Source organism: Spea bombifrons, chromosome 10, assembly GCF_027358695.1.
Source record: "Spea bombifrons isolate aSpeBom1 chromosome 10, aSpeBom1.2.pri, whole genome shotgun sequence".
NCBI classification, from domain to species: Eukaryota; Metazoa; Chordata; class Amphibia; order Anura; family Pelobatidae; genus Spea; species Spea bombifrons.
This window is the reverse complement of record NC_071096.1, coordinates 35,765,040-35,836,382: the sequence shown is the minus strand read 5'-3', so window position 1 is coordinate 35,836,382 and position 71,343 is coordinate 35,765,040. Positions and strand designations below refer to the sequence as shown.

The window sequence follows — 71,343 nt, the reverse complement described above, 5'->3', positions numbered from 1 at the left end:
GGAGATGTAGTCCTGCAGCAGCTGGAGGGCCGCAGGTTGGACACCCCTGTGGTTCTAATAACTCCATTCTCTTCTAAGATGTATACAGCGAAACGTTACCGCGCTAAACATTGCCACGGTGTATCTCACAACGCATTAAACCCTTCCAAAGCCTTCGCTATATCCTCAGCGACTCTTCAAGTCTAAATTACTTTTGTGATCCGTAACAGGTCCGCGATACGTGAGTCCCCCCGAAGACATAATAACCATTAAATGGGTTTAGTCTGAAGGAAATGATCCGTGATGGAATTACAGAATTTTATTTGATTCTTGATTGCTGATGCTTCACAGAGCACCAGAGCCGCCTCCTAAAAAATACAGCAAACCGAAATTAAAAAATAGAGAATAAATGAGCAATTTGTGCGTTGAATTCCCCGTGACCCTCCTCCTCGGCTAATTACCAGAGGTGACCTTTTACCAGCGCCGCGAGATGGATAACGAGACTTAAATTAGTTCTATAAAGCAGGATTCATAAACATGTTGACATTCTCTCGCTAATTACGGATGTCACCGTCCTGCGAGATTATTTCTTTCAGCTGCTCGATGCCAGGTGTTTATTACCTGAAATCTCGCCGAGTTTAAAAACCCTCTGTGTAGGAAAATTTACACGCAGAACGGAAGCCGTTGCATCTGCCTCCAACGGCCAACATAGAAGGAGCCTATCCCAGACTCGATGTCCCTTGGTAGGGATTGTAAAGGTTCTCGAGTTTTCTGAAGCCCCATCCAGTGTGTCATGCGTTGAGTGGCTGGTGGAAATGTTAGGTGCCCCTAGGCAAAAAGAAAAAAAAACCTGTCCTCTGGTCCCACCATAGGGATCTTCTGGCTTCTCTCCGTACCGTTAATGCTTTCTTTTTCTTCTTTATCAGATGTATCTCCTCCTTCTCCAAACTATCTAGGCTTTTATACGTTGAGCTTCCGAAAGGCTGATTGATCCAAAACCTGACCACTCACGTGGTTAAGCAGGTCTTCGAGTGTCGAGAGTGGACTTAAGCAGCATTATTTTGTCGAGTGCCGTTAGGAACCGGCGGTGTGATCACGGGCCGGGCTTTAGAGACCCGTCGCGTCTTCACCTGCTAAGACAGCACCGCCTTGCAGAGTCCTCCGGAGCTTGGTGGACCTTCAGAGGTCCCTCAATTCAGAGACGAGACATAATGTCATCTGTGCTTAAGGGCGGCAAAATGATCCTGCTTAAGATGCCGGGACACGGGTCGGGAGCTGCTGCCGGATAGCGGATGCTTTCATGTTTGCTAACGATTTTGGTTTGTTTCTTGTGACTTCTGGCGTGACCTCTAACCTTTGCTAACCTTGTTTCTGCTGCCGCACCAGAGGGAATGCTGGGGAGGAAGAGGAAGAGAGGTTGGTTGACCTATTTTAATAGCGTGTCGCCTGTCTTATACTCTGTGCTCTGTAATAAACACACCTGAGAGTTTCCAATACACAGAGAACATGACATTGTCGGCGCTCTGTAGGTTAAAAGGAAAAAGTGCATGTTGTGTTATTTCGGTACGCAGGTCACTCTGAAATTCATCTCTGTCTCCATGTTTGTTGAAGGGTTATATAGAATGTTTACTGATAACTATGTATTCATGTGACGTAGACAATGTTCACCCGTTTGCCGCTCCGCGGTTACTGTTCTCCGGGCTGGCAGCTGAAAGGTTAACCTCGCCCGACAGCTGCAACAAGCCCGGAACATCCGCTTCTCCCCACGCGTTTCGCTGAAAAGATAAATGCCGCTTTCAGGCCCGACCGCCACCTCCCAGCCGTCCCCCCGACGTCCCCAAACCCCGAATCACTAGTGACATGAAGAAGTGAGCGTGACACGGCCCTGATCTGCAGCTGCACCGCCAACGAGGAGGGCGACGCTAACGACAAAGGAGCAACCGTCAGAAACCGATAATCACGGCTTCTTATCAGCTGCGGCTCAGTGATTACCGAACAATAGAGCCGGGAGAGCGCAGTCCTACTTTTATTATAATGCCAGACCGGCGCCCGGTACAGTTTATAGAAACTCATACACGTTTAATACAACGAGGGTAGATCCATAAAACATTATATATAAAAACGCCACAGCCGACGCGTTTCGCCTCCAAAGCTTCTTGTAGCGTCCCCGGGTTTGCAGTAATTCCGCTACAAGCCGCTTCTCCTTTGTATCCCCGCAGAGATAAATGGCATCACATGACGCAAGAGGAACGCGACGACAGCCTTCAGTTCAATGAGAACATCACCTTCGGACAGCTCGGGTAATGGTCCATCGAGCAAGAAGGGGGCGTTCGTCAATGTAAAGCTGTATGATCATGTAAAGCTGAACACACGCGTGTGCTTGTATGTTTTGGATACATCTTTATTATAAAGTAAGATGACGATAGCTATGTTTAGAAACTGCCCGTTGGCATTAACCCTTAGCTGTCTGTCTAAAATACAGACAGGAAAAAAAGGAGGAGATTGTTTATTTAGACAACAAAGAATTAAGCGTGTAGAGCGTTTCCGTGTTACATATGTGTATATTTTGGCTTCATGCTTTGTCTGTGGTTTGCAGTCGCCGTGGCTGCCCTCTCTCCCGCTATCCGAGCTGAGAATGTCTCTTTCTGTCTCCGTAGCACGTTCACGCACAATATGGTGGCGTTTGGGCTGAGTAAGAAGTTGTGTTACGACTTTCTGAAGAAGCAGGCCGTCATCGGCAGCCTGGACGACGGTAAGAGGACGATTCCTCGTGATGTTAGGTTGTAGAACCCCAACGCGGCCCACAGCTTCGCCACATGGTCACAAAATGCGTTGGTTGAGGACTTTTAGTTATGTTTTATTTTTTGTTAACTACAAAAACCTTAAAACTAATCGTACTTTGGTGAAACGCGTCAGACTCGTGTATAATGTATAATCGGAATATTTTTTTTAAAATACATTTTCTTGGCTTCACGACAATCGAGGAGGCGATTTGTAACTTTTTGTTTTTCTTCTTTCTTTCCGCAGAGAAGTTTAAGGAGCTCACAGACCACATCGATCGAATGGCTGTCGAATAGACGGAAGACGGGTCTCCGTTATTTGAGTATTAGAAGAAGAATTAAAAAAAAAAAAAAAAAAAAAGGTTAAACCGCGTGATGTCACAGAATCACTCGGACGCCTTAACAGAGCTGCCATGATGCGCGAGAGGGACCCGGAGAGATTACCTGTACAGTATATATTTTCCACAAGATAGATAAGGGTTTTTTGGGGGGGTCTATATATATGAAAAGCAGAGTATTTAATATATATTTAAGTGTTATTTGTGGACTTTTGTCGGGAGGAAAAAAAAAAACCCCAGCAGTGTTTGTTGAGCAGACGAAATGAATCTCTTTATTTTTTTATAGTGCGTCGGGTTTAATGCGTGTTAACCCTTTCCTCGCCACAGATGTTGTGCGGTACCATTAGCTTCAGACTAGCTGGGAAAGACCCCTGTGTATTTTTGTGAAGCTATACGTGATATTATTCTTATCGGTAGATATTATAGGCGGTAAGCATTCTGGTGATTTATCAGAGTACAGAAGTGATATATATATATATTTGTTTATAGAGCATAATATATAAAAAAACAAACAAAAAAAGACTTCTTCCTCTGGAACTAATAATCGCACCGTTGTCTCGCGTGGTTTCATGTTCCTGGCATCGTGTACTCTTGGTGTACTATAGTCGCTCCGTGCTGTCTGTAAGTCCAGTGAACTAATTGAAGTGGGTCTGCCCCTTTATAATTAATATCCTATATGAGGACGGAGCAGATATATTAACCCTTTTGCTGCCTTCCCATCCCCCTCCGCGGCTGAGATAATGCAAGGTGAGTAGTAATAGTGGAGAAGGCAAGGATAGCCTGTGCGGGTGTTACGGGGCTCCAACTCCCATGATGCTCAGCTAGCTACAGACCCGCTCGTTTATGTATGTTGGCTCAGCATCATGGGAGTTGCACTTTCACAGGCGCCGTAGCACTGACGGCAGATTACCCGTAGCTTATAGAGAGGAAGGTGTCCCTGTATGTGGAGCAGCGCAGCCTCGTCTAAGCAAAGGGAGGGCTTTTTGCTGAAAACCAGACCCTGCCAGCAATGTGTGTATGTCTTAAGGGGTTAACTTTTAACTGTATACATGCTGGACTACAGACCACTGAAGAGGAGACAACTGCCTGGGGGGGGGGATTTGGTTCAGTTACTTAACTTAGCGAGGAAACTAAAACAAACTGTAAAGCGCGTTGGCAGATCCTATTCAAGGTGGTCCAGTCCTCGCCAGCGCACACAGGATGGCTGCCACTTCCAGAAAGTCCTGCCGCTGGGTTGTCCCGCGCCCCCCGTCACTTATTTATAGGGCAAAGTTATCAATAAACAAGCGCCAGGGCCGCTTGTGGTCTAGTTGTGTTGATCGATTGTGGTGTCTGTTGTGTATCAGTTCTAAGGTGTGCTGTCTGTATACCCGTTAATATGGGGACCCACGTGGCATGCTGTACTAAAGTATTATTCTTGCCCCCTCTTTCGGAGTTGTGGTGTGACGAGGCGTACATGTTGCTCTATGTTTTTGTTCACATTGCACTCGTAGTCATTCGTATGGATTTTTGTTTTGAGGTTGGAGGTCACTGGGCTCGTGTGTTCGTACGGTGAGCGTGAAGGTCCAGGTGCAGCCAGGTATGAAATGGGAGATCTCCACTGCTTTTTGTTTAACACTTCTGCTTCTCGATTATTTCCTGGAGCGTTATCCTGGCCCCCCTGAAACCAGCATTCAGATTCTATGGAGACCAAGAGATGGCGGTCCCCCTGGTGACGCTGTGGTCATCTTCCATTGTTGTACGGGGAAGCTTTGCTGTCTTTGGACCTCACAGCTGCTAACGAAGCTTTGGTTGCGTGTTTTGGACCGGTACAGTTGAGTGGAGTGGAGTTGAGTGGAGTGTGTGCACGTGTGGGTGGATGGGAACGGCAGGTCTTAGTACCCCTAGGATAGCGTCAGATGACGAGGTGTCCATGTTACGGAATGATATGTTACACTTTCTATGTAATGCAACACTGAACATTAAATTATTTATGAAACCTGGCGTGCTGGTGCAGTTATTGGGTTTGTCTTACGGGGGTAACAGATAAATCAGTGCCAAGTATCCTTCCTGAATAAACAGGTTTGGCCCTTCGGGCCGCGCAGCCGCTGTTCATGTCTATGGCAATGGCTCGTTGCTGCGCCCCTTGGCGTCCCTTAGCACATCATTTCTCTAATAAAATCTGTCGCAAGGACCCTGGTGCTGTGAAAACGATTCTAGAAGCTCGGATAAAAGGTTGCCAATTAGCTCAGGATTCACACCTTTAATAAAGCGACCTGCGTCACCAGAGCCGCCGTCTCCAGCTGCATGCGCGGTGACAGAGGAGACCCGGGCTGGGAGATGTTCAGATCCACACCCTGTAAATCTCACATTGTGCCACGTTTTAGGTAAGCTTCGCTCCGGAAGATGGTATTTAAAGAAAAAACCATATCTACGCTTCGTAGACGTCTCCCTGCAGAGCTCTAGCGATAAATGTTTCTCTTATTAACTATGCCTTATGGAGGGCAACCTCCAGCAAGCGTTACGGATTCAAACAGGACCTTTCACACAGACGTAGCAGAGATACGCAGAATAATCCGGGTCAGTATGTGCTCACCCCCGATTTACTTTATCTATTCTCAATACAGAACTATCTTAGTCTAGATTTTGGCTAATAGATGGAGGGACTCGGCCCCCAATATCTGCATTATAATAGCTGCTCTGGTCAAAGCGGTAGATCCACCAACAGCCCCCCCGGCAAGATGCAGACATGGCATGGAGTGCCGTCCTAGTTTCTGTTTAAGACCCCGGCATGTATTGGAAGTGGAGACATATCTATCCGATAGATTAAATCTATTTATTCCTCCCCGCAAGCATTTGTTTCCACTGATAATTTTAATTCTTCTTTATTCCGGCTGTACATGGAGACCAAGCAGGGTCGTCCATTCTCTCCAGGTCTGGTTATCATGAGGCTCTAGCCCTTTTTTAAAGACTTTAGAAGCTCAGACATTAATAGCATGACGGTACATGGTGTGGAACAAAACAGGCCTTCGCAGATGACTTATTTATTGTTTTATATAGCGCCATCAAATTCTGTAGCGCTGTACAATCGACACGACATAACAGGTAGTATGTAACATAACAAATTGCTCTTCCCAATCTCCCGCTTACATTGTGTCACACCACCTACAGAATTATCGGGACCATTCAGGGCCGCGTAGTAACTACTCACAGCCAGAAGCGCTTTTTATGAATGGGATGAGATTACCCGTATAGATGGCGCGCGCAGTCAGTCATGCTTTTGGGTATGGTAGGGCAGAGTGATCTTTCCAAGCTATTAATGCTTAATTTTACCCCAGTCGTACAAATAAACACAATTTCCAAAACGGGAAGCCTTTCCCACTGGCAGGTAATACCCTCTCAACGTGAAGGATCTATGCGCATGGGGTCCCGGGTAGGGATTGCTCTAAGGCACGGGGAGACACCGATTTTAGATACAATCATGGCCAAACATCTGGGCATCTGACGTTCTGGCTCACCGGAGGCTGATCTATCACAGTATGTGGATTTGCCAGGCGCTCTGGCGGATCCTCAAGAATCATATTATATTATATAATCCAGACTTCATTCTAGACCTCAACAATAACCCTCCGAGACACCTACTGCTGGACTTCATAGTCCCAGTGCCCCTAAAATAAATACAAAGTGGGCAGAGTCCGCAGCCCCTTCATTACTTGTTGACCGAGTTGACAAACACATTAGACGATAGGGAGCATGATGGGGACGAATCCTATAACACCTGGGAACTACTTTGGTCCCTTCTTAAGAAATAGTTCGCTTGGTGAGACACAACCGTCGTTTTGCTCCAGCTGGCCATTTAGTGAATAATGCCCTTTCCACCTCTTAATAGTCCTGCCATGCGGGTGTACGCTTGTAATTGGATTGCACGCTCTGCGCCGGGATCTTCTGTTTCATCGGATATTCCGTACCACCATCCTTATTAAACCCACCGCTCGCTGTTATCAATTCATTACTAATTGCAGCATTTCAAGTAGAGTTAAAGGTTTTCATAACACCAGCTGCAGGATTTTTCCAGCGCTCGTCTTAAGCGTTGGCGTTGATAAGAGTCGGGGCAGGGCCCCCGCCGGGACACGGAGCTTTAATTAGAGGACTTTATGGTGGGATGCTGGGTACCCGCTGCATTTCACGTCTCATCCTCACAGCGGGCAATGGCTGCTTTTAAGTTACTCACCTGATCTCTCTGTTTATTAACATCTGCAGGAAAAGCACAGGATTATCTCGGTCTATCAGAGCCCGTCATACCTTATAGGATAACGGATAAACCGCCAGGGGCACCGAGCTAGTAATGGGTGTCACAGAGAGATTCACCCCATGCTGGCAAAGCAAAGTGCATGCAGAAGGGGGCGCTGGAGAGAATTCTCCTACTAAGCCAACATTCCTAGGGTGGGCTTAACTTGCTTTAAATCAATGGGCTGTGGGGTAAAGAAGATAATAATATAATATGCTGAATTAGCGACGTTGGTCTAAGCTTTCTAGGGCGCTAAAAGAACGCCCTCAGTGGCTCACATTTGCCCCACTAACTGCATCAGGTTTTGTGAGTCAGAAGATGCTGTGAATTTATTAAACTTCTGGTTTTGGCACATGTAGAATTTTAACTCATTGCATTGGGGCAAGAGCTTGCATTCTGCTTTATAATAGAGGGGCTTCCAGCAGAATTTACCAAGGGCTTGCAGGGTTTTATATTAATTTTATATTTAATATACTAATATTTTTAATAGTAATTGTTGGAAGCGTCCTCCTTCATTTGGCAGGAGCTGGTTGGGTTGCTGTGTGATTACCTACCCCTCCTGACTCTCCTATTCTGTAAGTAAGACAGTTTTAAAACACTTCTTGGCTTGTGCTGCCACCTGGTGGTCATCTGCATTATAGCATCCAGTAACCCTGAATATTGCTTTGGTCTGGAAGCCACTTTTCAGGAAGGGCTGTCAAGAGTCCGTATGGTTTCTTCAGACAGATGAAAGAGTTAATACATCAGCAGCTTATGGATGCCACCAGAAATCTATTACTAGGCGTGTATACCAATGTAGAAATAGTAGAACAGCACTCCAATATTTGGGTTGCTCGAACAGGGCTCCGCCGGCACCCCAAAATATCACAAATAAAGTCGCTCAGCGCTCCAGTAGTTAAGTGGGGTGTGTTAAATTACATTTCGACCTTACAGTGTTTGTCGAGTATATCTTGCTAAGGAACCTTAAATTTCCTAACCTTTTGAAAACTGTGTGTGTTAGATAAAAAAAAAGATGTGTGAGATGTGGCCATGATTTATTAAATCTGAATTCGTTACACTCAATATCTTATTCTTGGGAATTAGCCGGTCATGGATAAGCAGCTAGTTTACAAACCTTACAGAAGATCTAGAGAAGAACTTGTGCAAAGTTCTATATGTGTAGCCGTGTTTGTTTATTTTCATGGAAGCGTTAGTACATTTTTTATTTTCAGGTTGCACTTTGGTGATTTCGATACAAAATTAAACATTGTAATTATTCCTTTACGACCCGCAGGATGCTGCATTGTTATCGCTTGTTTGTTTAATACAGTAACGTGTAACAATTACAAGAACTAATGCAAATGCAGTGTGTTTATCACCACCCTGGGAGTGAAATAGTTACATTTCTGTGCCCTGGCTGGTTTTGTGAATTGAATGGGTTCTCAATGGGGGCCACCAGGGGGCCGAGTGCCCCAAGGAAACCTGCTTTTGTTTTTCCAGGTGACTTGGAATCATGTGACCAGGTATTTGGCAGTTGCTCTACCAGCAGCCAATAATCTTGCTGCTTGCTGCAATGTGACCCATGCATCATGGTTACCGTAACCACACGCTACAGACGCAGGATAGTTAGCACTATGCTGCCTTTCGGACTCTGCGTTTTACTTTCTTTCCCCGCCTTGTGTTTGTCGCAGGCTACGTCCATCCGGTTTGTTCAGCCTGGGAATTGTGCGGAAGACCAGTTCTATAACGTCGCCACGTTTAGCTGTAACGCCTGTACGCCCGGTGCACGGAAAAGCTCGGATGGTAAGTGTATCTGCGGTGTGTGTGTGTGGGATTGCTGTCGGTATGTTGTATACTTGTGCTAGAGCAGGAGGCTAAAATCCATGTTTTACCTCCTTTCTCGCACGAAAAGTGCAGCTTTGTACTGCGCAGAGGTATATGTTGTTGATAATACGGCATAAACACATTCTTTGGGCTTATACCAATAGGTTGTCGATACGTAACTTGCCAGGGCGGGTATAACAAAGATCCTCTGGTAGATCATGGGTTAAAACTGTCTGTTTAGCTTTGGCTCGTAGTGCACGGCTATGGACTTGTACTTAGCACTGTTTAGTAAACCTAGCCCTGTGTGTGTCCTAGGTCTGACGTGTAACTGTACCAGCGGGCATGCAGTGAGCGACCTCGGATCCCCGCTAGTGACCTGCACCAGGTGCATTGTGAGTATCGTCCATTGCGACAAAAACAACTCGCTATTAACGCTGTCTGAAATGATTCTCCCCAAAAATAATGCCGGCGGTTGGTTGCGGAACATAAATGGAGAAATCTAGGGCCACAGGGACCCCACATTTACAAGATAAGACTAAGGAGTACATTAACAATACTTCATAATACTAAGGAAAAAATGTCTGGACATAAAAATCCATATTTCATCCATCTGCACATTAAAGGTGAGGCTCCCCCGGTTTGTTGTCCATGTTCTTCCACGAGTTTGGGGTGTAATGGCGTCTCCTCTTGTCTTGCAGAACGCGGTGGTGTCCTTTGACCAGAGGGCCTGTCTCACCTGTTCCGGTGGGAACTGCTCCTGTGGGGCCAACCAAGTGAGAGGTAAAACTTTGCCCGTGGTCGGGAAAGGTTCTGGGTTACACAAAGAACGTTCCGCGTGCGGTAACCCCAAGTATCCTAGTCATTTTTATTTCTTTTCAGATGAAAACTTTTCAGACAAGACGTACACGTGTGTAACATGTAACGGCAGCACGGTGCCGAATGCTATCGGAGATGAGTAAGTAGGAACGTGGAACCCGACCGTGACCAGCGTGCTGCTAATGTACTGACACAAAACCCATCCCAAAGAGATGTTCTAGAGCAAGAGTCGGAGCAGAAGAGAAGCTCTGGCCTGCGATGGTAGATAATGTGATGTGACAAGTTCTGTATTTTTCAGATGTGTTCTATGTCAGCAAACCTTCGTAGACAGCAGCTGTAACTGCCCCAAAACCAACCAGGTAAGGCACGCATTTTACCATAAACCAAATGACATCATACATTTCACTTCCGCGTCCTTCAGCGACTCACCTTTCTGCACGGATTGTCAGGAGGAAATTTACTCTTCTGTCTCCGTCTTTTTTGCAGAGCGGGGGTCTGTGTTTCCCAACTACAAACCAGGTATCGTGGGCTCTGATCTGTGTGTTATCAATTGTTGGGGTTATCAATTGTTCCAAATGATAGAAGTGCCGGCAAAATACATTTCTTCATGGTGCCCCTTTAAACCAATACATGCCCTTCTTTACTTAAATGTACTGAAATCTGTATGGGATAGTGATGGGGTTTCACCTATAGCTCCTATTACTGGGTTAAAGCAACCCATGCCCATGTGCCCCGGTGTGTATTACCGGGCGATATGTCTCTTTGTCTTGCTTGTACTATAATAGCCAGACCAGCCTGGCTCACCCCGACTGTAAGCAGTGCACGCTGACCTGTTATATCATGTCCACAGGACATCTCTTCCACGTCGATCTGGGAGTCGCTGTACCTGTATTCCAGCTTCCAAGCTTGCAAGGTAAGCCCCTGAGCAGGCATACGGCATACTCAGGCGGTGTTCGATGGGGTTGAGGTCAGGTTGAATGTAATAGTTTAGTGTCCCAATACTTTTGTCCATATAGTGTAACATAGCCTAGATCTAGGGACATAGGGCTCTCTGTAACCTCTACACCTTCCCTTTTCTGCTTGCTCGCAGTCTTACAGCAACTTGACTGCTTGCCAGCTCCTCACTAACATGGTCACACTATACAACACCTTTACCTGGGACAGCACTGCATTCAGCCTTTACAACAGCTTCACGTAAGTACATTATTGCCCGGGGGCATTGTACAGGATCATCTGTAGGTAAAGGAATAAGAGAGAGATTTACCATATAGGCTGAAATCACATACTCAGAAACAAAAAGGTGCTTGGCAATCAAATATGGAGACTCTTTGCTTGGTGCCTGGACTGGAACTAGATAAAAGTTCTCTTACCCATGTTCGGGAACCGGCGCGGCTCTGTTATCATTTTACGTTGCTTGCATTTGCAGAAACATGTTCTTGCCTCAGCTCTTCTACAGTACGAGCGCGTCTCTGGGGACCACGGCACCTAGCGGCCTGACCTTCTCCAAAAACTCGCAGGTTAGTGTCTTGGGAACGGACGGTTACAGAAGGCAGGATCCATGTCATCCGAGATAACCCGCCACGTACTGTAACTGACTGAAAAGCTGTCACTGACACTGCCAACCCATTTGTTCTCTAAAGAACATAGAATGTGACGTCTATTGTTAACTTTGTTCCTGCCGAGCTTGGCTTGCCAGGCCTGGAGAACCACAGTTGACTTCTCACAATGATCGACTTATAAAATAACATATTAGAACAAATGGTTAATGAACAAATGTGTATTCCCTGCGTTAATATACAGTCCTGTTTTTCAGATCCAGTTTAAGGTTGTGAAGTTTGACGCTCGTGGGAAATTCTTAGGCTGGGAAAATGTAAAGGGAGGAACCTTACAGGTACTTTATGCCAATTTTTACTCAAATCTGACATAGTATCTAATGAAATACCCTTGGGTTTAAATAATCTCCCTCTTCCACAGATGTGCCCGAATACGCAGAGCGCTTTGGACGCGGCTTTTCTATTTGGGACAGTGTACAATTTATCAGTAAGTATTTAACCGAATCCTTCCTTCCAGATCCAACCGCGATAAAACCTGGATAGGAGTGAGACTCCGCTTCTTATCAGCAACTGCATGAGATATGATGTAATTCCAGCAATGATGATGTAACAAATAAATAAAATATGTGTTTGTTTCTGTAAGATGATACAATGTCATGCTTACAATTACTTTGTTTTCTTTTTTGCAGTCTGAGGGGGTCTTTGTGTAAAATGTTAATTGCTTGTTCTGGGATTATAAAAGGGAATGCATGTCAATTAAAGTTTTTTCGGGTTTAACATGTTGATATTTTGTACACTTAATACACTTTTGCATAAGACGTATTTATAAGCAAACTTTGTTTATCCTGTGCGATCAGTGCACAGCGCAGGTATCTGAACTCCTGCTAAAAGTACCGGAACCCGTGTTCTATGAGCTCTTCCTATCTTATACCGATCCCAGCGGAGCCAGCATGCTGTGGCCTGTCCCCGTGTGGAACGCAGACCTTCAAGCCAGCCAGAGTAAGCCCACTATTGTGTCCCCTTGTCTGTAACGTTTGGAGCCAGACCGTACATTACCACCATTCCCGTCGCAACAACTTACAACCCTAGCCTTGCTGTGCATTGTAATAATAATATATTTTACATGTCTCTGCAGCTTTAAGGTATGTTTAGTTATGAGATTTTATTTTGCATACCCTCTGATTTTAATTCTTCTAAGAGCCTTTTAGTTTTGATGTATAAGTAGGGGTTATGTGTAGGTGCCAACGTCTGGGTATTCGTTTCATCGTTCTAATGGACAATGCCAATCGTTTTTTACTGTACGGCTCGCATTGCAACATCTATTTTGTGAGTTTTACGGGGTTAAGGAGTGCTATAAATCTCTATACCCTGGAAATCTCTATACCCTGGAAATCATTGAATAGCAGCCCCATATTTCACGGTGCCGTTTTTGGCCACATGTCGGGTTCTGGTCCCAATGTTTTCTTTATTCAGAATCGGGGCAAACCATGTATATTTTAAAAGCACATTAGCCATAAATGAGATATAAATGAAAGCACATAGTTCCTAATATCACTGTAGACCATGGCATCATGTAACGGGTCGGGAGCAGCCGCGAGAGAACCAGTATACTTCCAGTTAGCCCACAATGCATTTTAAGCCTGACATTCAACATTCTCAAATTTAAATAAATTACTGAAAACAAAGTGATTTAAGCAAGAAGTTGTGTATTAGTGCAAATAAAGCCATAGCGCTCATAAAAAATAATTGTGCTAAAAATGTAAAAGGGAGGTGGGGGGGGTCGTGCGTGAGCTGCGTGGATTATCAGAGAGTGTATGTGTGTATGTGTAGATGTGTAGATGTGGAAGTGTATAGTGTTATGTGGTAGGCAGGCAACGATCGTGGTAAGAGACGCGCCAACACCAAAGGAGTGGAGGAAGCAGGGTTGGTCAGTAACCACAATCAACATAGTAATCAGAATCCAAGGGATCAACAAACAAGTTTAGGCACCACTCTGGCATGGCTGAGAGGTTTGGAGCACGCCTGGGATTAATAGGCTGTTCATCGAGGGAAGGAAGAATAGGGGAGAGTCAGGGCAAAAAGCAGGCATCATAAGGCCAGGGAGAGGCCGATCATCTAGCTGCCGTGTGGCCTAACAGAGAAGTGTTCTATCCGCGATCTGGGGAATATATGATGATATAGTTTTAGAGTGGGTGCGTATGAATGTATCAGATAGGAGGAGGCACGCATCATATATTCCTGGGGAGAAAAAAAAACCTTCAGTTGCCTTGTGGCCTAATGGTTAGGTGTAATGCCCGCCATGTGGAGTGTTGCTGGTTTGATTGCTGTTGTATATGCAACTCTAACTAAAAAAAAACATATATGCGTTGAGTGCTATTTTTTACACAAAGCGGTCATAAAGATATTTAAAAAAAAGCGAAAAGGCTAGGCGCACTACCGACTGGTTCTTATCCCCATTCATTCTGACACCGCAATCACACACCACCGAGCATACCCATACATCACTCCACTCAATCGCTTGCCAGGCCTCACGGGAATTTGAACCAGTAACCTTTATGCATGGTGAGTAGGACACCTAACACGAGAGCCACCACTGTGGCAAACCAAGTGTGCTCGCCCGTAATACTTATACTCAAATTCACCCACTTTTGAAAAAACAAAAAAATTACACGGCTATATATTTAGGAAACCGAGCAATGGAGATTAAAACCAGCAACCTTTCGTATGGCGGGTAACCCACCTAACAGCTATGCCACCAGTGCAACTGGGAGTTTTCTGCCAGGCTGTTCCAGAAATACTCACAGGCACCCACTATACATATACGTAATCCCACAATATATAATCGCATGGATCCAAATCAGCGATTCTTTATATTTTAGAGACCACAACTAACCATTAAACCAACACACGGCTAGACACGAAAGCTTGCCTGCTCCACGGACACTCTATGGCCAAAAGTATTGAGAGACACCTCGTATTTACTAAATTCAGGTGTTCCAATCAGACTCATTGCCATAGGTTATAAACCAACCGCCTCGCCATGCAGCCCTCGTTTACAGGCATTTGTGAAGAGAATGGGTCGTTCTGAGGAGCTCTGTGAGTCAGCCCTGCTAGATATTCTACGACAACTGTACGTGGGATTATTGGGAAGCGGAAGTGTTGGGGAAGAGTGGTAACTTTGTTCTGTGGAACTTTGAATCTCACTTCTCTGTTTGGGAGTCTGCTGGGAGAGTCTGAGTTTGGTGGATGTCTGGAGAGCTTTACCTGTCCGACTGCATTTTGCTAGCTAAGGTTTGGTGGGGAGGGATAATGGTCTGGGGCTGTTTTTCATGAGTTGTGCCCCTTACTTCCAGTGAAGGGAACTCCTAATGCTTCAGAATACCAATACACTTTGGACAATGCTATGCTAACTTTGTGGGAACAGTTTGGGGGACGCCATTTTGTATTCTAGAATGACTGTGCCCCAGTACACATGCAAGGTCCATAAAGACCGGGTTGGAGGAGTTATGGGTGGATGACGTTGGTCCACACTGACCTCAACCAAAAAAAACCCTGTTGGTGTAATGGTCTGGTGTCCCAGTACTCTTTTCCAAATAGTGTGCACTCATATGCACCTATGGGGGGTGCGTTTGAGTATGTATGCATAGGGCATAATATGTATATGAGAGTCTAGCTGTCTGGAGTAAATGTGTGGAATACCTGTGATATGTAGGGTCCCTGGTTCACCTGCAATCAGATCCTGTATCAACCATCTAGGAAAGTAGGGTATTTGTGCTATCAGAATTCACCTTTCTGTGGAAACCTGTCCCGCACAAGTACTATATTCTGAAATACCTTGTTAATATTGTAACATGTCTCATACCTCTACAGACTCATTGAGCTCCAGAGCTCTGAAACGCTTTTACCTGGTGGACGCTCTTTCGGGCAGACAGGGAAGTCTCTCCAACCAGCCAACTTATATCACGGTTGCAACGAGAATTGATCTCAGGTGAGCCATGTCCAAAACCAGGTGTGTTGTAATCTAAAAACTTCACTAAATCTGAATTACTGAGCCTTGTCTCTGCATCCAAACAGAGTATATCTGCCAACCAGCTCGCCGGGAAGCCAGCCCCCTTTCCAGCTGACGGTAAAATATGGGAGGACATCCGATCTGAGTGGGTCAATGCAGGTCAGTGGGACCTTCATGGAGAAGGCAACTGCAAAAGCTGGCATGCGCTTCCAAATACTACACTCCAATGACTAATGCCTCTCGTCGTCCTCTTAGGTCTCATTTAATGTGGCGTACACTCAAAGTCAAGGGACCTATAAGAGAGATACAGATGTAAGCCAAGAGATACATTGTAAGCTGTGAAATGATACACTTGTATTTACATTAGCCCTTTAATTACATACTATTTCCCCCCTTACAGATTGCTCTGGGTGTCTTCGGGTCACTAGCCACTCTCTATGCCCTTCTAGAGACCAGCAGCTGGTTACGGAGATCAGGACAACAGAATATTGGCCTGATGGTAAATATAATTTTATTGTTTGCAGGGCAACCTAGGTGGCCAGGGCAGTTTAGGAGTACGTTCTTTAAGACTAGTTCTAGGTTGTTTGGTCAGTAACCAAAGTAAATGGTCTGTCGTTGATCCTTTGCAGTAATTGCATCAGTACCGATAGTACATGTGGCCGGACACGCAAAGCCTGTCTGCTCCATGTACACGCTATGGACAAAAGTATTGGGACACACATCTTAATTGGCGAATTCAAGTGTTTCAATTAGACCCAGTGAAACAGGAGTACAAAATCAAGCACCTGGCCGTGCAGTCTGCATTTACAAACACTTGTGGGGAAAATGGGTTCTTCTAAAGAGCTCGGTATTGTATCGGTTCTGATGCAATACAGTAGTGGAATCACCATAGCAGCCAAAATGAATGCCTGTGCAAACTGCTCCAATTATACAACTCTGCATCGGAATTATTCTTTATGCATAACCAGTTGTGACAAACAATCATATTAAGCAGAAGATTCTTCAATAATAGACAAAACCTGCCCTCTTTGTTCCATGTCTTCATCAATTCATATATATTTATATTTTGTTACTCAGGTGATTATTAAGTTTTTTGGCTTTGCATCTGGATCTCTGGCCAACGCTTTCTTCCTTATTGCTTTTGGGACAGCAATATATTGGCTAATTGCATTTAAGGTAATACACCTAAGTCATAATGACGCTCTAAACATTTTATCAATGCATATTTTATTTATATTATATTGCCTGTGACTTTTCTTTCTCAGTAAACATTGTGTGCTGTTATAGGAATGAAACCATTCATGTGCCATTTCATAATGGGTTTCACAAAGGTAAAATTATAACCGTCAGTGTTTGGCTCATTAATCTACAAGCATTCCATTGTTTTTCTTTGAACCTTAAGGGACAGAACTCTGCAGTCACCGTTACATTACCTCCTGCTGGTGGACAAGTCGAGATGGATTTTATCATCTATCTCTCGGTTGCTTTTGCGCTGAAGGTAATGTGCGGATCCCTGCAAATAATTAAGGAGTTACAACCCAATTTTGATGTGAATCACTCGCTGATGTCTTTGTTACAGACGCTGGAATTGATTCACCTTCTGATCACTCAACTAACTGTCACCATATTTCTGATTGACTGGGAAAAGTCTAAGGACAAATATCCTCAAGGTACGTTCCTGTCTTCCCCTTCTACTCTACATGAACTGCAGCATTACTATAACATTTAAAAACAAATATTTATCGCAAGATCCTGCTGCCCTGGTAGTTCTTCTTTCTATATTCAATCTATCTTGGGGTTAGAAGAGTTAGGTCTTTAAAAACTAGCAAGCGGAATCAATGTAGACATTCATGTACCTGCTTCAGCCTTTAAATGTGTCTCTAAACGGCTCTTCTGATGAGTAAAAGCACAGCGTACGTTCCTTCATTTCCGTATTCTGTATTCCAGGAAAGCCAAGCGTCAGTTTCTGGAGGACCATTCTGGTGGCCAACGAGTGGAATGAGATCCAGGCTCATCGGAAACTGAGTCCTCTCTTCCAGCTGTTTTGTGTGTTGCTGCTTCTAGAGGTAAAAAAAGAAAAGGTTTGGGCCATTCCTGGGTACAAGAACAGTGTTTCTAATGCCGCATTTAGTGCAAAATGTTAGGCAGTTTAGGTGGAACAGCACCTTTTAAAGTTTTGACTAAATAGAATTGAGACAAATCCATGTGTTAATTGATATAAAGTGTTATAAAGTTAATTTTATTTAGTCTGCAAAACACTATTCTCGTATGTATCGGAACATTCAATGTGTATTAAAAAACAATTGTGAAATTATACACTTTATAAGCAACATATGTCACCTTTTGTTGGTGCACAGTTGCAAATTAGCATAAAATGGATAACTTACTGAATGATCAACAGACACTGTAGAAAAAAATCCTCTATAGCATGTGTTTTTGCAAGGGAGCTGCACAGGAGCCCTGTTTAAGTATTCGCTGCCAAAGTAACATTTTGTGTATATTTCCAGGTTGTGGGCATTAAGAACATCACTGCCAAAGATTTAAATCTGGACCTGAGCCCCGCGTCCGGTACCTGCCTCGCTCCATGGAGCATTATCCTCAGATTTGGCATGGCTGGCTCCATATGGCTGGCGGTGGGCATTGTACAGGTGAGAGTTGCATCTGTGTCACTGTATACATTTTATTTTCTTTCAGAAGGTGTCCAGAGTTGTCTAATCATTGTGTGTTTGCAGATTCTGTTCTTCATTTGCATCTATGAAAGATTTTTCGAAGACCCAATTCGCCAGTTCACGGATTTGTGCTCTCTCACCAATGTGAGTGTGAAATGTTACCCAGCCTTTTTCCTATGAATATTAGGTGGGTTGAGGCTTCTGAGAGGGTAAAGGAGGGTAAATCTGTTAATTAACACTACCGGCACGCATTAAAAGAACAGCTTAGTGACTGACCGTAGGCAACACAGACACAAGCAAGCCCATTCCTACAGTTAAGCTACTGCTTAATCAAATACTAACTTGTAGTCAGCGGAGAACTTGTTGTGGGTCCACATTTGGCGCTTGAAGTCCTGTCTAGCATCATTTTTAAGCAATCTTAATGTCCCTTTTCAGGTCTCTGTCTTCATACTGACGCATAAGTGCTACGGTTATTATATCCATGGTCGTTCCGTCCACGGCCAGGCTGACGTGAGCATGGAGACGATGTTGTCCAATCTGCAGAAGGAGGAGGTAAATAATCCTAAATTAGTATTTTAATTGTATGCTGGCTTTACAAAACAAGGTCTTTTTAAAATTTTCTCCCCTCTCCAGGAAAACTTGTGTCCATTGAGAGGCCTAGAACCAAACTCTGAGCTCCAGACGTTTGAGGTTCTGCTGAGCGAGCGTGTACGCGAGCAATATGAGAAGATAACCGAACCACTTTTAGAGGTATGTTGCATGGAAATATCATCTACCTGGGCCCATTACAACCTACCAGAGTTTAACTTCAATTTTCCAATGCAACTCCTGAACATGAATGAACTGGAGGTATCTCGCACCGACGAGTCTTGACCTACGCAAAATCTTGGCATGAAATGTGTGGAACAATAATCTCGCAATGTAATTATCAAATGGATGCCAAATATGCAAGTCTTGTGAGAACGGAAAAGGATCCCTGCAATAAACAAAATCTTACCCTCTTTTTTTAAAGGTTTCCAGACAACAAAAGGCATCAAAGGAACAGAATACACACTTACAGCAACGGATTAAAACCTACTATACCATTAACCGCTTCCTCTCCTCCTTCTTGGATCATGTAAGTTCAAAGTTTCAGAATGGAGTATTTTAAACTGAAAGATCCTTGTTTATCCCCATTCATGTTCAAAATCAAACACCGAATATAATATTTACCTGTTGCCAACTCTTGTAGTCTTTACCAAGGCTTTTCCCACGGTGATCAAAACTCACCACGCTAGTATCCTATCCTTTTGGAAGGTTTAGAAGTTATCCAGATTCACTTTTGGTGGCTTGTGCTGTAATTCCAAAGAAAAGAAAATTCATCTTTCTGCAGCACCGCAATGTTTGCTTCATTTATAAATCCCTGACAAAGACAACTTATGTTCAAATACTTTATCATTTGTTTTATATAGGCTGTAATTTGTTCACTTTGGGTTTGGCTGTGTTTACCATATATAGCCATACTATTACACACTTCTATATATTTATATTTCATTTCTTCATTGCTTTCAGGTATATAAAGAAATGGACTATATTGTGAAGAATAAACTCTTTCTAGAAAACATCATAGACATGGAGTTTCAACAGCCAATCGACAAGTCTTTTTTCTATAACGGCGAGTACTTATTTGTGAAAGCATAAGACATGAGTTGACTCGGCACTCCGTTAAATTCAATACTACAAAACAAACAATCTCACGTGGCAGCAACAGAGGCTCAACCACTGACTAAAAAGACAATGCCTTTAACTCAACACTTGGTGAATAGACATGTTTAAGAATTCCAGACCAGCGTGGGCATATTTACTTGGACACTAAAGCTCATTTGTTTCAAATGAGTCATGGGGTTGCTCGCGTTTATACAACCCCAAGCTTGGTGTACGTAAAGTCAAAACTGACGCTAATGCGTTACAAAGTTCCAACTAATTCAGTCTCGCTTCTGTTGCAGACAACCGATCGCGGTTTAGCCAGACGCTGTTCTATGGCAATGAACTGACGTTACTCCTGTTTGACACGCTGCTCTTCTGCATTGTTGATTTGGGGACACAGAATTTTGTACTGGCAACAATAATCACCTTCGTTGTGCAAATGGTAAGTCTTTGTTTTATGTTTCTAACTTACGTGAGAGTCTGGTTCTTAAACATTTGCCAAATGACACTTTGGTAATTCAGACTGTGTGCCACCAGAATGCATTTGAAATCAAACAATCAAGGTGAATTACGTTTGTAACCATGCTAAAGTAACTTATTTCAAGGCTAAACTGTGTTTTATTAAAATTTGACGTATCTACCATTTCTTTCTAGATTGTGAAACTCTTGCGCCTTTATATTGGGAAGAAGAACCTGTCGTCGCAGACAATGGTGGAGGAGAACTTTCTCATCTAAAGCAACAGTACGTTGGAAACCGTTACCCAAGTATTGGTCGGAAACCGACGTTACAGAACAGGATTAAAGCGTGAGTGCCAGCAACCACGGGACTACAAGTCTCCCATGACAAGAAGACAGAAATGTGTATCTTGCGTTTCAAACCTAGAACGCTGAACAGTAAGAAGAAACCATGTCAATCTCCAAACATTGGACATTGTTGTCAACTGCAGGCCGCCGTGTATTCTCAGAGCTGTTGCTGGATTTAAATTGGACTGCATTACAAGTGTCGGTTAAGTCTCCAAACGTTTTAACACTGGTGTTAGAATTGTAAATAATGTGCCTTTGCAACTGTGACAATTTATTGGTCTGTATTTATCATGCCTTAACTTGATGTATGTAAAGTTCTTGTCTGTTGCATTATATCATGATATAAAAGGAAAGAAATAAAACAAACCAAAAAAAAAGTAATGTAAGTCCTTTCCCCTCCTACCTCAGATTCACTTAGGAGAAACGTACCTTGTTACGAAGATACCGGCCTCTTCTTGTTCGATTACCTCCAGATCCATGACATTACACCCTCTGTGCCGATCTGTGGGCTATCGTTACTGGAGACGTACCTCGAAATCGGGAGATGACAAAGCACTGCGCAATGAAACAAAAATTCAAGTTCGACTGGGGTTGTTAGCATGACTGATAACCTCCTAAACCGCACGTTAAATCGCCACGTCTTGCTCATTGAACTTACTGCTCACTTGTCCGAAACTTGCTAATTTAGGAGGCCACCAACGAGCACTTAGCTTGTACATGTAATTGGCGCAAGAAATACATATCACAATAAGAGACTTGGTTAAGTCCACATTACTGCCACAAATTATAATGGTCTACAAGGTGTCACCAAATGCACTAGCTTTATGAGTAGAAGGGTTTTAAGTAATGTCACAAGAAAATGCAGAGAACATCAGTAGCATTGGTTTAAATTCCAAATCATGCTCGTTTCAGCTACCCACAAAAGTATCTGCCTACTGTGCAGCTTTGGCAATAACAAAGATCGACAACCAGGTATTTGTTCTGAACTCTGCCTATCCACATCCCAGCTTGGATCCTCCAATTATACCATCCGGGTTTCAATTCTCTTACCTGGCAAAAGAAAAGACTCAGAATATCATAAAAAGTATTACAACTACCAAAGAGAAAAGGGTTTTTTTGGAGCACCTAACTTAACACTATGCTATAAGGCAACAGCAATAGCCCAGATACTCTTGGCTTACTAAAACATTCAAGTGTCGCTTTAAGTAGAGTTAAAGTACACTTTCGGCCCCTTGCCACTTCCTAGAGCTGTTGTGGTTCCAACCCAGGATCCACTCCTTACTCCCAAACACAGTCTGGTCACGGAGAATTTGGAGAAGTTCGATACCCAAAATTCCAGCTCTCTCCTAAAGATGTATTCTTGTTCATGAAAGCCAGGAATATCTTAGGGGTAATACCTACCCTAGACAGAACACTGCCCACATATGACATCAAATGTATTCTTAAATCGACCTCTGGCCGTAAAGGGACAATCTCTTGTTGCCATGACTCCCTCATTACTCACAACGATCCCAGCAAACTCATACATAGGAATGTCTAGGTGTAGCAACAACAACCTGGAGACAGAGGTCCTTCTTCACTGGTGACCAATTCTTTATATACTGATACTCGCTAAACGCCTCATATTCCCAGACTCTGGAAATCCACTACTACTCGTACTTCACGTGAGTGAGTACCTGGTATCTGGCGCACCCGGCCCATCTCCCCAGAGACTGAAGGAGCACTAGGAAGGGGATGCAGGCTGCATCGTTCCCCTGAGTAGGCATGGGAGATGGCAGAGCCCGCAAATCCTCACCAGCTGAGTAAGTGCCTGTGAGATTGCGTGGCTGGCCATCTCCCTAGCGGCACCTTGAAGAGGATGCAGGCCGCATCACTCTCCACTGGCTGAATGAGTGCATCACCCAGACACTCAGCCCCTGGGAAATGATGCTGCCTTCATCCCTTACCTGATGCTCCTTCTGCCGCTGAGGAGATGGGCAAGCTGCACCATCTCCCAGGCACTCACTCTGCTGGAGGGGAATGATGTGGCCTTAATCACATCCCGTCTGCATGCCATTTTCTCTCGTCTGATAATATTATTAGTTCTAAGAGTCCGATCCTCGTCCTGTTGGAAAAGGTGGGTTTTGCAAGGTTTTTATTTGAACTAAAAGCCCAGATTTAATAGGTTAAAGGAAAGGGAATAGGTTTTGGAGACACCTGGTTGCTAACTAATCTCCGGAAGTAGGCCATGTACATTAAAGAAAACACACACAGCGGTATAGCCACTGCAGTCAGACTTTAGATACTAACAGGAAAGCTTGATGAACGCATCCCCTGGGTAACTGACAGCGGAGGCCCAATTAATACGCGCTCGCAAACTAGGAAGGGTTATATAAGGCCGTTTCCAAATGATTAAAATTCTACAGTGAGAAAGATTATTCAAAAGTGGAAAACATTCAGGGGTGGAAGTTCCAGGAAATTCACCCCAAGGCACTGCTCAGGGAAATTGCAAAAAACCTCGATAGGCCTCAGTCAGAGGGTTAGATCGTAATGTTCATGAAAGAACACTTAGAAGTATGGTTTGTTTGGAAGGGTTGCCAGGAGAAAGCCTCTTCTCTCTAAAAAGAACGTGGCAGGACGGCTTAAGTATGAAAAATTGTGGAGATGTTTGGCCATAATGCACAGCGCCACATTTGGTGAAAATCAATCACAAACACCTCGTATCCCTACCTAGGAAATTTTGGGCCTACCCTTGCGGGACATTGCTAGGGATGCCCACTGACATCAGCAGGCGGTCCTGCTGATGTGGGTGGGCGGTCCCACTGACATCGTGGGAAACACCCCAATTTTAAAGGGAAATGGGTGGGTCAAACCCGGAGAGTTCCCGGTTATGCTCGTACCAACTGTAAAGCACGGTGGGGTGGGGTGATGGTTTGGTTTGTTTTGCAGCCACAGGACCTGGGAAGCTTGCAGTCATTGAGGTTGACCATGGGTCATGCAACAGGACATTGATCCCAATCACACCAGCAAATTTACAACACAAACAAATACCCGCAAACCTCATTCAACTGAAGCAGCATTGTAAAGAAGAGGGGCTAAAATTCCTCCAAAACAATGCGAGAGACATACCGGAAAGGACTACTTCACGTCATTGTTGCTTATTGGCACATCAAAGATGGGACCCAATTCTTGGGGATGGTGTCATATAATCGATCATGTGATCAGAGGGGTGTGTTCTTGAAACAGAGTCTGATTTAGGGGCAATGCAGGGACCTCAAAAGCAGAACTCCATGATATACTCTGATCGGAACAATATCATAAGAAACCGTCTGGACTTAAGGACTTAAGGCGAGAGGGGATGCAGAGTGTGGAGCTGCAGAGTGATGGCGAGAGGGGATGCAGAGTGTGGAGATGCAGAGTGATGGCGAGAGGGGATGCAGAGTGTGGAGATGCAGAGTACAGGCGAGAGGGGATGCAGAGTGCGGAGATGCAGAGTGTGTGTGCGCGCGAGAGAGAGAGGACGCAGAGTGAGTGTCTGTGCGCTCGCGAAAGAGAGGGGACGCAGAGTGTGTGTGCGCGCGAGAGGGGGGAAACAGATTGAGCGCAGTGTGTGAGGTGGCGCAAAATGTGAAGGGGGCACAGAGTGTGGGCAAGAGTAGACAGAGTTTGAAGATGCACACTGCGGCCAAGAGGGGATGTAGAGTGTGAGCGAGAAGGAATGTTGAGTGTGAGCTTGAGGGGCCGAAGAGTGCTGGCGAGAGGGGATGCAGAGTGTGAGGACGCAGAACGTGGGCGAGAGAGGATGCAGAGTGTGAGCAGGGAGACGCAGAGTATGGAGACTTCTGGTAAAAGAAATAGTGAGTGTGTTCTTCATGCAGCATACAGATTATGGAAACAATAACATCACAGGGTAAATCAGACTTCATTAAATATATATGTATTCATAGGTTGTCATGCAGTATATGGTGTAATACAGTGCATGGTGATGCCAAAGGATAACAAATCCTAACTTCACACCATTTAACCTGACATGTAATTACATAGTATGTCCACACGACGGCACCAAAGTATAACAAATTCCAACTTAGTATTGTTAATGGAACTGTCATGCACACCAGTGACCAACAGGGGTCAGCATTTTCATGACAGTTATATATGATATATTTGGACCTTGCTGCCCTCTGGTGGGGATGGATGATTATTGCACCGAGAGAAGCTTCTGGTAAAAGAAATCGTGAGTGTGTTCTTCATGCAGCATACAGATTATGGAAACAATAACATCACAGGGTAAATCACACTCCATTAAATATATATGTATTCATAGGTTGTCATGCAGTATATGGTGTAATACAGTACATGATGATCCCAAAGGATAACAAATCCTAACTTCACACCATTTAACCTGACATGTAATTACATAGTATGTCCACACGACGGCGCCAAAGTATAACAAATTCCAACTTAATATTGTTAATGGAACCGTCATGCACACCAGTGACCAGCAGGGGTCAGCATTTTCATGACACAAAATTAAATATGATATATTTGGGCAGTGCTGCCCTCTGGTGGGGATGGATGATCATTGCACCGAGAGAAGCAGCTGGTAAATTAAATAGTGAGTATGTTCTTCATGCAGCATACTGAATATGGAAACAATAACATCACGGGGTAAATCAGACTCCATATATGTATATAGGTTCATATGTATATATGCATACATATCATAGGTTCATTGCTGCCCTGTGGTGGGGATTGATAATCATTGCACAGAGAGAAGCTCAATGTATCTGTCACATTTCTAGAGATTTCTAAAGAATTTGTTATACTTTGGCGCCGTCGTGTGGACATACTATGTAATGACATGTCAGGTTAAATGGTGTGAAGTTAGGATTTGTTATCCTTTGGCATCATCATGCACTGTATTACACCATATACTGCATGACAACCTATGAATACATATATATTTAATGGAGTCTGATTTACCCTGTGATGTTATTGTTTCCATAATCTGTATGCTGCATGAAGAACACACTCACTATTTGTTTTACCAGAAGCTTCTTTCGGTGCAATAATCATCCATCCCCACCAGAGGGCAGCAAGGCCCAAATATATCATATATAATTGCATGTCATGAAAATGCTGACCCCTGCTGGTCACTGGTTTGCATGACGGTTCCATTAACAATATTAAATTGGAATTTGTTATACTTTGGCGCCGTCGTGTGGACATACTATGTAATTACATGTCAGGTTAAATGTTGTGAAGTTAGGATTTGTTATCCTTTGGCATCATCATGTACTGTATTACACCATATACTGCATGACAACCTATGAATACATATATATTTAATGGAGTCTGATTTACCCTGTGATGTTATTGTTTCCATAATCTGTATGCTGCATGAAGAACACACTCACTATTTCTTTTACCAGAAGCTTCTCTCGGTGCAATAATCATCTATCCCCACCAGAGGGCAGCAAGGTCCAAATATATCATATATAACTGTCATGAAAATGCTGACCCCCGCTGGTCACTGGTACGCATGACAGTTCCATTAACAATACTAAGTTGGAATTTGTTATACTTTGGCGCCGTCGTGTGGACATACTATGTAATTACATGTCAGGTTAAATGGTGTGAAGTTAGGATTTGTTATCCTTTGGCATCATCACGCACTGTATTACACCATATACTGCATGACAACCTATGAATACATATATATTTAATGGAGTCTGATTTACCCTGTGATGTTATTGTTTCCATAATCTGTATGCTGCATGAAGAACACACTCACTATTTCTTTTACCAGAAGCTTCTCTCGGTGCAATAATCATCCATCCCCACCAGAGGGCAGCAAGGTCCAAATATATCATATATAACTGTCATGAAAATGCTGACCCCCGCTGGTCACTGGTACGCATGACAGGTCCATTAACAATACTAAGTTGGAATTTGTTATACTTTGGCGCCGTCGTGTGGACATACTATGTAATTACATGTCAGGTTAAATGTTGTGAAGTTAGGATTTGTTATCCTTTGGCATCATCATGTACTGTATTACACCATATACTGCATGACAACCTATGAATACATATATATTTAATGGAGTCTGATTTACCCTGTGATGTTATTGTTTCCATAATCTGTATGCTGCATGAAGAACACACTCACTATTTCTTTTACCAGAAGCTTCTCTCGGTGCAATAATCATCCATCCCCACCAGAGGGCAGCAAGGTCCAAATATATCATATATAACTGTCATGAAAATGCTGACCCCCGCTGGTCACTGGTACGCATGACAGTTCCATTAACAATACTAAGTTGGAATTTGTTATACGTTGGCGCCGTCGTGTGGACATACTATGTAATTACATGTCAGGTTAAATGTGAAGTTAGGATTTGTTATCCTTTGGCATCATCATGTACTGTATTACACCATATACTGCATGACAACCTATGAATACATATATATTTAATGGAGTCTGATTTACCCTGTGATGTTATTGTTTCTTAGTCTGTCGGGGGCAACTAAGGAGCCCCTCTGATCAGCCTCCCCGAGGACGGAGCGCGGAGCAAAGTTCAGAATGTGGGTGGCTGTGTGATTGCTCATCACAGGACGGCGCCTCGATTAGAAGAAGGCCAGAGGGCTGTCAGCGTTAACCCGACACTTAAAACACAGAAACAAAAAGCATTCAGCAACGTGCGGACCTCTGCAAAACCCACTGCATTCAATGGAATTTCTCCGTTTCTGACAAATATAATTATTTTTCCCACATTCTCCAAACTGTAGAATAAAGCTATCTGGAATACGGGTTTAGACGGGTTCACAATCTCACTGCTTGCATGGTCGGGATGCTCTTTGTTCATAAGAAACCCGCTGGGGCTTTTGTGAAATAAATATTTGTAATATCAATATTTTTCCACATAAACAAAGCAGCCCCCAAAAGAACCGTCTCCTTTCCACTTTGTATATTGCAGAAATGTGTAACATTGATACATATGTACATATGTTTTATTTATGACAAAGCCTTCACTTATCGGCCCCTCTAAAATAATCCAGTAATATTTAGAAAGTTTAGTGCATTTTTAGAGGTTGTATGACTGGTGTTGGACTCTGAAGAGAGAGAGATCCCTTAAGAGATTTAAATCAGATCTATACCACTATAATTAACCCCATAAGCAATGTACACGCATGCAAATATAAAAAAAATCAGGTTAATAATTCCATTAAAATATTTAAGGTTTCCCTGGTCAAGCAGCAACAAGATTAGGGCACAAAAATGTGCATTACCCAATGTCATCCTCTATATGCCACTATATTCCGCTGCAGCGGAAGTTATCTACGCAAATCGCGTAGAGCTCTACACGCTGCCCGGACTAAGCACCGGGGACTCAGAAGCACCGGTAAGTTGGGGGGGGGCATAACACAGGAGGATCCAGGTCCCCTGCATCGCTGCGGGGGTTCTGGATCTTAGTCTCATAGTCAGACCTATTTGAGGTCTGATTATAAGACGACCCCGATTTTAAGACGAGGGGTGCTTTTCAGAGCATTTGCTCTGGAAAAAACCTCGTCTCATAATCGAGCAAATACGGGTAGTTTTTTTTTTTAAAATACAAACTGGGCCGAAAGGGTTAAACCCTGTGTTTTATGCTGTTGTGATGTAGCATCTGAGATGTTTGCCGCTCGCTTATATGTCTTTAACAATAGCGCTGTTTACTCTTTGTGCAGAGTTTATGTCCATGTTCTGGGGTTTGATTCACTCGCTGGGCCGCGGCGTGCCGGTTACCCTCTCATGTGTTATAATCTATAATAAGATCTTATTTAAATCTCTTAAGGGATCTCTCTCTCTTCGGAGTCCAACACCAGTCACACAACCTCTAAAAATGCACTAAACTTTCTAAATATTACCGGATTATTTTAGAGGGGCCGATAAGTGAAGGTTTTGTCATAAATAAAACATATGTACATATGTATCAATGTTACACATTTCTGCAATATACAAAGTGGAAAGGAGACGGTTCTTTTGGGGGCTGCTTTGTTTATGTGGAAAAATATTGATATTACAAATATTTATTTCACAAAAGCCCCAGCGGGTTTCTTATGAACAAAGAGCGTCCCGACCATGCAAGCAGTGAGATTGTGAACCCGTCTAAACCCGTGTTCCAAGTTCTTGGTGCTGAAACGTTGTATATATTCTCGGCCACGCGTTACTTTCACTGGATTTGGCTCTGTATATCGTAACTTTATATCTGCAGATCTGCGTCTTTATATTATAACTTTATATCTGCGTCTTTATATTATAACTTTATATCTGCGTCTTTATATTATAACTTTATATCTGCAGATCTGGGTCTTTATATTATAACTTTATATCTGCAGATCTGCGTCTTTATATTATACCTTTATATTTGCGTCTTTATATTTTAACTTTTGCATCTTTATGTTGCATCATTGAATATGTTGGTTGACAATGAACCCCAATAATTTTTCCGGTGCCCCCTGAGGCTGGGGTGAGGATGAACAGACGCCATGTCTGAAACTTTGTATAGCACATACTATAGTCCAATCTTATAGCATAAAGTGCAGATATTGCCCCGTTATACATCTTTCACATAATAATGATTATTATTGCCCCTCTCCATGCTGTAGCTGTCCTCCGATGAATATCACGGTTTATTCACGTATTGTTACTGCGAGGTCTGCCCCCCGCAGGCTGTCAGGATCTCCTGGTAGGAATGGAGGTGGATCTTGCAGGTAGAGGGCGGCCCTGATTGATCCACCTGGGTCAGGACTGCTGGGCTGTTCAGTGATTTCCAAAGAGCTGCTTTGATGTTGCCTCTTAATCCACTCTTTCTATTAAAAAATGGAAACCCAAAAGACCCCACAAGTTTGTGTGGGGGGCTGCTGTCAATTTTTTGCCCCCCAGAAAAGCCTGTTTGGGGTGAATTGGGGAATTATCTGCTCAATCAAGCAGCAGGCCAAGGCCCTGGAATATAATATTGGTTGCAGATCGGCGGAGCTCTGGGGTCTGGATTATTACACCGAAATCTACCCCATGGAGGGATTGTTTGGACTCCGGCTGAACTGTTACAGTAAGGACACGGAGGGCCGGTGAGTGGCTTGTTTATAAGACAAGCATGTGGTTTTATTTATCAATAAATTGTTTTTTGTTTTTTTTTAAATACAAACTGGGTCGAAAGGGTTAAACCCTGTGTTTTATGCTGTTGTGATGTAGCATCTGAGATGTTTGCCGCTCGCTTATATGTCTTTAACGATACGATTGTGTTTGCCTGGCGATGGGCCGCACGCCGCTGTGGCACACAGAGGGTTAATATTGTAGCGCTGTTTACTCTTTGTGCAGAGTTTATGTCCATGTTCTGGGGTTTGATTCGCTCGCTGGGCCGCGGCGGGCCGGTTCCCCTCTCGTGTGTGTAAAGCTCTTGGTGCTGATACGTTGTATATAAATAATAATAATAATAACAACGCCGTCTGCCATTTTTGTTTGCTATGTGTTATTTAAAGCCTCCCGCACGCCCCTAGATGCCCCTCGGTTCTCTGCCGTGTTCTGGACGTTCCGGATAATTCTGACTTCGTGCAACAAATGTGATATTAATGGCTGTGGGTAGTTGGCTCGGCCACGCGTTACTTTCACTGGATTTGGCTCTTTATATTATAACTTTATATCTGCAGATCTGTTTCTTTATATTATAACTTTATATCTGCAGATCTGTGTCTTTATATTATAACTTTATATCTGCAGATCTGTGTCTTTATATTATAACTTTATATCTGCGTCTTTATATTATAACTTTATATCTGCAGATCTGCGTCTTTATATTATAACTTTATATCTGCAGATCTGTGTCTTTATATTATAACTTTATATCTGCAGATCTGCGTCTTTATATTATAACTTTATATCTGCAGATCTGCGTCTTTATATTATAACTTTATATCTGCAGATCTGCGTCTTTATATTATAACTTTATATCTGCGTCTTTATATTATAACTTTATATCTGCAGATCTGTGTCTTTATATTATAACTTTATATCTGCAGATCTGTGTCTTTATATTATAACTTTATATCTGCGTCTTTATATTATAACTTTATATCTGCAGATCTGCGTCTTTATATTATAACTTTATATCTGCAGATCTGTGTCTTTATATTATAACTTTATATCTGCAGATCTGCGTCTTTATATTATAACTTTATATCTGCAGATCTGCGTCTTTATATTATAACTTTATATCTGCAGATCTGCGTCTTTATATTATAACTTTATATCTGCAGATCTGCGTCTTTATATTATAACTTTATATCTGCAGATCTGTGTCTTTATATTATAACTTTATATCTGCGTCTTTATATTATAACTTTATATCTGCAGATCTGCGTCTTTATATTATAACTTTATATCTGCAGATCTGCGTCTTTATATTATAACTTTATATCTGCAGATCTGCGTCTTTATATTATAACTTTATATCTGCAGATCTGTGTCTTTATATTATAACTTTATATCTGCAGATCTGTTTCTTTATATTATAACTTTATATCTGCAGATCTGTATAATTATGCGCCAATACTGGATGCAAGAAATCCGCTTTGGAATGTTGATAAATTGATTGAGTAATTGGAGGGAAAGGGACCGGGGAGGAAAAACTGGGAGCGTAGAAGGGGTCACAGGTAAAGTGATGGAAAGGGCCGGCCCATGACTGAGCAATGAGGGTCCTGGTCCAAGACATTTTAGGGAGCGGGTGGGAGGTTTGCCTACTTGTATTTGTCTTGTAACCCAAGGCATTAAGTCCTTTTGATGGCTATTATAAGCGGAGGATCACATGCCCATGCGCAGTCTTATAGACACGCTGGCCTTGGTGCCTTCTCGCCCCCGCCGTAAAGAGAAGGGATGCGTACCCGGTAGCGTGTATTCCCCGTGGGAATCCTACTGCCGTGGAACGTGCGTGCATCCGGTGACATGAAACGCACGTATACCCTGTGTATACTTGGTGGGCCCATGCGCGTACCCGGTGCCATGTATCCTGTGCACACAGGGCCGGCCTTTGGGGTGTGCGACCTGTGCGACCGCACAGGGCGCCACACTCCAGGGGGCGCCGCCGCCGCCGCCGGGTCCTCCCCCGACGCCGCTGCCGCCGTCACGGGGTCCTCCGCCGCCGCCGCCGCCGCGGGGTCCTCCTCCGCTGCCGCCGCCGCGGGGTCCTCCTCCTCCGCCGCCCCCTCCGCCGCCCCCTCTGCACCTAAATGAAAACGTTGTTTTTTTTGTTGTTGGTTTTTTTAACTTTATTTAACATGGAGGATGTTAAATAAAGTTAAAAAAAACCAACAACAAAAAAAACAACGTTTTCATTTAGGTGCAGAGGGGGCGGCGGAGGAGGAGGACCCCGCGGCAGCGGAGGAGGACCCCGCGGCGGCGGCGGAGGACCCCGTGGCGTCGGGGGAGGACCCGGCGGCGGCGGCGCCCCCTGGAGTGTGGCGCCCTGTGCGGTTTGAAGGGGCAGAGGGGGGGTAGTTTGAAGGGGCAGAGGGGGGGGTAGTTTGAAGGGGCAGAGGGGGGGGTAGTTTGAAGGGGCAGAGGGGGGGGTAGTTTGAAGGGGCAGAGGGAGGGTAGTTTGAAGGGGCAGGGGGGGTAGTTTGAAGGGGCAGAGGGGGGTAGTTTGAAGGGGCAGAGGGGGGGGTAGTTTGAAGGGGCAGAGGGGGGGGGTAGTTTGAAGGGGCAGAGGGGGGGGGGTAGTTTGAAGGGGCAGAGGGGGGGGTAGTTTGAAGGGGCAGAGGGGGGGGTAGTTTGAAGGGGCAGAGGGGGGGGTAGTTTGAAGGGGCAGAGGGGGGGGTAGTTTGAAGGGGCAGAGGGGGGGGTAGTTTGAAGGGGCAGGGGGGGTAGTTTGAAGGGGCAGAGGGGGGTAGTTTGAAGGGGCAGAGGGGGGGGTAGTTTGAAGGGGCAGAGGGGGGGCGCCAGAGGAGTAGTTCGCACAGGGCGCCGGAACACCTAAGGCCGGCTCTGTGTGCACACATGTGTTAGCATACCCGGTGCCGTGTATCCAGGGCACATACATGCCTCGGAACAGGCTTATATCCTATATGTGTTCGGTGCCATGGAACGTGGCGTGTTTCAGTGCACCTACGTGCGTATGCGCAGTGCCATGGACCCAGGGACATACCGGTGCCGTGCCTGAGCGATGGAACGTGCGTATACCTTGTGTGTACCCGGTGCCACTTAACAAGCATATCCCCTGTGCGCGTACCCGGTGCCGTGCTTCTGGTTCACATACGTGCGCATACCCGGGGCCGTGCGTCCCGTGCACATAAATGCGCGCCGACCTGCTGCCCATGGACCCGCTGCCCCTGCGTGCCTACCCGCTGCCCCTGCCCGTGGACCAGCTGCCATTGCGCATCTGCCCTTGTACTCACTGCCCACGGACCCGCTGCCCCTGTGCGCCTACCCCCTGTCCGCACACCCGCTGCCATTGGGCGCCGACCCGCTGCCCATGGACCCCCTGCGCGTCTGCCCGCAGACCTGCTGCACCTGCGCGCCTACCCGCTGCCCCTGCGTGCCTACCTGCTGCCCATGGACCCGCTGCGGGATCCGTCTGCGGGTTGTGTCGGGGTCCGCGCGGGATGCGTCTGCGGGTTGTGTCGGGGTCCGCGCGGGATGCGTCTGCGGGTTGTGTCGGGGTCCGCGCGGGATGCGTCTGCGGGTTGTGTCGGGGTCCGCGCGGGATGCGTCTGCGGGTTGTGTCGGGGTCCGCGCGGGATGCGTCTGCGGGTTGTGTCGGGGTCCGCGCGGGATGCGTCTGCGGGTTGTGTCGGGGTCCGCGCGGGATGCGTCTGCGGGTTGTGTCGGGGTCCGTGCGCGATACTTCTGCGGGTTGTGTCGGGGTCCGCGCGCGATACTTCTGCGGGTTGTGTCGGGGTCCGCGCGGGATACTTCTGCACTTTGTGTCGGGGTCCGCGCGGGATACATCTGCACTTTGTGTCGGGGTCCGCGCGGGATACATCTGCACTTTGTGTCGGGGTCCGCGCGGGATACATCTGCACTTTGTGTCGGGGTCCGCGCGGGATACATCTGCACTTTGTGTCGGGGTCCGCGCGGGATACATCTGCACTTTGTGTCGGGGTCCGCGCGGGATACATCTGCACTTTGTGTCGGGGTCCGCGCGGGATGAGTCCGGGCTCATGCGGTATATATGTTCGGGTTCATGCAGACCAGCATAAGACCTCGCTGAGAGAATGAAGATACTAACATGTTCTTTTATACTGTCGCTAGCAGCGTGTCTCGCGCAGGTCATTGTTCAGCTGACCGTCCTTTCTCCGGTTGGTGGAAGCAGATATCCTAACGAAGGCGAATCAAGAGAGGTCCGGAAACCCTCTAGGAAGAGATTCCCGGTGCATTGACTTTTAGTCTCATGTTAGACCCTCACCCGGTTTACCAGATACTTCATACCATCCTGAACTATAACGTGTCGCGGGATCGCCCCAGACGCAGAGACAGCACATTGTGTGGCCCTTGTCAGAGCCCCTAACCCCACGCATCAGATTGTGTGGCCCTTGTCAGAGCCCCTAACCCCCCACATCAGATTGTGTGGCCCTTGTCAGAGCCCCTAACCCCCCGCATCAGATTGTGTGGCCCTTGTCAGAGCCCCTGTAGGGCTTTTAACTTGGCATTGGGGCGAGGGTGTTCTTGCTTGAAGGTTTGCTCTCGATGTACAGTTTTATGACATCTGTTGGCTTTCCAGGTGGAGAAGACAGATTTGTCGTTGACCGCAGCACAGGTTGGATACGGACAACTAACCAGAGTCTACAGGAAGGTCAGGAGTATCTGCTCAACGTGCAGGCCGCTGATAAGCTTGGGATGAGAGGTTCCCCGGCTGTCGTGTCTGTGATCGCCGGTGTCAGACCCCCACAATTTAAACAAGCTTCGTACACCGTACACGTTTCAGAAAGCGCTGCCCCGGGAAGCACGTAAGTCGCCATTCAACGGTCTCTTTGGTTTTGGAGCCGCTTCCCGCGATGGATTGACCTGTCCTCCGTGTTCTAGGTTGGTGACCGTATCCGCGATATCGCATCAAAGCAATCCCCTGAGCTACGGCATGGTCGCAGGTCCCCAAAGCTTGTTCTCCGTTGACCGGATCACTGGCCAGGTGACGCTCATCAGGGCTGTAGATTTTGAGAGTGACCCGCAACAGTTTCTACTGGGAGTTACCGCTACCGAAAAGCCGACGGACCTGAAGAGCACCGTGCAGGTAGCCCAACAGACGGCGGACAGGGTCAAGGAGTATTTCTCTGTATATGCCGCAATGTACACTGTTGTGTTGCCCCATATCTCATACATTCATAGCCAGGTAGTCATTATGTTTTAATGAAGTACGAGATCAGGAAACAGAGCTCCTATAATGTTCTTCCATAATGCTCCTATATATTTTAATTAAAGTGCTGCACAGAGAGGCTCGCTAATGCCTGCACAGATAGTGGAAGTCTCTTTCTAGCCCAAAAAGAGATAAAACAGTGGAATTTATGAATATCAGAAAGATGTCGGCTCGTGTGCCGGGACGTGCAACGCTGAGGCACGCGTTTGGGGAGAACGCACCCCGGCAGGAGACGTTTAGTAGCTTGAGATGTCTTCGCGCGCATGATATACATTTGGATGCGTTGCTATGTTATGCAGATTGAATATTTTTCTCACTGAATATCTTGCAGGTGGCGGTTGGAATCACCGATGTTAATGACTGCAAGCCAGAATTTCAGCAGCGAATCTATAGCAAGGATAACGTACCTGAAACAGTGCCTGCGGCAGCCGCTCTCTTACAAGGTTAATGTGATAGTCCTTGCTGGCGTGGGGGTGTCTTATAGCTCACTACCCGTACGCCCCACGAGATAGAATGCACTTTTCAGGTGATAACTCTCACTTCTTGGTATATTAGGAGATAGCGGCTGAGAAGAGGATCTATTTGTTAATTGCTGTAGGAGGTAGAATTTTATTATAATGCGCTTATAAACCGAGACTGACCGTTCTGGGATTGGAAAACTTTCATTTTTTAAGACTTTGTCATATTTCTACAGTATAATATATAGTATAGTATATGGTATAATATATGGTATAATATATAGTATAATATATGGTATAATATATAGTATATGGTATGATATATAGTATTATATATGGTATAATATATAGTATAATATAATATAGCTTCCTGCGTCAGTCTGAAAGATGTCACCCATGCGGTGAGATACTCGGTGCTCTATTTCTATAATGTTCCTACTTCCAGAAGTGGAATTAGCAGAGTATGTATATGTGTGTGTGTGTGTTTATGTATGTGTGTTTGTGTGTGTATGTATGTGTTTGCATGTGTGTATATATATTTATGTATGTATGTGTGTGTGTATATATGTATGTGTGTGTGTGTTTGTGTGTATATATATTTATGTATGTGTGCGTGCGTGTGTATGTATGTGTGTGTATAAGTGTATAAATGTATTGGATAAAATGTCATTTTCCCTTTAAGGCTTCAAAATTATTTTCACTCTGGGAAACAAAGAAAGTGAACGTCGAGCGATCAGCCGCAGACTCAATTACAGCCGTAATCCCCAAAACCGTACGATTGTCCTACTATAGGGCTGTTTCAGCTGCCAGCTGTATTGATGTGTAATGATATGGTGTATCAGAGCGCCGCGCATGCTTATTGTTGTTATGTTTGCTTTTAACCAGTGACAGCCACCGACTGCGACTCCGGTTTGAATGGCGAGGTTTCCTATTATTCTTTGAGCCCCGATTTTGGCATCTCCGAGGAGGGCGTTATCAGCCCCGTCCGGGAGTTGGATTACGAGAGGCCCAACCATCTTTACGAGTTTGTGGTTCTGGCGATAGACCACGGAGAAGACCCAAAAACCGGGACAGCCACCGTCCGCATCCGTGTCTCCAACGTGAACGATGAAGCTCCGGAGTTCTCTCAAACCACGTAGGTGCAGCTCACGAGACTCTTCTTAGTTAGGGTAGGGCCGACATTTAGGTGGCAAACCTTTCCCCTTCACAGCGTGGAAGTAATGGATCCAAAACAGATTCAAACTTGAGAGTTTTGGGCAATCTTTTCCAAAGATTAATTGTTAAACTTTGGGCAATTTTCTAAGCTTCGCTTCCAAAGGGGAGGGCAATACAATGCTAGGTGATCATTTTAGAAGAGGGTAGTGTTGTCAGGTAATTAACAGCCACCCTGAATGTCATTCCCGTTCAGCAATGTGTGATCTATACTGCCCCCCGCAGGCCGGGGTAATGGTGCATGCGCTCCGCGAGGCGTATGAAATGCCGTTTCTGTTGTCCTGTATGTTGCACTCGCTCTACCCAGGGTGCCGTGTATAGCCCTGATTGTCAGAATGATTGCAGGGCCATTAGTTAATTTATTTATGGTCGTTTAAAGAGAGGCGTCTCGAGGGGCCAAAGTTTGTTTTGTTTTGTCCATTAACGCACCTCGGTGTATTGCCGGAATCTTTCTTCTCTCCCTTCTTCTCCCCATCACAAACTTGCACCTCCTGTAACTGATACATTGTTGCCCTACTTTTATTCTTTAAAGCCTCCTTTGTCTTGCGAGACCTTCCCGCAAAGTATTCCAAACTCCCATCTCTCTCCCGCTCGTCACTTTATAGCTTTAAAACTGTCAAAGCTAAAATCAATTTGCTCGTTAGACCGGAGGCAAAGACAGGGGCCTTGGGCTATAATTTGTTGCCGATCGGCGTTAGCGTCCCTCCAGCCTGGTGCATTAAACGAGGGATTCACAAATAATCTCCTCTCCAGTCTCCTTCAATTTGCAGCCGTGTGATCCGGACAGAGCAGACGTCTCTGCGTAATGGCCGTTGGTTACCCTTTTTTCTCATTCAGGGTTTTCTCATTTCATATTTCTTCCGCTTGCACAAATTCATGCAATTTTTTTTTTCTTTTTTAACCTATTATTAACGATGACATGTCTGTAACCGCCGCGATTCTTTGGAGCGCGATACGTTTTAAAGCCGGGCATAGAACGTCTCTGCCGGGGAGAAGGTCACGGTTCGGTCTTTTTTCTTTATGGTGTAAAATATTGTAGCTTCACTCCCATAACCTAATACATTGTAAAACATTGCGGTTCATCAGGTTTCTCCCAACGAAGGCTCGAGAGTTTGTCCCAATACGATCCATAAATGAAAGGCGACTGCATAGACTTCATTCTATAACTTCTTTGCCAGGGCCGGTGAGGCTGGGATGAGTTTTCGGCTCAGAAGACCAGTAGGTTTGGTGTTGGACGAGCCTCGGGGTAGGAGGTAGCACTGAATGGGTCTCTTGGCAGCGTTTCTCTGCGGAGGAACTTGATTATGTACTCCGTTTTCCAGATACAGAACGTTTGTATCGGAGGAAGCTGCTCCCAACACCCTGGTTGCCACCGTACATGCATTTGATCCAGATGGAGATCATGTGACTTACAGCATTTTGGAAGGAAATAAAGAAGGGAGCTTTATTATTGATTCTGAGAAAGGTACGTGGAGCTATATTTTGTATACATCCATAACTAAACCCCCCCCCAATGCCGCTGATGCTTTTTACAGATACCTGACGATTTCTCGCATATTGTGCTACAAAAAGAAGAAAATGAGTCATTGAGATAAAATCAAGTTCCTCACCAGAATTCCGCCACAGTAACTATAACTTGAAGTTCCTAAATAGTTGAGTAGGGGGATCGCTTACCCTGGGTTAAGGATTTGTAACAATGGGACTGATTTATCCTCAAACCATTTAACAGGAATAATCCGTCTTGGTTCTAACCTGCTTCCAAAGCATCATGGAGCCGAGTATGTTCTGTATGTGACCGCCACAGATGACAACGCTTCGGGGGGTCCTCACAGCCTCACCAGCACGACTACGGTCGTCGTGACAGTCGATGACGTCAACCAGAACAAGCCCGTCTTCCATCAGGTACCTCATACATTAACTCCAGAAAACCGCTTAGGAGAATAATCCCTTACTGAACGCCAATGAACTAAAGCCGTGTTAGAACTGTCCTTGGCTCCAAGATGTAGCCAGATCCTAAAAGAAATGTGTGATTTAACGTTATTTCCAGTGTGCCCAGTACCATCACCACGCCGTAGTCCTGGAGAACCAGCCCCCAGGAACGTTTGTGCTGCAGGGGGAGGCGAAAGACGCAGACGTTGGCGTCAACAGTCAAGTGAAGTACGGGATCGTTCATCGCGAGGGCTCTCTTCCTGCATTCAGCATCCATCCGGACACAGGTGCCACCGCCTCCTATACCTTAAAGCCCTTTAAACATTGTATGGAGAGACGGGCTGCGGCACGTAGACCGAGGACACACTTTCCTCCCAGTGTATTTGTGTTCTAGGTTTTTAATATGCTTTTTGCTGGATTGGTGAATACGCTTCTACCCTTCTACCTCAGGGTCAACAGAGGTGACATCATGGAGCTTCATTTGATTCTGTTAAAACCAGTGGGTCAGATAGGCTCGGTGATGCAGGTTTTAACCATGGTTGTAGGTCAGGTTAATCAGCCAACCCTTCAGAGCTTTGATCGGGAGAAGCAGAAAGAGTTCCCCGTCACCATCAAAGCCACAGACCAGGGGGCCGAGCCTCTCATAGGGCTGTGCCAGATCAACATACAGATCCAGGACCAAAATGACAACGACCCCAGCTTTGAGAACAACCACTACGAATGTAATTGAGTCTCCGTGGGTAGAGTATGAGATCTCTACAAGCACCAAGTCCCCATCATGTTCTTCTGTCCTCTTCTAATTATAGCTTTAAGTGGAATTCAGCGTTAAGAGTCTTCCTAGATCTGCTGGTCCACAAGAGCTTGGCCGGCTCGCCCATGGGGTATTTGGGACCTCAGTGGACAACATAGAATTCAAATGTTTTCATTCTTGTCCCAGATTTCTTGAGAGAAGATGCTGCCGTGGGAACCAGCTTCCTCCGCGTTGCGGCCCGTGATGACGATTATGGCGTGAATGGAACGATCGCGTACTCCGTGTCTGGAGAGGAACCAGTGGCCTTCAGCATTAACACCTCTACGGGGTGGCTTTATGTTCGCCAGCCAATATCTCGGGTAACGTAGCAAGCGTTTACATGCTGTGTTTAGAGAACCAACTTACATTTCAACAAGTGATAGTACTCTTAAATAAAAATATAGCGGGGTCACCTTCTGACCCCAGACCCCTTTATACAATATGACTTATATTAGGATTGTAAGGTGTCTGCATCTGACCAAGATCTCGGACTGAATGGAGAGGTGAGTTCATACGTGAAACCTCATCACACGCACACTCTGACTCATAAAGCTCTGTGTTCCTAGGTATACTAAATGCGGTACCAACTTATAAAATCTGCACCCATTTACGCATGTTCTTCAGATATCCCTGGTCCTTCTAGCCATAGCATATATTCCTGTAATTTGCACATTTAAAACAAAGTGCTTTATGGCCATACCAATCCGTAGGACAGGGGCATATCAATCTGTAAAACAGGGCCATACCAGTCTGTAAAACAGGGCCATACCAATCTGTAGGACAGGGCCATATCAATCTGTAAAACAGGGCCATATCAATCTGTAAAACAGGGCCATACCAATCTGTAAGACAGGGCCATACCAATCTGTAGGACAGGGCCATACCAATCAGCAGGACATGGCCATACCAGTTCATAGGACAGGACCATAACATTTCATAGCATAGGGCCATACCTATCAAGAGGACAGGGGTGCATAGCAGTTTATAGCACAGGGCCATAACGATTCATGGGACAGGGCAATACTGATTCATAGGATAGGGCCATACTGGTTCAAAGGACAGGGGTGTATACCAATTCATAGCACAGGGCCATACGGATCCATAGGAGAGGGGTGTATACCAGTTCATGGTACAGGGCCATACTGATCCGCGGGACACGGCCATACCAATATCTACACTAGACCAGGGGGTCAGCATGTTAATTAGAGTTACTTATGCCACATAGGGGGGTTTTCTCGCCTGATAACACTGTCTGGTATTAGGGCCAGATTGTTGATTGTCGAGGGGTCACGTGTCAGTTAAAGCCACAAATAAATAATAAAGAGAAATTAAATTGGTTTGCGGCAGAGCAGACAGACCTTTTGCTCATCGGATCGCAGCATTTCCTGCGCACCGGCATTACTGTTACGTTAATAATATATGTAGTCCTGGCAGAACATGTTCAGTAAAAGCTTCCAGGCCTTTGCAACAAAGAGCATTAGTGATTTTCCATCAGTTCCACCTTATATCAGCAAAGTGTTTTCAGGCCAGCCTGAGCTAACTGTGGTCTGATTGTCTTGCTCCAGATCACCTATTCTATTTTAGAAGATCGCAGCGGAGACCATGCTCTGTTCCACATCGATCCCCAGACAGGAGTCATTTACACAGCTGCCGTGTTTGACCGGGAGACCAAGGGCTCGTATCTCCTAGAAGTTATGTCGTCAGATGGATCAGAGTCTGCTCGACCTGGAAAACATGGGCAACCCAATTCTGGTGAGGATAATATGGGGTTTATTTTGGCACAGTGGCCTTACTGCTCAACAGAAATGCAGCATACATCCCAAGATCTATTCCTAAATAGTTGCCCACAACCCTCCCCATCCTAAGGTCCTGCCGAGATACCCATAGCCCTCCCTACCCCAAGGTCTGATCCTGCTGAGATACCCATGCCACTCCATACCCCAAGGTCTGTTCCTGCTAAGTTGCCCACAAACCACCCCAATGTATGTTCACAAAGCAGTGCCCATAGCCCATAAAACCCCAATGCCTCATCCTGCTGAGGTGCCCATAGCCCTTCATACCCCAAGGTCTGATCCTGCTGAGATGCCCATAGCCCTCCATACCCCAACGTCTGATCCTGCTGAGATACCCATACCCTTCCATACCCCAAAGTCTGATCCTGCTGAGATACCTATACCCCTCCATACCCCAACGTCTGATCCTGCTGAGATACCCATACCCCTCCATACCCCAGCGTCTGATCCTGCTGAGATACCCATACCCCTCCACACCCCAACATCTGATCCTGCTAAAATACCCCAAAGTCTGATCCTGCTGCAGTGCCAGAGGGAGGGTCAATTGTTACGTTGGTAACTCTCAGCCCTGTTACCTCCTCACCTTTTTAATATTTAGGGTTGGGCACACCTGCCAACATGTAAAGAAAGCCAGGGATTAACTCATACAGGTCTGTTCGTTTAAAATGACTTTAAGCTGCCAGAAGTTTATGCAAATCATGTCACTTTTTGTGTATTTAAATTAAGTTATGCACAAAAAATGAAATGTATTCTTTTATGCAATGCTAATGAAAACTATTCTAGAAGCAGCTTCAAGCTTCACAAACGGCTTAATATCGGGAATTCATAATGGTGTTCGGAAGGATCTACGTCCTAACGCTCCTCTGAAGAGCAGCGCAGTTTGCAAATGAGAACAAATTAACCCCAATAAAATGCGTTATTGGGGCGATTGGGCCAGAAATAAAAAAAATTTAAAAAATGAGCCATTGACATGGGGCATCAGTTATACTCATGTTATCCATTGAAACAAATTCCCGTCCACATTCATGTCATCTTCAAGAGCTTTGGAATAACGCGGCTGTATAAATTGTTTTCGAGCCGCAGGGTCTGTCCGCGGATTGTCTGCATATTAGTTTTCCGTGAAGAGACAGATACTTACTTTCTTCTTATTGAAGTTGAAGATGGCAGAGGCATGAGTTCCACCGGTACAGCAGCTATTCATGTTCTAGATATCAACGATCACGCTCCGGTGTTCACCCAGGATACATGGCATGCTACCGTCTGGGAGACAAGTGAAATCAACTCTAACGTCCTTCAGGTGGTGGCAGTAGATGAAGATGACGGAGAAAACGCTTTATTGTCATTTAGCATCGTTGGAGGAGACCCAGGCCACACATTCACTATTGAAAGCAACCAAAAGGAGAAACACACGATAATTAAACTTAATAAGAAGCTGGATTGTGAGATCCCTGAGGAACGGAGATTTAACCTTACCATCGAGGTCCGGGACTGTGATTTTTCTTCAATTTCCCACTGCCTGATCGAGTTACAGGACTGCAACGACCACGCTCCGGTTTTCATTCCATCCGTTTTGCAAGTGCCCCCTTTCTTGGAGTCTGATGTCTTCGGTCAGTTTTATGTTGACCAAAGTGGGGTAAGCCCTAGACCGGGAGGTGACTTCCCAATACCACCTGGTCATTGTAGCCTCAGACCGGGGTATCCCAGTTCAAACAGGAAGCACAACTGTCATTCTAGACCTTTCTGGATGTTAACGACAACGGGCCAGCATTGGCTGCTCCGTACAAACCTATTGTTTGGGAAAACGCAGTCTGGCCTCAGAGGGTCCATGTCAACGAGACATCGGATTTTATGTATGCTGTGGATCTTGATACTGCAGAGAACAGAGTCCCGTTTACTTTTACTTTGCCAAATGACCATCAGAATTCTTCAACATTCATGCTAATTACCACGGAAATAGCACGGCCTCTATTGAGACTCTGAGGCCCTTCGATCGAGAGATAGAGAGGGCTTTTTATCTTTCAGTTATAATTATGGATAGCGGAAACCCGCCTCGGGCCACCACAAGCACGTTAACCATAACTATTGGTGATCAAAATGATAACCCGCACCGAGGAGCTCACAAAGACATCAGCGTTTACATCCTGGAAAGTGAGTAGCCTCAATAGTCTCTTCTCTGCTGTTGTGACCAGTGTTGTAGCTATTAATTATTTTACTTCTTGTCACCAAGTCTTTAATAACCCTTCCTATAACCCCCCCCCCCGAACATCAGTTTGGTTATACGTACGTTCTCTTGATAAAGAGGCAGGAATAATGTTTGTTTTTAAATTGATTATAGAGACCCACGGCGAATGGTGGCTGTAAGATAAAGGTCGTTCTAGACACGTCATTTTTTTGCTAGAAGATTTATAAATATGAATTTTATATATGTACATGAATGAATAATTTAAGCATACGAGAGATCGAAACAAAGGAAAAAATAATTAATCTCCTTACCAAGAATGTTTTTGTATTTATTTTTTTTACATTTTTTAAGTAGGCTAATGACATGTAAAATATAAGAGTTGATATTTATTAGATCGCTTTAAATCTGCACAATGAGTTTACATCCAAAAATCCCTCCTGGCAAACGCTGCCAAGTGAAAGCGAGCAGCAACAGCGAATGAATAATCTTTAGCCAACGTTAATGGCTGTCAGAAATATTTTCATTCCGCGCTTAACTGAGCTAAACAGGAGGGACGTATTGGAAATTAGTCCTAGTTAATTCTCCGGCAGGGCATGCTGATCGTATATTGTACAGTTCCTGACAGCAGAATGTAGGACAAATGATTAAAAATACAGATGGGCACGAATGCAGACATACTTATGAATGTCTTACCATTTTTTCTTGTTTAAAACAGCCGGGTGGTCATCAGCAGAGATTGGGAAGGTCGCTGTGCTGGATGAAGATGGGATACAAAACACTATTCCGCCGTCTCTCAAATACCCAGGTGAGTTCCATGGCTCGAATAACACACGCATTTCATGGTCATTAATGCACTTCACTATTGACACGCAATGGGTTATAGGTTGACCATGTCGGCCGGTGGCTGACCAGTTGCTTAAAGAGGTCTCAGAGAAGTTGATGGATATTTATTCATCAATCCAGAGGTAAATTGGAATACTCTATGTCATGACAAGTGTTTGCGATGTCAGACTTTGATCATTCAGGTGGATCACTGCTAAGGTAGGACGATCTTTAGTGCCGTTCTATAAGGTGTATGAAGGAACTGGATGACAAGTCTGGTGTATGAAGGATTGAGCAGACGTGTCTGGTGTATGAGGGAGATAGATGTGTCTGATAAATGACTGAGTGAGAGGACATCTTGTATAAGAGAGGAAGTAGACGTGTCTGGTGTATGAGGGAGAGAGAGATGATGTGTCTGGTGTATGAGGAAGCGAGAAGACATCTCTGGTGTATGAGGGAATGGGATGACATGTCTGGTGTATGACAGAGCAAGAAGACATGTCTAGTGTATGAGGGAACAGGATGACACGTCTGGTGTATGAGGGATTGAGCAGACGTGTCTAGTGTATGAGGGAGATAGATGTGTCTGATGAATGACGGAGTGAGAGGACATGTCAGTTGTATAAGAGAGGTAGTTGACGTGTGGTGTATAAGAGAGGGAGAAGACATGTCTGGTGTACGAGGGAGAGAAGAGATGTGTCTGGTGTATGAGGGAGAGAAGAGATGTGTCTGGTGTATGAGGGAGAGAACAGACGTGTCTGGTGTATGAGGGAGAGAACTGACGTGTCTGGTGTATGAGGGAGCCAAAAGACATGTCTGGTGTATGAGGGAGTGAGCAGTCGTGTCTGGTGTATGAGGGAGAGAACAGATGTGTCTGGTGTATGAGGGAGATAACTGAGGTGTCTGGTGTATAAAAGAGGGAGAAGAGATGTCTGGTATATGAGGGAGCGGGATGACATGTCTGTTGTATATGAAAGGGATGGGACAACTCTGGTGTATGAGTGAGCGAGCAGACGTGTCTTTTTTATGAGGGAGAGAGAAGACGTGTCTGGTATATGAGGGAGATAGGTATGTTTGTTGTATAAGAGAGGGAGAAGGCATGTCTGGTGTATGAGGGAATGAGAAGAAATGTCTGGTGTATGAGGGAGCGAGCTGATGTGTCTCGTGTATGAGGAAGATAACTGAAGTGTCTGGTCTATAAAGGAGAGAGAAGACATGTCTGAAGTATGAGGGGAGCAAACTGAAGTATCTGGTGTATGAGGGATTGAGCAGACGTGTCTGGTGTATGAGGGAGATAGATGTGTCTGATGTATGACGGAGTGAGAAGACATGTCTGTTGTATAAGAGAGGGATAAGACGTGTCTGGTGTGTGAGGGAGGAGATGTGTCTGGTGTATGAGAGAGAAGACTTGTCTGGTGTATAAGTGAGAGAACAGATGTGTCTGGTGTATGAGGGAGTGGGATGACGTGTTGTATAAGAGAGGGAGAAGGGATGTCTGGTGTATGAGGGAGCGAGATTACGTGACTGATGTATGAGGGTGCGAGATTACGAGTTTATTGTATAAGGGAGAGAGAGGATGTGTCTGGTGTATGAGGGGGAGAGAAGAAGTGTCTGGTGTTTGAGGGGGACAGGAGACGTGTCTGGTGTATGAAGGACTGAGAAGCCGTGTCTGGTGTATGAGGGAGAGGGAAGATGTGTCTGGTGTATGAGGGAGCGAGAAGAAGTGTGTCTGATGTATCAGGCAGAGAGAAGACATGTCTGGTGTATGAGGGAGAGAGAAGATGTGTATGACGGAGAGAGAAGATGTGTCTGGTGTATGAGGGATAGAGAAGACGTGTCTGGTGTATGAGGGAGAGAGAAGATGTGTCTGGTGTATGAGGGAGTGAGAAGACATGTCTGATGTATGAGGGAGCAAGATAAAGTCTCTGGTGTATGAGGGAGCGAAAAGACATGTCTGATGTTTTTTTTTTTTTTTTTGCCTTGCTCCCTCATACACAACACGTCTTCTCTCTCCCTCATACACCAGACATGTCTTCTCTCTCTCTCATCCACCAGACACATCTGCTTGCTACCTCATACGCCAGCTATGTCTTCTCCCTTTCTTATACAACAGACATGTCATCTTGGTCCCTCATACACCAGACATTTCTTCTCGCTCCCTCATAAACCAGACACGTCTTCTCACTCCCTCATAAACCAGACACGTCTTCTCTTTTGCTCATACACCAGATACTTCAGCTCACTCCCTCATACATCAGACATGTCTTCTTGCTCCATCATACATCAGACATGTCTGGTTTATAAGGGAGCAAGAAGACATGTCTGGTGTATGAGAGTGAGAGAAGACGTGTCTTTTGTATGATAAAGAGAGAAGATGTGTCTGGTGTATGAGAGAAGATGTGTCTGGTGTATGAGGGAACAAACAGACGTGTCTGGTGTATGAGGGAGAGAGACGACATGTCAGGTGTATGAGGGAGTGAGCAGACGTGTCTCTTGTGTAAGAGAGGGAGAATACATGTCTGATATATGAGGGAGCAAGAAGACGTGTCTGATATATGAGGGAGCAAGAAGACATGTCTGATATATGAGGAAGAGAGAAGATGTGTCTGGTGTATTAGGGAAGATGTGTCTGGTGTGTGAGGGAAGATGTGTCTGGTGTATGAGAGAGTCAGCAGACGTGTCTGGTGTATGAGGGAGTGGGATGACGTGTTGTATAAGAGAGGGAGAAGGGATGTCTGGTGTATGAGGGAGCGAGATTACGTGACTGATGTATGAGGGTGCGAGATTACGAGTCTATTGTGTAAGGGAGGGAGAAGACATGTCTACTGTATGAGGGAGAGAGAAGATATGTCTGGTGTATGAGGGAGAGAGAAGAAGTGTCTGGTGTTTGAGGGGGACAGGAGACGTGTCTGGTGTATGAAGGACTGAGAAGCCGTGTCTGGTGTATGAGGGAGAGGGAAGACGTGTCTGGTGTATGAGGGAGCGAGAAGACATGTCTGGTGTATGAAGGGGCGAGAAGAAGTGTGTCTGGTGTATCAGGCAGAGAGAAGACATGTCTGGTGTATGAGGGAGAGAGAAGATGTGTCTGGTGTATGAGGGAGAAAGAAGATGTGTATGACGGAGAGAGAAGACGTGTCTGGTGTATGAGGGAGAGATAAGACATGTCTGGTGCATGAGGGAGAGAGAAGATGTGTATGAGGGAGAGAGAAGATGTGTCTGGTGTATGAGGGAGAGATAAGACGTGTCTGGTGTATGAGGGAGAGATAAGACGTGTCTGGTGTATGAGGGAGAGAGAAGACGTGTCTGGTGTATGAGGGAGAGAGAAGACGTGTCTGGTGTATGTGGGAGTTAGAAGGCGTGTCTGAGGAAGATAACATTGCATTGACAGTTTGTTTTCTGTAGGTATTTTTGGTTGAACCAAAACAACGGGACAATCCTAATGACCGAGAGACCTCCGCAGGGAACGTACGACCTCAATATTACGGTTTCTGACGGTGTGTGGCCAGATACCTTCTCTACTATCAAAAATTATGTACAAGAGATTGGAAGTGACGCCTTCCACAGCTCGGTGTCTCTGAGACTCACAAGTAAGTAATAAGTCGTGCGGAGGGGTCTCAGGTAGATTCTTGTAGGACTCCGCTGGGACATTTGATGGGAAGACTGCCTGGTTTGACCATCATAGAGTTTGCACTAGATAAAGAAGTGATGTACAGGTCACCATAGCTACATATATATGTAACCATTTCCCTGGACTCCTGTACATTGTACCATAAAGACATTAAAATGATGTAGTATCCCTGCATAGGGATAGAAGGAAATGGTGGGACAGGAACGCTCTTGGCATTAAGTGACCCCTGTCCTACTCAGTGCGTAACCCCAATTCCCTTCCCCGCTCCTATCTGGGTAAATACGTTACTATCTCGGCTTCTCAGTCACAACTTTTTAACCCGCATTTTAGGCATTACAGCAGAGGAATTCATAGAGAAGGATGAGTTTGGAGACAGCAGACGTGACCAGCTCCAGGCCGTCCTGGCAGACATGGCAGCTGCCCATCCCAGCCATATCCACATCTTCAGTGTGGTGAACGCAGAGGATAACGCGACCGCCGTGACATTTTCAGTATGCGGAGCTGCCTCCTGCCACAAACCCGAGATCTTACGGAGCTTATTGACAGCCCAGAGAGAGAAGGTATGGACAGAGTGTTTATGGCGTTATTACTGAGTAAGAATAACGTCGGCTGTCTCTTAAAATTAATGATATTACAAAACGCAGAATATTTATCAGTCTCATGATATCTAGATGTATTCTGTTTGTCTTTCATAGTTTTGTGGAAATAATTCCCTTGGTTTTGAATCTCTGAGGGTACAGCCGGGGGTTTATTACTTTATAACAAAAGTAAAGATCTAAGAGCGATGCGTTTTAATCATCTTTATCTGCATTTGTTGTGGGAGGGAGCTAGTCCTGGGGTGCCTAATGGCAACAGAACTGGGATGGTGCCTAGATAAGTTTTTGGTGCCGTCTTAACTGAGTTTTTTTGTATGCTTCTCAGTGACAGATCTGATTGGTTCTGAAGGAAAGGAATTCCCAAGTATCCATTGATTTCTGTTCACGGATGGGCTGTTTGCAGGATGGCGGGTGCACAATCCATAGCGCAGTCAGCAGATGCCCACCTCTCGTGGATGGAGGTAGCGCATCTTTGGTCTCAATTCCCCAAGTTGGAAATGTGTCCTGCAGATGTCCGGTACAGAAACAATTTTACCAGAACTGTTATTCTCTGCCCCAAAACCCTTGCCTGAATGGTGGGACTTCCCCGTCGACTCCCACCGGTTCCAGGTAGGCAGATTCTCTGGACCATGTTCCCGTGTGTCTTATCCCTTACATCACCAACTTCAGACAGCTTACCTTTGAAACTAAAATATTTCCATTTGTGTTTCTAGGTGTCACTGTTTCACTTCGTTCCTTGGGCCACGCTGCCAGCAGACTCAGAGAACATTTCACGGTAATGTCTATGCATGGATTCATCCTATCGGCCACTGCTCGGACAGCCATCTATCGCTGGAGTTCGTAAGAGACAGCACAGATGGATTATTACTACACAGCGGAGCGTCAAGAGGCAGTAAGAACTTCATCGCAGTCGGTGAGTATCAGGAAATGACGTAGCGAGGAGGAGCAGCATCAACTAGAGAGCAGAGGCAGTGCACCTTCTCTTATATAGTTATTATATATGTTTATTAAATAGTTATTATATACCCCCGGTGTTTCCTCGTGAGCTTCTTTAGAAGGAAGATAATCTGGTTTCTTTGTTTTTATTGATTCAAACAGAGAAGAAATTGAGAACTAACCCACTTTTATTGAATGTCTACACAGTACAATACAGGGAGTCAAATCACAAGTAACAAATCACAAGTCATAGAGTAACAAATACAGTGCAATGAGTTACAAATTACAATGCAAATGCAAAGAATCACAAGTACAGTGAGTTACAAATCACAATGCAAAGAATCACAATTACAGATCACAAGGCATAGAGTTACAAATACAAATACAATTATGAAGTCATGAGTAACATGAAGTGAAAGTAAAAGTAAATCTACATTGACAATCACAGTTGAATTACAGTCTTGGTTTGCTCCGGGTCCAGCCGCACTGCTGTTAATGTGGTTTTGTTTCCATTCCCAAAGAGATTACGAGGGGCCGACTCCTTCTCATCTTCAGACAAGACCTGACCACGCTGAGGCTTGGCTTTCCAGAGCACGTAAACGTTAGACAGAGAATGGCATCCGATAAACCTGCGCATAAAAGATAAAGTTAGTTAATTATCACATCGTGAGCCAGACCTGTAATTAATGCAGCCATGGGAAAGCTTAAATATTCTCCTTTAATCACAGAAGTAGAATGAAGACAAATCTTTAAGAGCAGACACAGAGCTGCATTATACTCAACTAACTGACCCTCAGCTAATTCTACATGGAACATATAACCAAGACAAGTCACGCCAAATACACAACGATTCGCATCGCACGCAGTCACATTTACTTAAAGGAAATGTCAACGTCGGGCAGTCAGGGAAGATGAATTACTGACTTCATTTACTTCGGTGCAGGGAGTCAGCCTGACTCTGGATCGCTGCTGCACGGCTTTGATAAATGAGAGAGGGGATCGGATGAAAGCTACTTACAGAGGATCGAACGCGTTGTGAAGTCCACTGAGTCATCATGCAGGACAGAAGGTACGGAGCACACGGACAGCTTGGGCTGGAGATCAGGGCTGACGTTACTGCAGTCACAGACGATAAACCGGGATTAATGCCTAGCGGCTGCTCCACTGGGTTTGCAATCTGCGTGGATCAAGAGAAAGAAAGTGTTGAAGAGTCGTGACAATTTTTATGCATGTTTAATATCTGTAGTAGTAAAGCCCCACACCACGTGTTACTGTGACCCGTGTCTGATATGCATGCCATTCTCTGCAGGTTTTGGGAGCCGGATGCCGTTCTGCAGCTTGGAGGCGTTAAGCAGTCTTCTACTCGTTCCCACAATCTCCTTCTGCACAAACCCTTTAAAGGCTGTCTCCGCAACATCGTTCTTAATAAGCAGGTAATGACTTTCTATCCCGCAGAGTATCGCTTACCTCTTACTGCAGACGGCTGCTCTGTAGTGGACGTGGGAGCTGCGGATGGATCCGGTAAACTGGATCAGCTTCGGTACTTTGGGGATCTCTGAGCAGAGGGATGCGGTATAACCAGGTGGGTTAGCAGGATAGTCCCAGCTGGTATCACGTAGGACAGAGGTTGGTAATGATTCCTATAAGACAAATAAATTAGAAAGTTCTTTGATTAGTAACGTGTATTGCCAATATTCAGTAACATACAACTCACAGATATGCAGCCGGACTGCACGAGGAGCCGGGTCAATAGACATTCTAAGGGTAACAAAGGGTAACTAAACTGTAAGAACGCAACCGGTAGCGGGCTCCGTATCAAAGCTTTCCGCAGAGTTATGTGAGCTACTTTGTGATGACCTGCAGAATGATATCTAATAATTTTCTTTATGGGGTGTGTGTTTCCTTTAACACAGGTGTATAATCTAGCAGCCCCGCTGAAGGCCATTAAATAGCTCCCCAGGCTGTGTGAGGAAGGGTACACCCTGCGACTCTCCTTGAGTCAGTGACCCCCAGCTGTGATTGCCCACCCGCTCACCAGGACTGCGGAAAAGGTACAGGCTTGGCTTACACTGCACTCCCAGGTCATAACTACAAGAACATTAAAAGGAGACCCAAACCTGAATGAATGGTTCCACCACCTCGCTGATATCAGAATGTCTCCCACTATAAAGTGTGTTTTATATTAATCCATTTAGATTAAGTGCCATTTTTCATGCCAATATTTATGTTATATTAAAGAGACTCACCTGAACTGGGACATCTTTGTGAATGCGCAGAGTGTAGTGTAGATTATTGGAAAATGGGGAGCCGCGGTACAATCATCAAGGAATCCATTCGAATGTTTGTGCCCAAAGCTCTGCCAGAAAGGACTCTTCATACATCACATCTGAACGCTCTGCCACCGCCTGGTGCTCTGCTGGGCGATCATTTCTGTATCATAGTGAATAGGGTAATCTGCATTATATACTCTTCCTTTTGCAGATGTCCACGAACACTTCTTCCATCCTGGAGGCCACATCTGGTACCTGCTCCCTCATTCTCTCCATCCGCAGCAGACACATTTTCAGGCAACGTTAAGAACACGCAACGCCGACAGCATCATCCTGCGTTTGTCTTCTAAGGACCAGAGCGAATCCATCCACCTGCAGGTACCAAACACAGCATGAAGTCCATACCTTGACACGCGTCATGCTGCACATTGGGTAGAGTCGCGTCCACATCTGAAGCTCCCGATTCAGAGCAGCCGGTAGATGGGACAGCTTTAGGGTCATTGTATTTCAGTGTTCGCTGCGAGAGCCCAGAGTGCTCCACTGTTAGGTGGTCTGGGTCCGCAGCAGTGGCGAGCAGCCTGTAGATCATAGCGGAGCTTAAGCAGCCGATGGTTCAGCATGACCCAGGGATCTAATGGCACCGTTTGTTTTGTCGAGGTGAGGCATGGGCTTCTAACGGTCTCCTACAATCTCAGAGAGTGGAACAAAGTTGGCTTGGAAAGGATGCAGAATGAGTTCACGCTTCGCTTTAATGGAGGAGGGGAGCACAGAGACAACAGCAGCTCACGGGACCTACAAAGAAATTAAAGTCGTTCCGAGATGCAAGACTCTGGGAAGTCTCAACCAATCGGGTTATCAAGGTAAAAAAAACAAAAAAATTGTTACAGATAGTAAGCGTTTACGCGTTTGCAACAATGGGCTTTAATAAAACTGTAAAAGCATTTCTAGTGAATGTAAGATTAGAAGCAGTCTGTAAATCCATGGGGTATAAAGACTCTCCCTGCCCGTCATTACCTGGAATACACCATACGATGCTGAATTCCCATCATGCGCTGATCTCCAATTCCTTCTGTGTAATCAGGATGCATAAAGAACGAGACTGAAGGCTACCGCATGCCCATGGAGGACACGACGGCCTCGCCGGTGTCCGTTATAAGCCGGGAAGGAGGCCCCGAAGGCTGCGTCTCAGCGGTCTGTAGCAGCAGCCCCGGCTTTGTCTGCGTTGATCTATGGATGAACCATGAATGCAGGTATCAACCAACGCGTGCTGGGGTCACAAGACTTCAGGAGAGATTAGAGCTTTGGGGTCCTACCTTGTGCTTTCTAAGCATTCCCAGTTAAGCTGCACTCCATACACTGCATTCACTCCACTCGATTGTTATCCCACCACTCCCATGTGTCGAGGGATAATGAGAATCATTGTCCTGTATGAAAGAGGAAGAAACATTTTGAAACACTTTACATGATTTAGTTTTACTGGCTTAAAATGTATCTGATCTTCCGCTGTTATGGTAGATTTAACCCCTTCTCTCCCTGTAACTCCACAGGTGCCCCCCAGGATACCTGCTTACAGAGAACAGCACAGAAGCTCACTGTCTACACGGTATGTGCCAGCCACCCCTGCAAACACGGCACATGCATGCCATGCTCGCCAGCCGAGGCCACCTGCCTCTGCGCAGAGGGGTACGTCAGGAGCGGATGTCACGTCTTCAGCCCCAGACTCTGGTTCAGCAATCCTTATATCATCTTGATTTGCCTCCTGACGATCATAGGTAAACTTTTACACATTGTCTCCCTCAGTAGCTCCCATGTAACCCGGGAGGGGGGCTCAGCGGATCGGTCATTCATTAACCCATGGGCGTTGGTTTATACAGCGCTGGAATTCCTACCAAGGGTGGCTCCGGACAAGATAAGACTGGTAGCAACCTTGTTATTCATGATGGATCAAGAAAGCATTAAAATATAAAAAATATTCAGTACCTTGCATGCTTCAAGAGGATAATTCTTGTGTCTCCATTCGCAGCGCTGATCGCCGGAATTCTGTTGTGGTCTCAGTGCAAGAGGAGGAAGACCATAAACCAAGGAGTTTCACGTATCTGGGCATAGCCAGGACCTTGAGGACACCAGAAAAACCATCTTCCATTACAACGAAGAAGGCGGCAGCAACGAAGACCATGTGAGTAAAGCGTTTGTGGGATACAATGTTACAAACTACATATAAAAAATGTAACAAGTTTAAGACTTTGGTCCACTCACCAACTAATACCAACCATGGACAATTGCAGGCCGATAACAGGTGGGAGCTGCTGCTGTTCCTGGAATTCTGATACAATCCGTACTCCATACGCCTTAAGCCGCTTCATACACAGCTGAAAAGTTAAAGGGATAAAGGCCTTGTGTAACGAGATGGAATGTTTTAATTACCTAAACACACTCAAAATACATTTATGGGGGGGGGGATATGTAGGCAAGCACAGATTTGGTGCAGGACGGGTTAAATTGGCTGAATGCTCGTTTGGCAACTTGCTGAGACCAACGAACCAATCCGTTCGTTCGCACCCCTATCAAAGCTTTAACGACTCCATTTAACGAGCTCCACCCCGGACTGTGATTCGATTTCCTAACGAGGGCCCAATAAGGATACAGGATTTATTTCATTTTAACATTACGGGGCTCTCTCGGCCCACCCACGTGACCCCCCCCCCCCCTGTTCATGCCTTATCGCTGGCATGCATTCACCTGTGCCAAAGCCCCAGCTCCCTCTTCGGTTTTCACCCTTTAAAGTTTGAAATAAACTCAGTAAAACAATTATTTGGCTCTTTGTCCTCAATTCGTAGTAAAACATCGTCAGGGGCCGGCGATTAAAACAAACCATGGAAACAATTGGAGACCAGCCCAAAACTTCATGAGGCCATTTTTGCTGCACGTGGTAAGTTCCAGTCCCAATATTTGTTTTATATAGCGCCATCATATTTAGTAGCGCTGTACAATGGCTAAACAGGGTATAAGCCGCAAGTAACGTAAATTTGACTTAAAACACAGGTGAGGAGGGCCCGCTTGTGTTAATAGGGGGCAAACCCTGCATTTTCAAAGTATATTTGACAAACACATTATTTCAAATAAAAAAATATATATAGAAAACAGCTTCCAACAGGATTATGGCCCTTGAGAGCTCCTGTATACTGCGAAAGAGCATCTAAAAGTATGAAGTTAACCATTTAAGTGTAACCAAACTACTGAAAAACTTACGTAAAACAAAGAAATTACTTTCACAGTATTAACAAACACGCAAATAAACTTCTACAAAAAAACTATGCATACCCCGACTATGCGAGACACTCTGTGACTGAAAGAAACGATCTCTGCTTCTGGGGGGTAGATCTAGATGGCTGTATTCATTTCAAAATCACAGAATTCACAAACCTTTGCCGGTCAATCTCCAAGCTCAAGACCAGAGAATCAGCTCCTCAGGACCAACACACAGCACCAAGAAACACAAAGTTCTGGCTAGAAGGCTGGAGAAACGCCCGGGTTAAATAGACTTTTGATTGAGGAAATTAGGTACAGGTGTGAGTCAGGAGCAGGCATCCATCTTATGTCCATGGAGAGGTAAATAGTACAAAATATAGCAAAATATATGTAGCTTGTTTCATGGCAAAACAGCAAAAAGTCTAGTTGTCTTGTGGCGTAATGGTGATTCTATTCCTGGTAAATATATATTATTATAGCGGCTGCGCGTATATCTAAGTCTTCAGAGTAAGTGAATTTGAGTTTATCTATTATGGACGAATGCACTTGGGATGTAGAAATAGTGAGGCAAACTATAGCATTGGGAATGCTGTTCTGCCAGTGACAGCAGACGAGAGGGATTTAGAGTAATAATTACTGATGACTTAAAGGTAAGCAGACAATGCAGTAAAGCGTTGGAAAAAGCAAGCAGGGTGCTGGGTTGTATAACAAGAGGCGTTGGTAGCAGGAAGAGTTTCTGCCTTATATTGTAAATTATAAATCATCCAAAATGTTATACAAGGAAACATGCTTCTCTACGTATATATTTTGTGCTGTTTCAATAGCATGAGCATCCTGCCATCGTGTACTATTCACCATACATCAATGGGCCCATCAGGAAATACTACTTTACAGAAAGGGTAGTGAATAAATGGAATCACCTTACAGCAGAAGTGGTAGATGTTAATACAGTGAAGACATTTAAGCAAGCATGGGATAGGCATAAGGCTAAGCTAGATATAGGATGAGGCCGGATACTAAAGAAAGGATTCAGAGGTTGGGCAGACTGGATGGGCCGAATGAGCTCGTCCCTAAAAAATACTTATACTCAAACTCGCAAAGCATAACACACACCGAGACAGATGCTCTAACGAGATTAGAACCTGTAACTTTCCGCACGGCAAGTAACGCAACTTACCTGCGCGCCACATTTCCAATGAATAGAGCTGCTCGTCCGTAATACAAATACTCAAATTCGCCCAATCTGAAAACATAATTTTACATACAGGGCTCAACGGGATTAGAACCAGGACCAACCTGCATGGGCTGTAACAAACACTGCCGCTGCGCCACCCTTGCAACAGACAAAGCTGCTCGTCCGTAATACAAATACTCAAATTCGCCCCCCCCCCGAAACCATAATTCTACACACTAAGCAGTTAGACACACTAAGCAATAGGTAGTGCACCTTTTAGATTGTGTGCATTATGTTAGATGGTATAAGTATTGGTGCATCACACGCAGGCATCATATGTTCATGGCGACGAAGAGCCTTCAATCATCTGATGGCGTAATGGTTAGGTGCACTGCCTGCCATGTGTTGCGGTCCCGGTTCGATTCCCTGTAGCTCTGTGGGGAACATCCAGCCATGCGGTGGTTTGAAGGTTCGGTGTGTTGCGTACTCGATGCTGTGGTCCCAGTCTGGTTTCGCTTGAAGGTTCGGTGTGTTGCCTATGAGATGATGCGCTGATAGCTCGCTTCCGTGTGGCTCGGTACAGATACTGACAATGTCTCTGTGCGTACAGCAGTCTTACCCTGAAAAAATAAAACGTGCGCAGCCGTATTATTATTATTTTTTTTTAGCATTTATAGAAAAAAAGCATAAAAGGTGTTGTGTACTACCGACTGGCTCTAACCCCCAATCATCCTGACCCGCACATACGCACTTTCACACACCACCGAACATACTCATACGTCTTACACACCGCACCGAACATACCCATACGCCTTACACACCGCACCGACCATACCGCACCGCAACCACTCGCCAGGCCTCACGGGGATTAGAACTAGAAACCAAACCGCTTGGTAAGTAAGTACACTTGACACCTGCGCCACCCTTGTGGCAGACTGAATTTGCTCGTCCGTAATACTTATACTCAAATTCACAGAGTCTAAAAACATAACTTAATGTCTCTAGTCGCAGGACTTCCTGGGACTCGATCCCGGAACTCACGGCACAGTGTGCGACACACGCATCACACGCGCCACCTTCGAGATGGAGAAGCGCTGCTCATCCCTAATACAAATACACAAATTCACCCACTGGAAAAACATAATGTTACAAATATCCACCCTTACACGCAGGCAGCACAGGGATTAGAACCAGGAGCCTCACGCATGGTGAGCGATACACCTAACACATGTGCCACGCACACGGCTGGATGGCCACCCTCGTCCCATCCACATATACTCAAATTTACCTACTTCAAAAAACATAAAATCATACGTTATACAGGAATCACAGAGATTAGAACCAGGGGCCAGGAGGACGGTGATGAACACAGCTAAGACATGCGCCACCAGTACCATGGGGCAGGAGGGCCTTGTCTGTTATACAAATACTCAGATTCACCGACTCTGAAAACATAACATTAGTTTACATACAGGATACATGGAGAATAGAACCTGCATCCACTTGTATGGAGGGGGGGGTGGGTAACGCACCAAACACCTAGACCACCATCTCAACTGGGTCAGGAGGTTTGCCAGTTCCACAAATACTCTGATGTACCCACTCTAAAAGATTAAGAATAAGATCATACAGCAGACCGGCGGGTGAGAACCAGCAGCCAAACACACGTTAGGCAATCCACTTAACCATCACGCCATTCCACCACACGAGATGGGTGCCCACCGGCTCCACATATACTAATATCTCCCGACTCTAAAACCATTAGAAAGAAATCAGCCATGAAGCAAAGTGGGTTAGAAGCACTATACAGTTACCTACGGGAGCGAAGCGGGTTCGAACCAGAAACCAGTCACACTGCAGGTGATACACCTAACCGTTACGCCACACCACGACATGGCGTTGGCCGCCCACCTGCTCTACATTTACTCATACGGACCCCCTCTAAAAACATAAGAAGAACATGCAGACGCGCTACACACGTAGATCCAGCTTTCATGGAGATTAGAACCAAAATACTTTTATATGGTTAGTAATGCATACGATGTCTGCCTGCTCCACATATAATCATATGCACCAAGTATAAAATGATACAAATACACAGATCCACTATAACGATTAGACTTGGGCACCAGGGAGCTCTTCGTGTTCGTCTTCAGGGGGGAAAAAATCTTCGTAACCCCTGCTACGCAGCCGGGAGAAAACGAAGATGAAACGAGCACGAAGAATGTCCACGAATATTCGCCCGAAAAGAAGACAGGAACGGGCGAATATTCGCGGACATTCTTCGTGCTCGTTTCATCTTCGTTTTCTCCCGGCTGCGTAGCAGGGGTTAATACGGGGTTAAGAACACATCGGAGCCGCAGCAGCAGATGCGTTCGCGCCGTGAAGGTACGTGTGTGCGACTCTATTGGTCGCCGGAAGGGGGCTGGTCTGGCATCAACAAATGAATTATTTAATTTTATTTTAAAGTTATATTTATTGTTTACTTTATTATATTTCCTACTATTACTATATTTCCTGTGAGCTCCTGTTATCCCTGTGTCCTGGGCATTGTCTGTCTTAAGCCAATTAATGGCCAGGACACAGGGATAACAGGAGCTCACAGGATTAACAGCTACCTGTTATGTAATTGATAATTAGGTATGCAGCAGTGACACCTAGTCCTACCTACAGGGGGTCTTAAGACAAGGGCTAACACACAATAACAGGGGAAACACTTCACACCTATACAATCAACAATGCTAAGACAATCAGCCTTCTTCCTACCACAGGATGTCCAGCAGACGTTACAGTTCTGAGACTCTGAGTGCTAAAACATGGGGTACATCAGCAGACTGAACCCCTGTATCCACACACAGAAGTCTCTACAAGGCCCGGGCCCATAGTCGATAGGGAGGAGGCTGGCTCTCAGGCCTCTCCAGGGGCCCCAGTGATGGAGGGTTCTGTCACAAGGGTAACTAGAGAACTAATGCAAGCTTCTTATTTAGACATAATACATCTTTAACCAAAACAGTGCACTGCTAATAATCTTAAACATAACCGTACATTAACCCTAAGCTATTTTTTAGTTCTTGTCCCACATTTTTCCATTCGCATACCTGCCAACACACCCAACATTTTTGTGGACAGTCCTGCTTTTTTCCAGTTCTGTTCCATCAAATTTAGCTAAACTAGGTATACTAGTGCACGTAGGTAGGTATAGCTGGGTAGGGTAGCACTACAACATTAAATAAATATAATAAAGTAAACAATAAATATAACTTTCAAATAAAATTAAATAATTCATTTGTTGATGCCAGACCAGCCCCCTTCCGGCGACCAATTGAGTCGCACACACGTACCTTCACGGCGCGAACGCATCTGCTGCTGCGGCTCTGATGTGTTCTTAACCCCGTATTAACCCCTGCTACGCAGCCGGGAGAAAACGAAGATGAAACGAGCATGAAGAATGTCCGCGAATATTCGCCCGTTCCTGTCTTCTTTTCGGGCGAATATTCGTGGCCATTCTTCGTGCTCGTTTCATCTTCGTTTTCTCCCGGCTGCGTAGCAGGGGTTACGAAGATTTTTTCCCCCCTGAAGACGAACACGAAGAGCTCCCTGGTGCCCAAGTCTAATTGTTATAGTGGATCTGTGTATTTGTATCATTTTATACTTGGTGCATATGATTATATGTGGAGCAGGCAGACATCGTATGCATTACTAACCATATAAAAGTATTTTGGTTCTAAACTCCATGAAAGCTGGATCTACGTGTGTAGCGCGTCTGCATGTTCTTCTTATGTTTTTAGAGGGGGTCCGTATGAGTAAATGTAGAGCAGGTGGGCGGCCGGCGCCATGTCGTGGTGTGGCGTAACGGTTAGGTGTATCGCTTGCAGTGCGGCTGGTTTATGGTTCAAACCCGCTTCGCTCCTGTAGGTAACTATATAGTGATTCTAACCCACTTTGCTTCATGGCCGATTTATTTCTAATGTTTTTAGAGTCGGGAGATATTAGTATATGTGGAGCCGGTGGGCGCCCATCTCGTGTGCTGGAATGGCGTGATGGTTAAGTGGATTGCCTAACGTGTGGTTGGCTGCTGGTTCTCACCCGCCGGTCTGCTGTATGATCTTATTCTTAATCTTTTAGAGCGGGTACATCAGAGTATTTGTGGAACTGGCAAACCTCCTGATCCAGTTGAGATGGTGGTCTAGGTGTTTGGTGCGTCCCCCCCCCCGTACAAGTGGATGCAGGTTCTATTCTCCATGTATCCTGTAGGTAAACTAATGTTATGTTTTCAGAGTCAGTGAATCTGAGTATTTGTATAACAGACAAGGCCCTTTTGCCCCATGGTACTGGTGGCGCATGTCTTAGCTGTGTTCATCACCGTGCTCCTGGCTCCTGGTTCTAATCTCTGTGATTCCTGTATAACGTATGATTTAATGTTTTTTGGAGTAGGTAAATTTGAGTATATGTGGATGGGACGAGGATGGCCATCCAGCCGTGTGCGTGGCACGTGTTTTAGGTGTATCGCTCACCATGTGTGAGGCTCCTGGTTCTAATCTCTGTGCGGCCTGCGTGTAAGGGTGGATATTTGTAACATTATGTTTTTCCAGTGGGTGAATTTGTGTATTTGTATTAGGGATGAGCAGCTCTTCTCCATCTCGAAGGTGGCGCGTGTGATGCGTGTGTCACACACTGTGCCGTGAGTTCTGGGTTCGAGTCCCAGGAAGTCCTGCGACTAGAGATATTAAGTTATGTTTTTAGACTCTGTGAATTTGAGTATAAGTATTACGGACGAGCAAATTCAGTCTGCCACAAGGGTGGCGCAGGTGTCAAGTGTACTTACTTACCAAGCGGTTTGGTTTCTAGTTCTAATCCCCATGAGGCCTGGCGAGTGGTTGCGGTGCGGTATGGTCGGTGCGGTGTGTAAGGCGTATGGGTATGTTCGGTGCGGTGTGTAAGACGTATGAGTATGTTCGGTGGTGTGTGAAAGTGCTGTGCGTATGTGCGGGTCAGGATGATTGGGGGTTAGAGCCAGTCGGTAGTACACAACACCTTTTATGCTTTTTTCCTATAAATGCTAAAAAAAATAATAATAATACGGCAGGGCACGTTTTTTTTTCAGGGTAAGACCGCTGTACGCACAGAGACATTGTCAGTAGCTGTACCGAGCCACACGGAAGCAAGCCATCAGCACATCATCTCGTAGGCAACACACCGAACCTTCAAGCGAAACCAGACTGGGACCGCAGCATCGAGTACGCAACACACCGAACCTTCAAACCACCGCATGGCTGGAGGCTCCCCACGGAGCTACAGGGAATCAAACCGGGACCGCAGCATATGGCAGGCAGGGCACCTAACCATTACGCCATCGGATGATTGAAGGCTCTTCGTCGCCATGAACATATGATGCCTGCGTGTGATGCACCAATACTTATACCATCTAACATAATGCACACAATCTAAAAGGTGCACTACCTATTGCTTAGTGTGTCTAACTGCTTAGTGTGTAGAATTATGGTTTCGGGGGGGGGCGAATTTGAGTATTTGTATTACGGACGAGCAGCTTTGTCTGTTGCAAGGGTGGCGCAGCGGCAGTGTTTGTTACATCCCATGCAGGTTGGTCCTGGTTCTAATCCCGTTGAGCCCTGTACGTAAAATTATGTTTTCAGATTGGGCGAATTTGAGTATTTGTATTACGGACGAGCAGATCCATTCATTGGAAGTGTGGCACGCAGGTAAGTTGCGTTACTCACCGTGCGGTAAGTTACAGGTTCTAATCTCATTAGAGCATCTGTCTCGGTGTATGCTATGTTTTGTGAGTTTGAGTATAAGTATTTTTTAGGGACGAGCTCATTGGGCCCATCCAGTCTGCCCAACCTCTGAATCCTTTCTTTAGTATCTTGCCTCATCCTATATCTAGCTTAGCCTTATGCCTATCCCATGCTTGCTTAAATGTCTTCACTGTATTAACATCTACCACTTCTGCTGTAAGGTGATTCCATTTATTCACTACCCTTTCTGTAAAGTAGTATTTCCTGATGGGCCCATTGATGTATGGTGAATAGTACACAATGGCAGGATGCTCATGCTATTGAAACAGCACAAAATATATACGTAGAGAAGCATGTTTCCTTGTATAACATTTTGGATGATTTATAATTTACAATACAAGGCAGAAACTCTTCCTGCTACCAACGCCTCTTGTTATACAACCCAGCACCCTGCTTGCTTTTTCCAACGCTTTACTGCATTGTCTGCTTACCTTTAAGTCATCAGTAATTATTACTCTAAATCCCTCTCGTCTGCTGTCACTGGCAGAACGGCATTCCCAATGCTATAGTTTCCCTCACTATTTCTACATCCCAAGTGCATTCGTCCATAATAGATAAACTCAAATTCACCTACTCTGAAGACTTAGATATACGCGCAGCCGCTATAATAATATATATTTACCAGGAATAGAATCACCATTACGCCACAAGACAACTAGACTTTTTGCTGTTTTGCCACGAGACAGCTATATACATGTATTTTGCTATATTTTGTACTATTTACCTCTCCATGGACATAAGATGGATGCCTGCTCCTGACTCACACCTGCACCTAATTTCCTCAATCAAAAGTCTATTTAACCCGGCCGTTTCTCCAGCCTTCTAGCCAGAACTTTGTGTTTCTTGGTGCTGTGTGTTGGTCCTGTGGAGCTGATTCTCTGGTCTTGAGCTTGGAGATTGACCGGCAAAGGTTTGTGAATTCTGTGATTTTGAAATAAATGCAGCCCTCTAGATCTACCCCCCAGAAGCAGAGATCGTGTCTCGCATGGTCGGGGTATGCATAGTTTTTTTGTATAAGTTTATTTGCGTGTTTGTTAATACTGTGAAAGTAATTTCTTTGTTTTACGTAAGTTTTTCAGTAGTTTGGTTACACTTTTTGGTTAACTTCATACTTTTAGATGCTCTTTCGCAGTATACAGGAGCTCTCGTGGGCCATAATCCTGTTAGAAGCTGTTTTCTATATATATTTTTTTATTTGAAATAATGTTTGTCAAATATACTTTGAAAATGCAGGGTTTGCCCCCTATTAACACAAGCGGGCCCTCCTCACCTGTGTTTTAAGTCAAATTTATGTTACTTACGGCTTATACCCTGTCTAGCTATTGTACAGCGCTACTAAATATGATGGCGCTATATAAAACAAATATTGGGGCTGGAACTTACCACGTGCAGCAAAAATGGCCTCATGAAGTTTTGGGCTGGTCTCCAATTGTCTCCATATTTTGTTTTAATCGCCGGCCCCTGACAATGCTTTACTACAAACTGAGGACAAAGAGCCGAATAATCGTTTTACTGAGTTTATTTCAATCTTTAAAGGGTGAAAACAAAAGAGGGAGCTGGGGCTTTGGCACAGGTGAATGCATGCCGGCGGTAAGGCATGAACAGGGGGGGTCACGTGGGTGGGCCGAGCGAGCCCCGTAATGTTAAAATGAAATAAATCCTGTATCATTATTGGGCCCTCGTAAGGAAATCGAATCCCAGTCCGGGGTGGAGCTCGTTAAATGGAGTCGTTAAAGCTTTGATAGGGGTGGGGTGATCAGACGTTAATTGGAGTCACGCGGGGGTATAAAGGGTAACTAGAGAACTAATGCAAGCTTCTTGTCCCGGCTCTAGGTTTGCAGATCTGTTTGCTGCTGTTCTGGACATCTTCAGACTCGGTGGACTTGGTCCCAAGGTGAGCAAGGGGATACCACTGGTTAGACTGTAAGCTCTTTGGTCCGCTTTCTCTCCTTTATTTCTGCAGCTTCTCCCGATCAAACCATTGTTGCTTTGGCTGCACAATCCTCAATGTTATCACTGCAAGTCTCTGCCAAAAGCATAGGATGTCTTTCCCAATCATCGCTCTTTCACTGCAGATCATCGGCGGCCGTGTAAGAGTAGAGTTTAGAGAGAGTCACAAACTTTGGCCCCCACCGTCTCATCTCCTCCTCGTACTCCACGTCCCCCTTGTGACAGGGAGCTGTCTCCTTCCACGTGATAGACCTTTAAGCTGTCGCATGAAAGCGCTTGCTGGATGTAGGCAGCTTCTTGGAACACGTCGTAGAAGTATCGGCCGAAATCTCCGCTGGTAAAAGAACCGCTCCGACACGGGGTACTTTGACGGCTCCTTCAGGCTGACAGACGTCTCGTAATCGCAGCTTAAGGGACCGTTTCCATGAAGCCCTCCGGTCTTCCTGAAGAAAGCGTGCGCGGCGCTGCTCCGATCACACAGCTGGAGCTCTGTCGCGTTGAATGCGTCCTGCAGAGAACATTCACTCAAATTAAAACTGATTGGTTCGTTCATCTCAGCAAGTTGCCAAACGAGCATTCATCCAATTTAACCCGTCCTGCACCAAATCTGTGCTTGCCTACATATCCCCCCCCATAAATGTATTTTGAGTGTGATTGGGTAATTAAAACATTCCATCTCGTTACACAAGGCCTTTATCCCTTTAACTTTTCAGCTGTGTATGAAGTGGATCAGCAGCAGCTCCCACCCATTATCTGCCTGTAATTGTCAATGGTTGGTATTAGTTGGTGAGTGGACCAAAGTCTTAACCTTGCTACAAACTACATATAAAAAATGTAACATTGTATCCCACAAACGCTTTACTCACGTGGTCTTCGTTGTAATGGAAGATGTTTTTTCTGGTGTCCTCAAGGTCCTGGCTATGCCCAGATATGTGATAAACTCCTTGGTTTATGGTCTTCCTCCTCTTGCAGCGAGATCTCAACAGAATTCCGGCGATGAGCACTGTGAATGGAGACACAAGAATTATCCTCTTGAAGCATGCAAGGTACTGAATATTTTTTATATTTTAATGCTTTTTCTTGATCCATCATGAATAACAGGGTTGCTACCAATCTTAACTTGCCCCGATCCACCCTTGGTAGGACTTCCAGTGCTGTATAAACAAAGTGTTTCAAAATGTTTTTCTCTTTCATACAGGACAACGATTCTCATTATCCCTCGACACATGGGAGTGGTGGTTTAACAATCGAGTGGAGTGAATGCAGCTTAACTGGGAATGGTTAGAAAGCACAAGGTAAGACCCCAAAGCTCTAATCTCTTCTGAAGTCTTGTGACCCCAGCACGCGTTGGGTGATAGCTGCATTCGTGGCTCATCCATAGATCAACGCAGACAAAGCCGGGGCTGCTGCTACAGACATCCGAGACGCAGCCTTGGGGCACTCCTTCCCGCCTTATAACGGACACCGGTGAGGCCGTCGTGTACTCCATGGGCAGGCGGCAGCCGTTCACTCTCGCGTTCTTTATGCATCCTGATTACACAGAAGGAATTGGAGATCAGCGCATGATGGGACAGTGAGAATTCAGCATCGTATGGTGTATTCCAGGTAATGACGGGCAGGGAGAGTCTTTATACCCCATGGATTTACAGATGGCTTCTAATCTTACATTCACTAGAAATGCTTTTACAGTTTTATTAAAGCCCATTGTTGCAAACGTGTAAACTCTTACTATTTGTAACAATTTTTGTTTTTTTAACTTGATAACCTGATTGGTTGATACTTCCCAGAGTCGCGCATCTCTTAACAACTTTAATTTCTTTGTAGGTCCCGTGAGCTGCTGTTGTCTCTGTGCTCCCCTCCTCCATTAAAGCGAAGAGTGAACTCATTCTGCTTCCTTTCCAAGCCAACTTTGTTCCAGTCTCTGAGATTGTAGGAGACTGTTAGAAGCCCATGCCTCACCTCGACAAAACAAACGGTGCCGTTAGATCCCCGGGTCATGCTGAACCATTGGGTGCTGAAGCTCCGCTATGATCTACAGGCTGCTCGCCATTGCTGCGGACCCAGACCACCTAACAGTGGAGCACTCTGGGCTCTCGCAGCGAACGCTGAAATACAATGACCCTAAAGCTGTCCCGTCTACAGGCTGCTCTGAATCAGGCGCTTCAGATGTGGACGCGACTCTACCCAATGTGCAGCATGACGTGTGTCAAGGTATGGACTTCATGCTGTGTTTGGTACCTGCAGGTGGATGGATTCGCTCCGGTACTTAAAAGACAAACGCAGGATGATTCTGTCGGCGTTGTGTGTTCTTAACATTGCCTGAAAATGTGCCCGCTGCGGATGGAGAGAATGAGGGAGCAGGTACTGGATGTGGCCTCCAGGATGGAAGAAGTGTTCGTGGACATCTGCAAAAGGATGAGTATATAATGCGGATTACCCTATTAACTATGATACAGAAATGATCGCCCAGCAGAGCACCAGGCGGTGGCAGAGCGTTCAGATGTGATGTATGAAGAGTCCATTCTGGCAGAGCTTTGGGCACAAACTTTCAAATGGATTCCTTGATTGCACTGTGACTCCCCATTTTCCAATCTACACTATACTCTGGGCATTCACAAAGATGTCCCAGTTCAGGTGAGTCTCTTTAATATAACATAAATATTGGCATGAAAAATAGTACTACTTCTAAATGGCTTAATATAAAACACACTTTATAGTGGGAGACATTCTGATCAGCAAGGTGGTGGAACCATTCATTCAGGTTTCTCTCCTTTTAATGTTCTTGTAGAGTTATTACCTGTGAGCGCAGAGTAAGCCAAACCTGTACCTTTTCTGCAGTCCTGGTGAGCGGGTGGGCAATCACAGCTGGGGGTCCCGGAGTCACTGACACAAGGAGAGTCGCAGGGTGCGGGTGATGAGCAAGCTGTACCCTTCCTCGCACAGCCTGGGGAGCTATTAACGGCCTCCAGCGGGGCTGCTAAATAATACACCTGTGTTAAAGGAAAAACACACCCGATAAAGAAAATTATTAGATATCATTCTGCAGGATCAGCATAAAGTAGCTCAGATAACTCGGTGGAAAGCTTTGATACGGACCTACCTGTTACGTTCTTACGGTTCAGTTACCCTTAGAATGTCTATTGAGCTGGCTCCGCACACAGTCTGGCTGCATATCTGAGAGTTTTTATTGCTCTTCATCGCATTTGTCGATGCTTGTTGAATTCAAGTTGTCAAATTCTACTGCGTCCAACCAGAAGGCGCCCCCATCTGCTACTGAATGTTAATACACATTACTAATCAAAGAACTTTCTAATTTATTCATGTTTTATAGGAACCATTACCAACCTCTGTCCTACGTGATACCAGCCGGGACTATCCTGCTAACCCACCTGGTCATACTGCGTCCTTCTGCTCAGAGACCCCCAAAGTACCGAAGCTGATCCAGTTTACCAGATGCGTCCACAGATCCCATGTCCACTACAGAGTGGCCGTCTGCATTAAGAGGTAAGCGATACTCTGCGTGATAGAAAGTCTATTACCTGCTTAATAAGAACGACGTTGCGGAGACAGCATTTAAAGGGTTTGTGCGGAAAGATTGTGGGAACGAGTAGAAGACTGCTTAACGCCTCCAAGCTGCAGATCGGTATCCAGCTCCCAAAACCGGCAGAGAATGGCATGCATATCAGACACGGGTCACAGTAACACGTGGTGTGGGGCTTTACTACTGCAGATAATATTAAACATGCATAAAAATTATGTCATGACTCTTCAACACTTCCTTTCTCTTCATCCATGCAGATTGCAAACCCAGTGGAGCAGCCGCTAGGCATTAATCCCAGTTTATCGTCTGTGACTGCAGTGAAGTCAGCCCTGATCTCCAGCCCAAGCCGTCCGTGTGCTCCATACCTTCTGTCCTGCATGATGACATCGTGGACATCACAACTCGTTTGATCCTCTGTAAGTGGCTTTCCTCCAATCCCCTCTGTCTCATTTATCAAAACCGTGCGGCAGCGATCCAGAGTCAGGCTGACTCCCTGCACTGAAGTAAATGAAGTCAGTAATTCATCTTCCCTGACTGCCCGACGTTGACATTTCCTTTAAGTAAATTTGACTACGTACGACTTGAATCGTTATGTATTTGGTGTGACTTGTCTTGGTTATATGTTCCATGTAGAGTTAGCTGAGGGTCAGTTAGTTGAGTATAATGCAGCTCTGTGTCTGCTCTTAAAGATTCGTCTTCATTCTACTTCTGTGAGTAAAGGAGAATATTTAAGCTTTCCTGTGTCTGCATTAATTACAGGTCTGGCTCACAATGTGATAATTAACTTACTTTATCTTTTATGCGCAGGTCTATCCGATGCCGTTCTGTCTGTAACGTTCTCCTGCTCTGGAAAGCCAAGCCTCAGCATGATCAGGTCTTGTCTGAAGATGAGAAGGAGCTGGCCCCTCGTAATCTCTTTGGGGATGGAAACAAAACCACATTAACAGCAGTGCGGCTGGACACGGAGCAGACTGTGAAAGTAATTCAACTGCGATTGTCAATGTAGATTTACTATTACTTTCACTTTGTTATGCATGACTTCATAATTGTATTTGTAACTCATTGCACTGTATTTGTGATTCTTTGCATTGTGATTTGTATCTCATTGCACTGTACTTGTGATTCTTTGCAACTCATGGCACTGTACTTGTTACTCTGACTTGTGATTTACTTGTTACTCTCTGCATTGTACTTGTGATTTGACTCTCTGTATTGTACTGTGTAGACATTCAATAAAAGTGGTTTAGTTCTCGCTTTCTTCTCAGTTTGAATCACTTAAAGCACAGAAAGAAACATATAGGATTATCTTCTTTCTAAAGAAGCTCTTAAGGAAACATAGGGGGTATATAATAACTATTAAACAAATCTTTATAATAACTATAGAAGAGAGAAGGTCCTCTGCTCTCCAGTGGATGCTGCTCCTCCTCGCTACACCCTTTCCTGATACTCACCAACTGCGATGAAGTTCTTACTGGCTCTTGACGCTCCGCGGTGTAGTAATCTGTCTGTGCTGTCTCTTACGGACTCCAGCGATAGATGACTGTCCGAGCAGTGGCCGATAGGATGAATCCATGCATAGCCGTTACCGTGAAATGTTCTCTGAGTCTGCTGGCAGCGTGGCCCAAGGAACGAAGTCAAACAGTGACACCTAGAAAGACAAATGGAAATATTTTAGTTTCAAAGGTAGTCTGTCTGAAGTTGGTGATGTAAGGGATAAGTCACACAGGAACATGGTCCAGAGAATCTGCCTACCTGGAACCGGTGAGAGTCGACGTGCAAGTCCCACCATTCAGGCAAGGGTTTTGGGGCAGAGAATAACAGTTCTGGTAAAATTGTTTCTGTACCTGACATCTGCAGGACACGTTTCTGACATGGGGAATTGAGACTAAAAATGTGCTACCTCCATCCACGAGAGATCTGCTCACTGCGCCATGGATTGTGCACCCGCCATCCTGCAAACAGCCCATCCATGAACAGAAATCAATGGATATTTGGGAATTCCTTTCCTTCAGCACTGAGCGGATCTGTCATTGAGAAGAATACAAAAAACTCAGTTAAGACGGCACCAAAAACTTATCTAGACACCATCCCAGTTCTGTTGCCATTAGGCACCCCAGGACTAGCTCCCTCCCACAACAAATGCAGATAAAGATGATTAAAACGCACCTCTCTTAGATGTTTACTTTTGTTATAAAGTAATAAACCCCCGACTGTACCCTCAGAGATTCAAAATCAAGGGAATTATTTCCACAAAACACTGAAAGACAAACAGGATACATCTAGATATCATGAGACTGATAAATATTCTGCGTTTTGTAATATCATTAATTTTAAGAGACAGCCGACGTTTTTCTTACTCAGTAATAATGCCATAAACACTCTGTCCATACCTTCTCTCTCTCTGGGCTGTCAATGAGTTCCGTAAGATCTCGGGTTTGTGGCAGGAAGCAGCTCCGCATACTGAAAATGTCACGTCGGTCGCGTTATCCTCTGCGTTCACCACACTGAAGATGTGGATATGGCTGGGATGGGCAGCTGCCATGTCTGCCAGGACGGCCTGGAGCTGATCACGTCTGCTGACTCCAAACTCATCCTTCTCTATGAATTCCTCTGCTGTAATGCCTAAAATGCGGATTAAAAAATTGTGACTGAGAAGCAGAGATAGTAACTTATTTACCCAGATAGGAGCAGAAGGGAATTGGGGTTACGCACTGAGTAGGACAGGGGTCACTTAATGCCAAGAGCGTTCCTGTCCCACCATTTCCTTCTATCCCTATGCAGGGATACTACATCATTTTAATGTCTTTATGGTACAATGTACAGGAGTCCAGGGAAATGGTTACATATATATGTAGCTATGGTGACCTGTACATCACTTCTTTATCTAGTGCAAACTCTATGATGGTCAAACCAGGCAGTCTTCCCATCAAATGTCCCAGCGGAGTCCTACAAGAATCTACCTGAGACCCCTCCGCACAACTTATTACTTACTTGCGAGTCTCAGAGACACCGAGCTGTGGAAGGCGTCACTTCCAATCTCTCTTCCATAAATTTTGATAGTAGAGAAGGTATCTGGCCACACACCATCAGAAACCGTAATATTGAGGTCGTGCGTTCCCTGCGGTGGTCTCTCGGTCATTAGGATTGTCCCGGTGTTTTGGTTCAACCAAAAATACCTACAGAAAACAAACTGTCAATGCAATGTTATCTTCTTCAGACACGCCTTCTAACTCCCACATACACCAGACACGTCTTCTCTCTCCCTCATACACCAGACACGTCTTCTCTCTCCCTCATACACCAAACACGTCTTCTCTCTCCCTCATACACCAGACACGTCTTCTCTCTCTCCCTCATACACCAGACACGTCTTCTCTCTCCCTCATACACCAGACACGTCCTTCTCTCTCCGTCATACACCAGACACGTCTTCTCTCTCCGTCATACACATCTTCTCTCTCCCTCATACACCAGACACATCTTCCCTCTCCCTCATACACCAGACACGGCTTCTCAGTAATTCATACACCAGACACGTCTCCTGTCCCCCTCAAACACCAGACACTTCTTCTCTCCCCCTCATACACCAGACACATCTTCTCTCTCCCTCATACAGTAGACATGTCTTCTCCCTCCCTTATACAATAGACTCGTAATCTCGCACACTCATACATCAATCACGTAATCTCGCTCCCTCATACACCAGACATCCCTTCTCCCTCTCTTATACAACACGTCATCCCACTCCCTCATACACCAGACACGTCTGCTGACTCTCTCATACACCAGACACGTCTTCTCTCTCCCTCATAGACCAGACACGTCTTCTCTCTCCCTCATACACCCAGGGCCGGCCTTAGGGGTGCGCGACCTGTGCGGCCGCACAGGGCACCATGGCAACAGGGGAGCCTGCCTGGGACTTAAATTA

At 45.2% G+C, this 71,343-nt stretch overlaps 3 protein-coding genes and 3 long non-coding RNA genes across 7 annotated transcripts in view; 3 read left to right on the top strand and 3 right to left on the bottom strand.

The window, feature by feature from the left end:
- The window catches only part of KIAA0513 (KIAA0513 ortholog), a 10,400-nt gene extending 6,809 nt beyond the window's left edge, over window positions 1-3,591 (top strand). The window contains exons 9-12 of one of the 2 annotated variants that reach the window (XM_053448292.1): window positions 1,366-1,395; window positions 2,199-2,279; window positions 2,637-2,731; window positions 3,007-3,591. In XM_053448292.1, the coding sequence (XP_053304267.1) occupies window positions 1,366-1,395; window positions 2,199-2,279; window positions 2,637-2,731; window positions 3,007-3,056 (256 nt within the window). In that variant the 3' untranslated portion in view covers window positions 3,057-3,591. The remainder of the gene's footprint in view (window positions 1-1,365; window positions 1,396-2,198; window positions 2,280-2,636; window positions 2,732-3,006) is intronic. The other variant, XM_053448293.1, reaches the window with a different exon arrangement.
- Window positions 3,592-8,632: 5,041 nt separating this feature from the next.
- Window positions 8,633-20,683, top strand: LOC128466892 (meckelin-like). The gene is made up of 28 exons (XM_053448307.1): window positions 8,633-9,146; window positions 9,483-9,559; window positions 9,866-9,947; window positions 10,047-10,122; window positions 10,282-10,342; window positions 10,470-10,502; window positions 10,834-10,896; window positions 11,074-11,177; window positions 11,410-11,500; window positions 11,797-11,874; window positions 11,958-12,023; window positions 12,394-12,535; window positions 15,407-15,524; window positions 15,611-15,704; window positions 15,801-15,857; window positions 15,946-16,044; window positions 16,623-16,721; window positions 16,948-17,043; window positions 17,125-17,215; window positions 17,493-17,611; window positions 18,053-18,193; window positions 18,278-18,358; window positions 18,650-18,766; window positions 18,848-18,964; window positions 19,227-19,331; window positions 19,766-19,868; window positions 20,200-20,342; window positions 20,555-20,683. The coding sequence occupies exons 1-28, from the start codon at window positions 8,933-8,935 to the stop codon at window positions 20,633-20,635; spliced, it is 2,748 nt and encodes a 915-aa protein (XP_053304282.1). The 5' UTR covers window positions 8,633-8,932; the 3' UTR covers window positions 20,636-20,683.
- On the bottom strand, window positions 15,718-17,526 carry LOC128466895 (uncharacterized). Its single transcript, XR_008345650.1, has 3 exons — window positions 17,402-17,526; window positions 16,979-17,058; window positions 15,718-15,838 (listed from the first exon to the last, which is right to left on the bottom strand). It is a non-coding gene; the product is annotated as an uncharacterized LOC128466895 (long non-coding RNA).
- Window positions 20,684-33,865: 13,182 nt separating the features above from the next.
- Window positions 33,866-39,153, top strand: LOC128468036 (neural-cadherin-like). Its single transcript, XM_053449807.1, has 9 exons — window positions 33,866-33,884; window positions 34,440-34,665; window positions 34,742-34,946; window positions 35,401-35,512; window positions 36,413-36,662; window positions 38,062-38,204; window positions 38,469-38,641; window positions 38,787-38,955; window positions 39,119-39,153. The coding sequence occupies exons 1-9, from the start codon at window positions 33,866-33,868 to the stop codon at window positions 39,151-39,153; spliced, it is 1,332 nt and encodes a 443-aa protein (XP_053305782.1).
- Window positions 39,154-50,437: 11,284 nt separating this feature from the next.
- LOC128466894 (uncharacterized) lies at window positions 50,438-51,785 on the bottom strand. Its single transcript, XR_008345649.1, has 3 exons — window positions 51,662-51,785; window positions 50,883-51,055; window positions 50,438-50,592 (listed from the first exon to the last, which is right to left on the bottom strand). It is a non-coding gene; the product is annotated as an uncharacterized LOC128466894 (long non-coding RNA).
- Window positions 51,786-64,105: 12,320 nt separating this feature from the next.
- On the bottom strand, window positions 64,106-67,463 carry LOC128466896 (uncharacterized). Its single transcript, XR_008345651.1, has 3 exons — window positions 67,414-67,463; window positions 66,702-66,864; window positions 64,106-64,170 (listed from the first exon to the last, which is right to left on the bottom strand). It is a non-coding gene; the product is annotated as an uncharacterized LOC128466896 (long non-coding RNA).
- Window positions 67,464-71,343: the final 3,880 nt, after the last annotated feature.

Coding starts and splice junctions, on each gene's coding strand:
- LOC128466892 (XM_053448307.1), top strand. CDS start 8,933: ATGGTTACCGTAACCACACGCTACAGACGCAGGATAGTTAGCACTATG. Junction 15,525..15,610: donor GCAACGAGAATTGATCTCAG/GTGAGCCATGTC, acceptor GCATCCAAACAG/AGTATATCTGCCAACCAGCT. Junction 18,767..18,847: donor CCAATCTGCAGAAGGAGGAG/GTAAATAATCCT, acceptor TCCCCTCTCCAG/GAAAACTTGTGTCCATTGAG.
- LOC128468036 (XM_053449807.1), top strand. Junction 34,666..34,741: donor AGCGCTGCCCCGGGAAGCAC/GTAAGTCGCCAT, acceptor TCCGTGTTCTAG/GTTGGTGACCGTATCCGCGA. Junction 38,642..38,786: donor ACAAGCCCGTCTTCCATCAG/GTACCTCATACA, acceptor CGTTATTTCCAG/TGTGCCCAGTACCATCACCA.